Genomic DNA, 72,089 nt, shown 5'->3' on the forward strand with positions numbered 1-72,089 from the left:
ACCTGTCATAGCTTGGCCACTCCCACAAGCTCTTAGCAACCATTGCCCCAGCACATCTTACAGGGAGGACAGGCTTGGGTGGAAGGTTTTGTGGCTGAGCTGGTATTCCATTACCTCCAGTGGAAGCCTGGACTGGTTACTGAAGATATCTGGCTCACACCATCCTTTGTATTTTCTATTTCTAAGAAGCAGGATCATCCTAGTTCCCAGAAGTTTCCACTGCACTCACTAGGCTTCCACATCACCCCCCAAGTACCCCCCTATTCTGCATAGTGGAGAAAGTCACACCTTAACTTTTATTCTCCTAAACTATTCTATAAGGTGCTTATTATGGCTGTTTCAGTTTTGCAGATACTGCTAAGGAAAGGCTGAGGTACTTTTTTAATATTTCAGAAATGACAGCAACAAGAAAACCTCATTCAAAAACAAAACTCTATTTTAAAATGTGTTATCTCCCTGCCAAGATAAATATAAAATCTGCACTTTTAACAATTTTTACAACTTTACATTTTGTAATGCAAATCTCAAGAGCTTACTTTATCCCTCCTGACTTAACTTCCTACCCATTAATTAACAAGTTTGGTTTCCTGTATTCCATTCTACTGTTTCATTGTATGAATTTGAATTTTAAAATATTTGACATAAGCAATGTTCTGTCTTTCTGTAATTGCCTTATTTTAGCTTTATGTGATAAATGAACACTGTTATATATTTCATTATTTCCATTTTTCAGGTTGTGCATATGTGTCTCAATGCTCCTATCCTAAATTGTCAAAAACTTCAAAAGTTGGGAAGAGTGGAGGGAGATGTATTATGTGGTTGGGATGTATTATGTGGGAGAAGAATATATTTTCATTTAAAAAGTAAAATAAAATAACTGGAGGCCATGAGTATGTCCTCTGAACATGGGTGTCAGTTGGAGGCCTGCATTCTATAGGACCACCAGCAGTAGAGCCAGGATTTATCCCTAGTGCATGAACTGGCATTTTGGAGCCCATTCACTATGGAGAGATACTCTCTCAGCCCAGATATAGGGGAAAGGGTCTTGTTCCTGCCCCAAATGATGTGACAGACATTGATGATCCCCATGAGTGGCCTCACCCTATCTGAGGAGTGGATGGGGGTGAGATGGAAAGATGGTGCAAGGCATAGGAGGACAGTACAGAGAGAGGGAACTGGGATTGGTATGTAAAATAAGATTGTTTCAAAGTTAAATAAAAAAAAACTAATAAGAAGAGATGTGCAAAAAATAAAATAAAAAACCCACAAAATTTCAAGAGTTCCATGGCTTCTAACAATTATTTAGGAAAATATGTTATTTTCTTTTGCTTATTATACTGTCTTCATGTGTCAACTCATCACTATAATGCACTCAAAATCATTCCTAGGTCCTGAACATTTTATATTTTTTAACATGAATAATTATTCTTTGTGTAACCACCTCACATCTTCATTACACACTCACTAGTTTATGGACATCTTAGTGGTTTACAAATTTCTGGCTATTATTCAAAAGTTTCTCCACCCCAATAAGCCTCTCTACCAATTCAGCAATCCAAATCAGACCAATTCAAACAAAATTAGAAATAGTCCATGTTTAATGGATACAATGACCCTGGATGACCTTCCAGCCCCCCCAGAGAGGAGACAGGAAAGGAGACCTGTAAAACCATGAGTCTGTTCTCTAGGGGACAGTTTAAATACCCTGTGGGAGTGGTCTTGAGTAACACTGGGGCAGGACCATCAGCTGGCAGGCTTTCTGAGATTCAGCAGGGTTTGGAGGGAGATGGGGGATGGGAGCTTAGGTGGAACCTCCACCATAACAATTATGAATAGAGCTTCTTAAATATTTCTGTAGTGTGGAGTGGGATAGTTCAAAATTCAACTCCAAATGGATCAGGAACCACAAAATATGATCAGATAACCTGAATCTGATAGAACAAAAACTAAGAGGGAGTAGCCATGAACTCATTAACACAGGAAAAGGCTTTCTGAATAGGACCCTGACAGCACAAGCACTAAGACCAACAATTAATAAATGGGACCTCAGAAAAGCTTCTATAAGACAAAGGACACAGAGGATTGGGCAAAGCAGCAGGCTACAGAATGGGAAAAGATCTTTATCTAGTACATATCCCACAGAGGGCTAATATCTAAAATATATAAAGAAATGAAAGAACTGGAAATCAAAACAGGAAATTAGTCAACTGAAAATAGTATACAGGACTAAGCAGGAAATTTTTCAGAAGGTGAATCTCAAATGGCTGAGGATTACTTAAAGTAATGCTGAACATTCTTAGTTTTCAGGGAAATTCAAATCAAACTACATTTTACACCAATCAGAATTTCAAGATCAATTTTAAGAAAGGAAAGACAGCATATGTTGTTGAGGATGTGGGAAACGAGGGCACTTAGTCATCCTGGTGGGAGTGCAAATTGACAAGACCACTATGAAGCTAAGAATTGAACTACCTTAAGATTCAGTTATAGCCAGGCAGGATGGCACACATCTTTAGTCCAGGATTCAGGAGGCAATAGCAGTTGGATCTCTGTGAGTTCTAGGCCAGCCTGATCTACAAAATAAGTTCCAGAATGGTTATACAGGGAAAACCTGTCTTGAAAAACAAAAATAAAACACAAGACAATTAAACAAAAAAATTCAGTTATGCCATTATTTGATGTATAGCAGGATTCTACATCTTACTACAGAGACACTTACTTCATTTTGATTTTTACTTCCTGTGATATATAGGAACTACCTGTGAGCTACAAAGCACCACTGAGACACCTTATTAGGTCTACCAAGGTACATCTCACATAGTCAATAGGCGTGAATTAGTGATCAATTAAATCAATAGTGTTATTTTGATTTTAAGAGATTGAATTCCATTGCTTTATTTTCTTATAAAGACAAAATTTGCTGAGTGGGAAAAAGGGATAAAAACAGAGTTTCAATACTTATGATATTGATAAATTATTTTATTTTAGATCACTTCCTTTTGAAGGTTTCATGACAATTTTTGTAAACACCAATTCATAATCCCAATAGCTTCGTGTGCACTCCCATTAACTTTATCCTTTAATTAATCCCTTTACTTATTTCAAAAAAATTATATTTAATGGTATCTTGTTCCACTCATTTGGATAAACTCTTCTATGACTTATGGTTGAATCACGGACAAGCCACTTGTGATTAAAAAGAAAAGGTTCAACTGATACAATCAATGCATTTGCATAACTCTTCATATATATGCCTATATATATATATATATATATATATATATATATATATAAAACTGAAACATAAAAAGCATTTGTATTATAAATGAAAACACATGTACAAAATTTCTGTTGCTTTCTTCTTACCTCCTAAATAATGGATCATCTTCAACTAGCTCTTTAAAAATTGTTTTTCTTGTATTTATTTTGTGTGTTTGTATATGTGTTCCATTTTTAAAAGTTTACAATTATGTATCATGTGTGTGTATGTGTGTGTGTGTGTGTGTGTGAGAGAGAGAGAGAGAGAGAGAGAGAGAGAGAGAGAGAGAGAGAGAGAGAGAGAGAGACACACATGTACTACTTTCAGGAGTTGGCTCTCTTTTTCTATAAAGTGGATTCTGAGAATAGAACTTGGGTCATCAATTCAGGGAGTACATGACTTTACCCACTAAGTTTCTCACCAACTCAGCAGAATCATGTTAAAGATCAAATATATTGTTCAGGTGCTAGAAACTTTCTCAGATTATGAGTTTTTGTAGTTAATATGTTACACTGTGTAGGCCACATTATATTTCTGTTAAATTAAAACATTAACTCCAATACACATATATGTATAATATATATATATATATATATATATATATATATATATATATATATTCAAAATCAAGTATTAGTTTTTGGATGATATGAATAGAGACCAGGAATTAGGTTTGTCTTGTGGTGTGTGGGAGATCTAGGTGACAATTTTAGATGACTTCCTTGAAGTTGGAATGCTATAATTGATTCTTCATGGGCTTAATGGCATTTCATTTTATTTTCCCTGTGCATGCTAATACCCATAAAATGGATAACTGCATAGTCTAAGACTATTCTCAGCAAATAAGACCATTATAAAACTGAGATGTTGGTAAGAAATTGTTAAAAATTTTTTAAAAAGTGCAGCCAATGTTGTGTGGGGAATTGTTCAATCAAATTGGGACATCTGGGTATTAACTATCACTCAGTAGCAGCGGACATTTCACCCCAGGCATCTAACTATCTAACTGTAATATCAATAAATGGGGAATAATTTTTGATGTGAGAAAAACCACCTATTCTGTTTCTGTTTTATTTCTTCATTGATGTCAATTTTTGAACTAATACTGGAATAGAACCATGGGTGACTAGTTTTTATTTGAATTTTAAGCTTAATTATTATGTGCTAAGAATAGTTCTTTACTTAGATGATTTCTTTAACAATTCATTTTATTTCACAGAACTATTTGCACTAGTAAACTAAATATTGTATTCTTAGTATGTTTGTGTTAATTTTGATGACTTTTTAATGCCAAACTCTGCTTTCTTGCTTAAATTATGGACCTGTCCAACTTTCTGCAATAGCAATGCCCCGCCATTACATTCCATGAATCTGATAGTATTGAGTGATTCTTTCCTTAGATTTGATCTCCTGCAAGCTGTTGATGTGGTGCTATGTGTCCCATTAATATATATATTATATATATATATATATATATATATATATTTGTGAGTGTATATATGTATGTATATGAGGTCCAAAACCAAATAATTCTGAAACATCAGAGAGATGAACAATGAAGAGCCATTTAAACATTGCACATTCAATGCTATATAAAATCTCTGTGGTCAGATATTAAGATAAATAAATTAAAATATGTAGAATGAAATGCAAACACACACCTATTCATATGCACACACATATACCAAGATATTCTAAGAACACTTACAGGTTGGCAATTTATTTCTTTATAATTTCCTAAGGAAAATCTAATTTAAGGACAATTCATTTTCTTTCTTTAGGTAAAATGTGATGTGAACTATGTTGATTTTAATGAAGAATTTTCTGGAAATTAAAAAAATAAACCCTAGCAATAACTAATCTAAAATCATTGTGAATGTATTATACAAAGTGAGACTGTTGGTATTATTGGGTGTTAGTTATTAATTTTGTGTATGCCAGTGTACAGACTTTTGATTTATTTTGGGGGGAGAAATGAAAGCTATTTTCTTTGAAGACTTACATATGATATTTCTTTATCACAGAAAAGCTTATTAGAGAACAAACAATCCCTTGTTTCAATTTAAGCAATTACATTGGTATGATGTGATTTCTGGCTCCATCTTAATTTTCATGTGATATTATCATGTTCATCCAAACAATATGTAAAATTTGCTTTATTTTCTTCATTTGTTAGGGACTTCATTATTGACTTACTAACAGGCATATTCCATCTAGTAAGCTGAATTTTTGTTTGATATTATTAATGATTAATCATTATATAGTAGCTATTTTAAATCTTCAAATTGTCACTATAAAGGTATTATCTATTACATTAATTTTCTCTCTCTCTCTCTCTCTCTCTCTCTCTCTCTATATATATATATATATATATATATATATATATATATATCACACTATTTTTCCCATCAATTTCTTATAAGTAGAATCAAGATTTAGTTTCAGGTCATTTATTTCTATGTTTTTGGGTTAAAACAATTATACTAAAGAAACTTCTTTGGCTCCAGATTAATTTGATACCTACTATATACACATTGTCTATCTTTATCATTTCTAGTTCTCCTTGTGAAACTCTTAGTGGCATTAAAATCATTTTATTACAGATGTACAACAATGTAAAACCATTCCTGAAATTTCTAGTTATACATTCAGATGGGTAATATTATAAAAAGAAAATTAATGAGCCATGAAAAAGTAAGGAAAACAAGTTTATGTCAAAAGAATAAATGGTAGCAATTGAAAATGAGCCACCTGTTTCTCATTAAGCAAACAAGTTATGTGACATACAATTCAGTAGCTGAAAAATGCTTTAAGAATCCCAGGATTGCTTATAATGCTAGAATTCTAGGCTGTTGAATGTGATATCAAGGGAGCAATGTACCATAACAATTTCTTACAGAATAGTCATTGTTGTGCAAAAGGATCTTCAAAAAACAGAAGTCATTTATCATATGATTGTAGACAATGCTTCCTCTATCTTACTCTCAATGTTAACAGAGAAGAAAATTAGTACAGCTGTGGTTAGCAAAGGTCATGTCTTTATATGTTGTCTGCAATGATAATTCACTCACTTTAGCTGGGTAGGTATTACAGAGAAAGCCTGTTGAAGACCATATATATATATATATATATATATATATATATATATATATATATATATATAGATTTCTAAAGTAGACTTGTGGTAGCAAAGAGACTGTGCTTGTACAGCATATTTTCCTGTCTAATGCCATCAGGGGTGCTGATTTCATTAGGCTAGTCATTCCATTCTAAGGAGTCACTGAATGTATCTTTTATGCCCTTTGGTGTGAGATTATAATTTATTGAAATGGAAACCACTGAAATAACATTAGATTTTAATATAAAATGTCAAGATTTTAGTTATGGCTATATTTACTTCCTGTTCTATTCAATCCCCATGCAGAGATAAGAAATGACCTGCTTAAAATGGAAATGATAGTACATTTTCTGACTGGAGATGCACATCTCTGAATTCTTAGTAAGGTGACCTTATATACAGTGATGAGATTGAGTTATGTTATAGAAAGAACAGATGATAGCATTGTAGAAAAAGAAGGGTTACTAGGTCTACATTTGCCATTGGATGTGAAATTTTTATACTGATAAAAATAGTAGCATTCACAAAATACTTTTTCAGAATAATCTAGAGCATGAAATAGAATACTTTATAGGATCCAAGTAAAGAAATTGTATAAAACAGGAAGTGGTAATGCCTGATGAAAGGTCAAGAGAGATGGTGACTAGAAACTGATTACTAAGGAAATCAACACAAAAATCATTGGATTCTAGCTGCAATAGTTATCTGATAAGTAAGCAGTGGATATCAATATTAATTGAAGGAGCTAAAAGAAATATGAAATAACAACAGTAGAATACATAATGGTGATTTGTTCTTTGTTGCACTAAGTACTGTGATGGTAGATGGGTTTTTTGATTTCAATAGAATTTCATTTTTATGTAAATGAAAGAGAAGCTGAAAATTATATAATTAACCATTTGCATTCATGGATTCTCCATTTGTGATTTAACCAATTTCAAATAAAAGTCTTCAAAATGACTATGTGTATACTAAATAAAATTCCCAGGTATCAATCTGCAAACAATGTACTCTAACAACTATTTGCATAACATCTACATTGTATTATGCATTATTAGTCTATAAATGTATTCAAATTGTACCAAAGGGTACATTGGAGTTATATACAAATACCATGTGTATCAGTTACACATTGTTGTGATAAAGCACCATGACTAAAAGTGACTTATAGAAAAAATCTTAATTTCAGGCTTATGGGTCCAAGAAGAAAAGAAAGCCCCTAACAGGGAGAGAGGCACAACAGTACATGAGCAAGTCAGAATGCTGAGAAATAAAATTTCAATCACACATAGAAAACAGAAGAAAAAAAGAAACAATATAAACTGTCAAAGCATGCTCCCAGTGATGCCAAAGATACTTCTTCCATCATGACTGCACCTGCAAAAGGTTCCATAATTTCTAGAAAGGGTGCAACCATTTGTGTAACAGTTGTTTAAATTCATATACCTATGAGGAAAACTTCTCATTGAAAACATCGTATCATTTCATATAAATAAGTGACCACTGTCAAATTCGATTTAACAAGCAAACTGACACACTAAAGCATCTTTCTATGACACAGCAGATGATGATGGTCATGACTCAACCAAGACATCAAATATGATAAGACACATAACTGAGATGAGAAAGCTGTTGGATCAACCACAAACAGGTGGAAGGAAAATGATTTAGTTCGCCGGCAAAAGTACTCAACAAATGGTAGGCCAATACGTAGGAACAGATACAGAAAGGTGGGTTGACAATTGAGTAGAAGTCATGGAATGAAACTACAGTGTTTTTCCAAATAACTAAGGAAATTCTTCAGTTTAGAAGATTTGAAAGGGAGTTTGAAGTCAGTTGAGGAGAAATTGAAGTCTAGGAAGAGTGAGTATTGTACACATCAACGGTATGGAAAACCACTAACTGCAGGGAAATCATTAAAGAGAGTCCTCAGCATCACACAGTGCTTCTTGAGCAACCATGGTAATGAGGAAGTTCATAGGAATTGATTCTCTCTTTAACAGGAGAATGAAATAAAGCTAGATATTAAAAGTTGATAGTGCCTACAAAGGAGTAACTAAAATGATATAGATTAGATTCTGAATTTGATTAAAAATAAATTTTTAAATTCTGTATATGTTTCATGGTAATTTTCAATGAATATTCCTATTGATGTGAACTGTAAGTCATGGGATATTCTGTTAGGTACATCGGCCATGAGAATTAGGCAATGATGTTGGAGTGTAACCTCTTCAAAATACAATTATACAAGAAAACTATCATTGAAAATATGGATATCCAGCATCCATTTTGTATACAGTATTCAGTTAATATGAATTAAAGGAAACTTTGAAGAAGGAAGTTGAAAGAGAAGAATGTTAATAGCAGAGCAGGTGAAATATTGTACATGTAGTCAGATGATTTTTTAACCACACCCATCCAAGGAATAAAATTGTTCTAAGAGACAATCAAAAAATACACATAATTGTTAGCTATGCACACACAAATAGTTGTTTAAATTTTTATTTCACTCAAGTTTTACATAAAATAATTATTTCCTAACAGTAGGAAACAGTAGCAAGTGGATCACATAAAAGTGTCTAACATCAAACTCTAATAAACTTTCTCTTTAAATGATTAGATATAGAAAGGTGTAAAAGTGAAGTGGCCAGCTATTCATAACCTGCAATTTCAATGAGACTCCATATACATTAAGATGTTTATTAAAGAAAATCCATATAACTGATATGAAATTAAGCTAAATATAGATTACACTAAAATATTAATAGCAAGTAAAATGATTAGAGTACATTCTATTAAAATATTTTACACACTGAAAATATGTAGAAATGCTGCAACATGGTAACAATAATAGGTAGATGAAATTCACCAGTTTTATTATTGTTTTAAAATACTCTACAATTTCCCCTTATTGCCTGGTGTACTCATCAGTCTACTTGTAATGTACTCACGATATTGGGATTGTCATAGTGATGATACTGAAATCATTGGGAAACATAGATTCATATTGGAGACAATATCAATAACTGAATTTGTAACTTAGGTTCAAGGGGAGTTACTGCACTCCCCACAGAGCAACCTACAACCAGGATAGTGAGGGACATGATGTCATGGCAAGAGATTTTCCATTTTATTTCCTTTAAAGTCATCAGCTATTAGCTCAAAAATAAAAAAGTGACCTGGACAATTGCTCAACTCCAGGTGCAGTGATGTATGACAAAGGAAAGGGAATTACTGCTGCTTGACAGGGCTATATTAAATCAGATCATCACAGCACATTGAGCATCTGGACTTCCAGATGTGCAGTATGTTGCCCATATCTATTTATCTGGTTCACAGAGGAAAGAATACAAGATAAAAGCATACAGTAAAGGAGGAGACTATATGCTTTAATATTATCACTCATATCATACCACACATGCAATTTTGATTACTTATAAAATATCTATTATAATGATTTTGCTCAGAAATTTTCAAAGCAAACAATCAAATACAATCTGAAGAGCAGAAGCATAGAGTAACATCAAACATGAGGCAGCTCAAAAAATCTTTAATGGAATGAGAGAGGTAAGCTAGAAGTTACATAGCCAGCCTGAGGTATGCAACCTACAGAAATCATCACTGGAATTGTTGAATATATAACTCAATACCAGGAGTTCCTCTACTGGAACTTATTGCTCTTAAAGATCAATAGGATGTATGAATGTGCTTCTTTTGGGTATATGCCTAAGAGTGGAATTGCTGGATCTTGTGCTAGACTGATTGCCATTTTCTTGAGGAGTTGCCATACTGATTTCCAAAGTGGCTGTTCACGTTGACACTCCCATGAACAGTGGAGAAGTGTTCCTCTATCTCCACATCCTCTCCAGCATGAACTATCTGTCATTGGTGTTTTTTATTTCAATGATGTTCATAGCAGCACTACTTGTAATAGCCAGAACCTGAAAGCACCCTAGATGCCCCTCAACTGAAGAATGGATAGAAAAAATGTGTGCCTGTTTCTGCTTCCATCAGCTGCTGGATGAAGGCTATAGGATGGCATATAAGTTAGTCATCAATTGCATTATCATGGGAGGGCATTTAAGGTAGCCAATCCTCTGTTGCTTAGATTGTTAGCTGGTGTCATCTTTACCCGATGGAGTACTACTCAGCGGAAAAAAACAATGGAATCTCGAAATTTGCAGGAAAATGGATGGAACTAGAAACCATTCTGAGCGAGGTAACCCAATCGCAAAAAGACAAACATGGTATGTTCTCACCCATATGCAGATTTTATACATGGATTAAAGGATTACCAGCCTACAATCCACACTGCCAAAGAAGCTAATAAACAAGGAGGAGCATAAAAGAGACATACATGGTCCCCTGGAGAAGGGGAAAGGGTCAAGATCTCCTGAGCAAATTGGGAGCATGGGAAGTGGGGGGGAGGAACTAGGAGAATGAGAAGGGGAGATGAGGAGGGAATGCAGAGGACATGAGAGAGCAGAAAGGTTGAGTCAGGAGAAGAATAGATGATAACAAGAATGGAGATACCATAATAGAAGGAGAGATTTTTGGTTTCCAGAGAAATCAGGCACTAGGGAAATGTCTGGAGATCTACAAAGATGACACCAGCTAACAATCTAAGCAACAGAGGAGAGGCTACCTTAAATGCCCTCCCATGATAATGCGATTTTGACTAACTTATATGCCATCCTATAGCCTTCATCCAGCAGCTGATGGAAGCAGAAACAGACACCCACAACTAATCACCGAACTAAACTGGAACCCAGATGCAGAGAAGGATGAGTGAAGAGCAAAGGGGTCCAGACCAGGCTGGTGAAACCCACAGAAGCAGCTTAACTGAACAAAGGGGAGCTCTTGGTCCCCAGACTGATAGCTGGGATACCAGCATGAAACTGATCCAGACACCAAGAACGTGGGTTTCAGTGAGGAGACCTCGAAAGTCTACAGGACCTCCTGTAGTACTCCAGTACTTATCCCTAGGATAGGTGTGGACTTTGGGAGCCCATTCCATATAAAGGAATACTGCCTGAACCAAGACACATGGGTGTGGGCCTAGGCCCTATCCCAAAGTATACTCTAGACCCTAATGACACCCTATGGAAGGCCTCACCATCCAGGGTGAGAAAGGATATGTGATAGATAGGGTTTTAGTTGGGGAGGGTGGTAGGGGAGGACGGGAGGGAGAAGGGAAATGGGATTGTCATGTAAAATAATCCTGTTACTAATTCAAATAAAAAAGTTGAAAAAAAGTAAAAAAGAAAATTCTCAAAAAAAGAACAATAGAATGCATATTCTGTTTAACAGTGGTCATTCCAAGGAGTTGCCTCACAGAACCCACTTTAAAATAAGCCCCATTCCTGGGGTGTTGACTTTTCAGCCCTGCTGTGCAGAGTGGACCTGGGATCTGAGGATCTAAAAGAATGGAAGGACAACAGACTAATGTTGTAGACAGCCCGATTTTAGTTACAGTGTACTTTTATACATGAATGTAACAAAGAAAGCGGTGATTCAGAAAAGATTTTTGGAGTTCAAGAAAACGTGATCATAAAGACATGTAATTAAATGTCAGTAAGGAAATACTAAATATTAGCAGGTAATCCCTTTCCTAGAAATTTCTCAAGACAGACCAAATTTAACACAATTGCCTGGCATGTGCTACTGATTATATCTGGGAAAGCATGAAAAAGCAAGGCAGAAAGTAATATCCATATTCAGACTACACTGACCAGATTAGTTTCTATAAAGATGTTCTGAAATCCAACAAGAATAAAGGTATCTCATAAATGTTTGACACATGAGGCAGGAAATCACATCCAAGAAAAATCTGTGGAACAAAATTCACCTGAAGTAAAAGACCCTCTGCCTTTTTCCTGGAGCTTCTCTCACAGTTCCCAAAGGCACTGTTCACCATGGGTCATTCTTTTGACCGTTTCAACAATGGGGGCTCTTTGGAGAAGTATAAAATGTTATTCATCTATGCTGACTAAATAGGCTACACTAATGAATTCAGAATCCTGCTTTGGAAGGCAAATCTTATAATTTTAGGCTTTCTTCAAAACAGAAAATAACTATTTGAGATAATAGCAATATACAACAGTTGCCTATTCCATTCGTTTCACAAACACTTGTTTTATTTTCTAATGTTCTTTGATAAGATAGTATCTGGAAATCCCCTAACCATAATTAGAAAATACTTCATAAAAATTCAGAGACTGCCATGAATCTGTGTAAACATCTTATTTGTGGAAGAGTAAAGCATATGTTATATGATATAGTAAAATCCTGTTATTTGTTAATAAGTATACATTGGCCAGATATTTAGGCAATTATTCCAGGAATTCAAATTATGTAAGTGGAATATCCAGCTGGCTATAATTTGACATCTTGTCATGCTTATTCATAGGAATAAAAAGCATACTGTGTGCTATATCTTCATCATCACAGCAATCACATCTGTTATTGACGCTCTCACTTTTTTCAACCATTTTTCTGATCTTGTCTGGAGTGGCTCCTGCTCCAGACTCCAAGTTCATTCAGTGTCTTGATTACTGTTTTCTTGTTGAAACAAGACACTCTGACCATGGAAACTCATGTAAGAGAAAACATTTAAATGGGGCTTGCTTACAGTTTCCAAGGATTAGTCTATTAACATCATGGCAAAGAGCATGGCAGAATATTAGCAAACAAAGCACTGGAGAAGTAGGTAAGTGCTACACACTGCCCCACAGTTAGAGGGGTGGCGAGAAATTATGCCTGGCAAGGGCTTTTAGAACCTTAAATCCTGTCCCCTGTGACACATTTACTTCCACAAGGCTTCCCACTCCAAGCATCCTTATCACCGTGCAAAAGGCATTTAGTACCACCCCTCTGCCTGCAGTATTCTTTGGTTTGTATCCCATGACTCTTCAATCTCCAACTTTTTTTTTTTATCTCAAACAAAATCAAGGCTTCACCTTCACAGCTTCCCACTATGGCCTCTCTTGGCTTCTTCTATGCAGGGACACCCATCACATGTCTGCCCTCAGCTGCTTTCTTTAGATATGCAGGAAGATTCTACAATCTTTTTATATTAGACTCTAAAGCAAGAGCCACATGGCTGAAGCTGCCAAATTCTGCTGCTTGCTGGGTCTGGAACTTGACCAACTCCTTCAAATACATTTGAATCAGCTTTCTGTTTTTGATGGTTTCCTTCACTGCTTAAGTTGTTCATTAATTCCTGTTAACATGTTGGAAACATAGCTGAGTGGGGTCTTACCCTCAGGTCACCACTCCTTTTTCAATTGAGTATCAAGATTTTGGTAAACTTTTTAGCTCATTGAAAGCTGGACTTGACTGGAACATTACACTACCTAGGGCTCCTTCTTTTTCTCACACTGTATGTTTTTCTTTTATTTCTAGCCCCACTTGATCCCTGTAGATCTGCATAAGAGTCAACACTACTAGCTACAGGACACAGTTGATACTGGGCTGTCTTGAAAATCTTTTCTTTGTCAATGTCATTAATTCAAAACTTCTCAAATTACCTTCAGGTAGATTTTTTTTCTTTTCCTTTTTGTTGTTGATTTTTTTGGGGGGGCAAGGGCAAAAAGCATCCAAATTCTTTTCCAAACTATCAGAATGGTCCCAAGGCCACATACTAATCTTCCCTTCTGAAATTTCTTGAGCTGGGACCCTACATTAAAAATTGCCCTCATTGCTGTCTTTGCTGCTGTCTTTCCTGCTATTATGGTCCATTAAGCCTCACTTAAAGCATTGGATTTACAGTCCAAGTCCCAAAGTCTTTCACATACTTCCAAACAACTATCACAGTCAGGCCTGTCACAACAAGACTATTCTTTATCCAACTTCTTCATTAGTCACTATTAGTCTATTTCTTTGAAGAGACACTATGACCAACAAACCCATATAAGAGAAAGTATTAAATTGGGGCTGATTACAAATTTAGAAGTTGAATCCTGGAACAGAGTATTGCAGGCATGCAGGCAGTCAGGAACCTGGAGAAGTAGTTAAGAGCTACCTCTGGATCCACAGGTAGACATGGACTTCTGAAACCTCAAGCCAACCCCTAGTAACTGACTTCCTCTATAAAGACCACACCAATTCAACTAGCCCTCACCTCCTAGTCTTTTGAAAATCATGTCACTCCCTGTGACTAAGCACCCAAATACATGGGTCTGTGAGGGCCATCTAAAACACGATATGTAGCAGCACACCAAATATCCATTTGCAAGGAAGTATAAAGAACTTAATGCTAGGTATTGGTTTTGGTCAATTTCTAAATTAATTTTCAGTTGTTTGGACCCATAAGCAGGTTGAATTACTTTCAGGAAGGAGTTTCTGCAATACTTATTTTAATCATTATCTAAACATCTTAAAACTATGATGGAAATGTATCACTTGAAACATAAAAAAACTCAGTTATTTAAAATTATTTTTCTGATCTGCTGCTTGCTATTTATCTCTACCACCCATTTCATAGACATAAAAGAAAATCTTTGCAACTGTCAGTGACTGTTTAAAGTAAGTAGCTTCCTAAATAAATGCCTTGTCAGTTTGTGTTAGAATTACTTGCCTGATTAGAAAGGAGACAGTAATTAAGTGCTGGCCTGTTAATCTAACTGTTATTTAGAAGTCATTAATGGAATGGTTTATGGGTTTAAGAAACATTCTATATTTAAATTAATTCTGTTGCTATAAACTAGACTTGTTCCACACAAAGTTCAGAACACTTAGGAATGTAAACTATTGAATTTAAACAGATATTGTAGGAAGTGTTCATCTTGAAATATAGTTTGTGTTTGTCTGTAGCCTTTTAAAGAATTCTATCCAAATATTACAAATATGAATGTTATAGTTGGCACTTGAAGTCATATTGTTATAAAAATAAAGGATGGTTTAAATATCTTATTGTTCTTGAGTTATGTGGGCACACAATTCTCTAATTTCCAAAAACTCCACTTATTTTGAATTCAGAGAAAATATTTAAAAATCTGTATTGAGAGCTGTATTTTCACTTTGAGGAAAAAAATATCAAGGGCAGTTTATAAACTCTGTTACATTAAGAAATTATTAACAATATAAATATTTTCTTTATCATTCAGACAATTAATAAAATATACTGGAGAAAATAAGAACATCCAGTTCTGAGATGTGAAGGATCCTAGATGAAGATGAATATTTGAGCAAAATTCCTTACCTCAGGTGCAAAATTCAAAAACTTTCTTACCTTAATAATTGCCATAGCCCATTATGTCTCAGAACTTCATTCATTTTCCATACTTAAATTGAATTTTCCATTATGCTCTATTATTTAAATATTTCTGTAACACTCCTATTCCCATTTCATTTGCAAATCAGAAAAGTCCGTAGATTGTCATCTTTACCACAATTCTAATTTCATGCTATATTCATACTAAATTTAGATTGAGTCAGTGATTTTGTTTGTGGCTGAGTGTATACAATGTTTGAATTAATAAAGATGTAGGAAAATTATAGATGAAAATATAAAGACTAGTAGTAAATGTGTTAAAGTGGAGGACATGTTTGACTGACACTGGATAATATTGATTTTACTTTAAAAAGCAAGGAAAGGAAGGAAAAATTAACCCGGAAATATAAGCACACACCTATTTTCATTCATAAAATTGATTTGATAAGTACATTATGGACCTAGCACTGAACAAATAATGTCTTCTTCTTAAAATACTGTTTTGCTTTTTTATTATAAAACACAATAAGGTCACTGAGCTAAAAATAATTCAAATAAATTAAAAATACCTTTTTGTGATAGCAGATTTTCTTTTGGATTAATCAAACATTGCAAATGGCATCATATATTACCTTTTCAAATGGCACAGTGTCACACATGTTTCTTATATAATTTAACATGCCATGAAAGTTTATCTATCTGCCTATCTCCTTATGTATCCAGCTACCTACCTCTCTACCAACTTGCCTAGCTACTTATCATTCTCTACCTCACCCAATGCAGATCTCTCCAGCTTATAATGGTTACTCAAAAAAGTTAATGACTTCAATGCAGATTAATCATATTTCATCAAAGCTTTTTGTAGCACAAAAAAAAAAATAAGACCTAAAGACTGATGTTTGGGTCTAACTTCAAGCTGAAGATCAGCAAAGCCAAGCAGCCAAGCCACTATCTCGTACCTCTACCTCAGGCTGAAAGTGCTGATTCTTTCTCCACGAGCTGTCACCAAGACTCGACTTCTGCCTCTCCTCATCGTGGTTGGAGAACCCAATGCCTTCCAATCCTCAATGTGGCTGGAGAATGAATGCCTGCTCTGAGAGCCTGTTCCTGTCTTAAAAACCTCTCGATTCCTGGGATTAAATGCATGTGATCCCAAGTGCTGAGATTATTTTGTATGAGCTGTTTCTCTTTAGGACTTGATATAGTTCATTTAGTTCAGTGTGGCCTGGAAATAAAAGAGACCTGTCTACTTCTACCTCCCAAGTGGTGGGATTAAAGGTGTGTACAACTACCACATAGCTTCTATAGTTAACTGGTATGGCTGTTTTGCTGTTTTGATCTCCAGTGGCTTTAATAAATCATAAACAATATAGCACCACAACTTTTGGTATTATTAAAGTACAGTAGCACTCTTTTATGATCTCAAGGAAAGATTAAAATTATGAATACACACCTATGTCCTGAATAAAAATCTGTGTCGGGGGAGGGGCACAATTTTCTGAGCAAAAGTTAAATCACACATTATGCTCCTATTTTCTTCTATAGCACTGGTACTCAAAATTGCCTATGTTAAACTTGAATCCTTAAGTGAGTATGAGTGAGAGAAGATTGGCATCATCCATGGTAACCCACTTCTACTTTGGTAGAGCATCACATTATCCAATGGGAATGAACAACAGTTCAAAAATTCTTGCTGTTTTACAACAATGATCCCTTACATTAGAATGAGCTACATTTTAGGTTATGTTGAGAAGACATTTGATAGAATGCTTCTTTCCACAAAGACTTGTGTTTGAAATATTGACATGTGGAACCAAGGCATAGTTTATAAGATCAATTAAATTAAGTGACTGGAGGAACAAAAACATGGAATGAGCAGTGTTAAACCACTGTGTCGCTGGGTGTTGGTGGCGCATGCCTTTAATCCCAGCACTCAGGAGGCAGAGGCAGGAAGATCTCTGTGAGTTCGAGGCCAGCCTGGTCGCCAGAGCCAGTGCCAGGATAGGCTCCAAAGCTACACAGAGAAACCCTGTCTCAAAAACAAAAAACAAAACAAAACAAAAAACCACTGTGTCAGGTGATGCTTGATGGAGTAATTTACATGTCATTGTAAGACTCTACCAGGAACCATTCAATTATCTATTTGGCAGTAAGCAAAATCTCTTCCAAAGTGTTAATGTCTCTACAAAAACTATGATATAAATTACACATAATTTTATTAAGTGATATTTGTAGTAGAAATTGCAATACACCAAAGTTAGCAGTGGAATGCTTTGTGGGCACATTTTATAGAGTTAAAAACAGGACTCTATAACATAGAAGAAAACATAATTTTACACAGGGAATGTTTTGAATTTGTAAGCAAATCCGCACTATTCAGTGTGTCTAATTAGCATAACCATCACATCTTTTCTCCTCTCACAGTCAAGTTCAGGACCAAAGAGATTATGGACATTATCCATAGCTAAGAAGTGGAATAATTTCTGTCAGGAACCCATATGCTCTCATCTACAGCTTTTCAGCACTTACTTGACGTGTGATAGGGACTGCTAAAAGGTGGGTACAGAGGAGGAAGAAAATGTTTAAATACTGAAAGAATTTAACAAATTGTTGCAATGTTGTCCGGAGAATAATATAGTCTAAGAGAACTGTTGGGAATATGAGAATTCTATGTTTTAATTACAGAATGGAAATTTAAGTGGAGAAATGGACATTAGAATATTGTGAGAGAAATTCAAATATGAAGTGGGAACCTTGGTAACAGTGCAAGCAATAATATAATAAGAAGTAACCATGCCATATTTGGAAGGATGAATTGATAGAAATTCTTAAATAAAAATTTAAGAATTAGTATTATTTTTAAAGAAAAACCATAAAAGAGAATCAGAAATGATTCCTAGGTTAAGATGAAAAATAGAGGGGAAAAAAAGATCTGTTGTTGGTGGAGGCAGTTGGATCTCTGTGAGTTCAAGGATAGCCAGGCTACACAGAGAAACCTTGTCTTGAAGAAAATAAATAAATAAAATACAAAAAGCAAACAATAAACCACATCAACAAACTGGGATATTACCCATACTGTACTTCACACCGTTTGTCAAACAATATTTTGGTAGCAGAAAGAGACCACTACAAAAAGCCACAACTGGTTAAAATTCAGAAAACAACTGAGGAGTACACAAATCCAATTAATACATTGTTTGTACAATGCCTGCACCTAAGTCTCAGGGAATATTTTAGAAGAGCTGACAGAAAGATGGTAAGAACCCAAGAATCAGAAAGTCTACTGTAAGAGGGTGTCTCCTAGAAATCAACAGAGTGTTTTACCCCTGAAACAGCAACAATATGACTACATAAATAAGATCTGAGGAATGACAACAACATCTGACATACCGACAAGGCAGAGAGAAATTTTATGGGGTCCCATTCCTAGATAAAGTGTGATAGACAATTAAGAACAGCTTAGACAGGAAGAAAGTCTTCTCAGTGAATGAGCCCATGAATTGTTTATCCAATACCAAGCAATAAAACTTAAAACATACATACAAGAATTACTTAATGACCTTATTAATTTGTATTTATATAATTGCTCTTATATAGATACATATGAACACATTTTTATTCATATATATCATTAATAATTAATGAACAAAACATTATTTTGAAAGGAAATTGGGGTAACAAGGGAAAAGATTGGAAGGGAAGGATGAAATGATTTAATTATACTTTAAGTAAAATAAAAGAAATCTTAAAAACTAGGAGGGTCAGGTTTCAATGAGGACTACACATGGGTATACAGAACTGGGACTTGATGTATATTAAACATATAATGAATGGAACTAATTAATTACTAATACTTAATATTTGGGATAATCAGGAACTAAGTATTCATTCACTTAAACAATATTGTCTTCCAGGGCAATTTCTATACTTTGGATCTTTTATCCTGGCAAACTGCAATACTGAATGTGGTAGCCAAGACTGTTGTCAAAAATGAGCTGGGTTATTATCAACTTTTCAAATAAGCAAAGTAGTTACAGGAAAGTCAATGCTATACAAACTAAAGAAATATGCAAATTTGTATTAAATTGCAACTCAGAGGAGCTCTGCTCACAATGCATGGTCAAGACAGATTTCTTTGTGGAGGAGACAATTAAAGGAAAGATCTAAATGACTTAAAAAGACAGCATTATTACTGTGAATGCCATTGTGAGGTTAGAGACTCATATTTGAGTCTCAGACATGTAGAATGGTCAACAAGTCAACTTGGAAAATTAGATAAACCATTTTGGATTAAGTATTTTCAACTACAAAATAGAAGTGACAATCACAACCTTTATTACTCTCCATGAAGGGATTGACTGAATTAGTCTATATAAACTATTTAGCATAATTCCAAAAATAAAATACTTAATCAATTGTGTTTATACCAATAATAAATAGCAGCAGCATTGCAGTTGTTTCACTCAGCTCTCCAGAGCAGGAAAATGTCTATGAAACATGTCAGTCAATAATTGAAATTTGGCATTAATCGACATTGTTCTGCCCATGCCTTTTCTAAGCAGAGGTAGAATAGTGTAACAAACATACCCCAGAGTCTAGAAATCAGACATTGAAACTATAAGACTCACCTTTGAAGAACAAAGGAGACATAATAGATTTGGAACCAAGAGGCATATTGTATATAAAATGGGAATCCCTCATTACACATAAATCTCCCTGTTATTGTATTTTGTTGTTAAGTAAGCCTGAGTAAACATACTAATGCATTTTCTAATGACTTCAGTGGCAATTAGGCTTGTTATTCATTGTTTCTAAAGACCTTTGTGGTCCCAGATAATATGAATTGCTTCCTTATTCAGCAGGTTGATAATGACTTCATTTCTTTTAAAGTATTTCATTTTAAAAATTATTTACTGCCTTCTTGTTATAAACAAAATCGTAAACTCGGCTTTTGTCCAAAGGGAAAATGCAAAGATCTTTGACTCTCAAGGAACTGAAATTTGTTAAGCAGCAGAAAAGAAAATGGAAGATTTGAAGTAAAATATATTTAATATCTTCATATATATATGAATATATATATATATATTCATGAGCAAAATGCCTAATTATATTTTTGGTATATGAAATATACTACAAAAATATGAAAAGAACTTGAATGGTTTCCAAAGAGTAAAACTCTTAGTTGAACATTCAGCTAAGAAACAGTAATCTTTGGAAACAATATAGCCTATTGCTCTTGATACCAACATGGAGACACCAATAACTGGCAATTGCACAGAATAAATAACTGTAGGGTGTCTACCCCCAACTGATACATCTTCAAAACAACACCTATATTTATGGTTCAGGAAAATCTTGGGGGCCTGATGCAAATGATGGTAGAAGCCAGAAGACAATGACATCTACTGGTAGTGTACTCTAGACATAGCAAGGAAAATGCACCAGTGAATTCTCAAAAACTGTGGTTGCTTAAAGACTAGAACATTGACAACACTAGCTGTCAGGCAGTAGTAGACAGGGGAATTACACATGTTCCCATCCCTGAATGCCACCAATGTTGACAGAGAATTAGTTTCTTCTAGAGATGGGTTCCGAAAATGATAGTCCACTTCCAAATACTTATCCTGAGACAGGACAAATATACATAAAATAAATGCTAAATTGACCAGTAGACTGTGTATATAAAAGTGTGTGTATGTATATGCATCAATAATAATTAAAGAAAAAAATCATGATTTGGGGAGCAGACACTGGAGAATTTTGAGGGAGAGGTGAAAGCGATGTAGGTTCAGAGCTCATGCATGAAGTTTCGAAGGTATTGAAAAAAATTCCTGGCAGACAAAACAGAGATTTGACAAGGTCCTAACTAGTTGTAGAGCTCAAAGAAGGACAGACTAGAAGAAAGACAATGACAGGCTAGACCCTAATTTGACTGGTACTTCTTAGACACCTTCTTTACCTAAACCTCACATTAGGGCCCCCTAAAATGGACTTTGGTAGGCTTGAGGAATAAGTGGATTTCTTTATCCCAATATCCAGTATTATTGCAGCAAACAAATCTTCTTTATATTGTCTTCCTTAAAAGAAAACAAAAGGCTCCCAATTTGCTCAGCAGATCTTGATCCTCTCCCCTTCTCCAGGGGAACATGTATATTTCTCTTAGGGTCCTCATTGTTTATTAGCTTCTTTGGCAGTGTGGATTGTAGGCACAGTGTGGATTGATGTAATCCTTACTCTATGTCTAAAATCTGCATATGAATGAGTACATACCATGTTTTTGATTGGGTTACCTCAATCAGAATGGCTTCTTCTAGATCCATCCATTTTCCTGCAAATTTCAAGATTCCATTTTCTTTTTCTGCTGAGTCGTACTCCATTGTGTAAATGTACCACATTTTCTCTATCCATTCTTCAGTTGAGGGGCATCTAGACTGCTTCCAGTTTCTGGCTATTACAAATAGTGCTGCTATGAACATCTGAACAGATAGGAGAATGAGAAGGGGAGAAGAAGAGGGATGCAGAGGACATAATGGAGCAGCAAGTTTGAGTGAGGGGAAGAGTAGATGATAACAAGAATGGAGATAACAAAATAGAGGGAGACATTTTTGGTTTCTGAGAAATCAGGCACTAGGGAAAATGTCTGGAGATCTACAAAGATGACACCAGCTAACAATCTAAGCAACAGAGGAGAGGCTACCTTAAATGCCCTCCCCTGATTATGAGATTGATGACTGACTTATATGCCATCCTATAGCCTTCATCCAGCAGCTGGTGGAAGCAGAAACAGACACCCACAACTAATCACCGAACTAAACTGGAATCCAGATGCAGAGAAGGATGAGTGAAGAGCAAAGGGGTCCAGACCAGGCTGGTGAAACCCACAGAAACAGCTGACCTGAACATCTGGGAACTCTTGATCCCCAGACTGAGAGCTGGAACACCAGCATGGGACTGATCCAGACCCCAGGAACGTGGGTTTCTGTGAGGAAACCTCAGAAATCTGCAGGACCTCCTGTAGAAGTTCAGTACTTATACCTAGCATAGGTGTGTACTTTGGGAGCCCATTCCATATAGAGGAATACTCCCTGAGCCAAGACACATGGGGATGGGCCTAGGCCCTATCCCAAAGGATACAGTAGACACTGATGACACCCTATGGAAGGCCTCACCATCCAGGGGGAGCAGAAAGGATATGTGATAGATAGGGTTTAGTTTGGGGGAGCAGTAGGGTAGGAAGGGAGGGAGAAGGGAAATGGGATTGTCATGTAAAACAATCCTGTTTCTAATTCAAATAAGAAAAGTTGGGAAAAAAAGGAAATTATATTGCAACCATTTTAATATGTGTATAATTCCATATAATTCAGTCACATTGGAATTTATTAATGATTTCTAGAAAATGTTTACTCTAAAAATTTTATTACTTCTCTTATTTTTTGATATTGTGTTTACATCACTTGCTCATTTTCCTTTCTCTTTCCAAACCCTTCCACATAACCCTGCTTGATCTCTTTCAAATTTATGGTCTTTTTTCCCATGAATTTTTGTTGCATGCATAGATACATATATTTGTGTGTGTGTTTCATTAAAATTTAAGAACTTTTAAAATACTTTCCAATGTTTAATCAATTAGTATTATTGGAGAAGTCTCATAAAGAAGTGTTATAATTAAAAAAGAAAAAACAACAGTGTCTCTCTATATAGTTCAGACTCCCATAGATCTTACTGTGTAGACCAAACTGGCCTCAAACTCACCTAAATATTCCTGTCTCTGCCTCCTGAGTGCTGAAATTAATGGCATGCGCCACCATACCCTTCAAAGGTAATTTTTAATTTAATTTGTAAATTAAATTTAACTTTTAAAACTCTAAATTCTATGCCTAAGAAGTCCTAGGTCTTAGGACGAATTTTGCTATTGGTGCTTACTTAAGTTGGCATGGCACCAAACTGCGTTCTTTATATCTGTGTTTATAACTTTGACAAATGCTGCCTTCATCCTTAAACAGACCCTGCCCTATGCAATAAACAGAGGTGAATAGGGAGACCCTTAACTACTCACAGTGCTGAGGCAATGGGATGATTGATCAGTCCTAAAAAGAACTATATACCACCTCCTCTAAGGCTCAGGGACTATTGCAGAAGAAGGGGTAGAAGTAATGTAAGAGCCAGAACACAGGGCAGTGGAAGATTCTGTTTTATACATGACACAGACTCTGTAATTATGAACTCACAGCTGTGGCAATCACCTGCTCTGGGCAAATACAAGACTAGTCTGGTAAACAGTCAGTCATGGATTTGGGGAGGGACACAACAGGGCACTTAAGCTGGTTTCAGTAACAGAATCTAATCAGCATACCATGCTCTGAAGAACCTGAAGATGAATCTACTAATAATAGGACTTTTTTATCTGTAAATGTGGTTTGCCCACAGTATTGTTTATCCCTTTACCATTACACTAGGAGTATGCTGGGGTGAGAAACCAGTTAATGGCAGTCATTAAATAATCACCAATGGATCCATATCCTAGTGGTAGACATCTGTTAATGTTTTTTGTTTCCCCTATTCTCCCTTCCAATTTCTATTTACCACCACTCAAGCCAATAAAACAAAAATTTGCAGAATCTCTACATTCCTAGTCAAACCAAATGCACAAATTAGACAGATAAAATACCATCTAATTTTCATCTTCCTTGTCTTTTTCACAAGTCTTCAGATTCATTTTTACTTACTTATGAAGCAGATTGAACCAATGCTATATTTAAGAATATGTTATTCACATCATGAAAGCAACCATGTCTGAAGCTTGAAACCCAGCTTCTGTTTGGCCTAGTTCACAGGATGCAGTGGACAGCATTCTGACTATGAGCCATTTGTGACAGAGAAATAAACTAATGTGAATTCTTTACAAGCTTACTAACTCATATTTCCAAGTGTTGCTACTGCTTACAATACTGCTCTGATTCTCTGTGGTGTTTAAAACAGTATATCATAGTGACTAAGATCAGACTGTAGGGATTAAAGCAGGGTGCAATTATTAAGAGAATGTACTAATATTACAGAGGACCAGACAGAGTTCAATTCACAATACCCTGATCTTGAAACTCTCAACAGCCTGTAACTCTAGTTCTGGGGGAATCTTGTGTCTTCTTCTGGCATCTACAGGCACCTACAATTCACACACACACACACACACACACACACACACACACACACACACACACACACACACACACTCAAAACAACAAAATATCAAAAATGGCTGATTCAGGATCCAGAGATCCAGGTTTGTACTATGGCTCAGCCACTTAGCATCCAATTATGATAGCTATACTTTCTGTACTTTCATAAAGGATTCACAAAACAGGATAAAAAATAATTATGTTTGTTCATAGTTAAGTATCTACTTTAAGTACACCATATTTATTACTGTCATTAGTGTAAAGTGACTCAAAGGTATTATTTGTTATGTTTCTTCTCCAGCTAGAATGACTTTGTTTTCTTTCTATTTAATAAAACTTATTTACCAAAGTTCTTTGAGAGTCTTTAACATTTGTTTGCCCTATGATTATTAATAGCTCTTAAAATTTCAGTCAATTTGAGTTGTTTCCATCTATTTCTTAACAGCACAGTCTTATTTCTATGTTATTTATGACATGGATTCCAAACTATAGAAAATCTAAGAATGATATTTTCCAATTTAACATTTTTAGTCCCTGCTCAAAACTTTAACTTTGAGAAAGGAAGTTTTTCATTTTCAACTTCAACTTCACTATAAATTTAGAGCAGGTAACTAAATTAGAAACATGGTCCAGGATTAATATTGGAAATTTTTCTTTTTAATTACTTTTCATTTCTGAAATAACTAATATTCAAGTAAACAAAAGGCTTTGAAGTCATAAATTATTAAACATTGGTTATGATTATTTGTTTTACCTTCATTTCCCTAATAAAATCAATGATTTTCCTGATACCTCCCAAGAGTTTATTTCCATATGAAATGTATGTGTGTTCACATTCACAACTAATTTTACAAAAAATATTACATAATATTCTAGGTCAATCTGGCAGGACGACTATGCATTCAGAAAAATTACTTGTGTAGTTTTAGCCTTTCTATAAATAGATCCAGTTGCCCTCGAGGGCCAATATTGCATCTGCTATGTGAATAAAACTATTTTGTTCAATCTCTGAGCTTATTAAATAAATCCTTTTACATTGTAAATAGCATTTGAAGTATTATTTGATTCTGTTTCTTATGCATGGATGTTTATCTGAGGAAACATCAGCTAAGAACATATATCTTTGAGGAATTCTATATTGTATGGCAGATTGCATTTTACATATGAATTTCAGAATGGGGTATGCCTTAAAGTCACTATTTTCATTTTAATGTTAATTAAATTCTATACATTTTATTAAGAAATTCCTTCCCATATACGAGAGAGTCAGCACTTTTCCATGAATGTTTTAGAGGCCATGTGAAAAGGTGAATGCACAAAGACAGAAAATTAAACTATGTTTTTTATTATAATTAATTTTTATTATTTCCACTTTTGTTGTAATTTAAGCATAAATTTTAAAAGCATTAATTCTGGTTTATGTAATTGTGCAGGTTTTCTTTCTTTGGGGATTATGTTATATTCTAACCATTACAGAATCAAAATTAAAGTTAGTATAAATTATAAAACAGTAATCTCTGATCCACCATTCTTAAAAAGCCTGAAAACATATTGGTAGCGTCTTTAAGCTTATATTTCCAATATCCTAAGAGTATGAACAATGTATGTTGGGGAAATTTTAAACATAAACTGGAATGTACCTTCATATAATTTATTTAAAATCATACTTTATTTCCCCTTTTAAGATCTAATATACTATAAACCAGCTTAAGTAAAATTATGAAAATAAGACAAAGTTTAATTGATGTTGTATATTTTTCATGGACCAATGTGGTATATCAAAATTTGTGGCTGTGATATCACAGTTCTAATTTTTAATAAGCTTTTTCTGTAGATTTGATTCAATACCACTGTAAAAGGAAATTACTGATTTTGTTTAAATGCTACTCCTGGAGGTTATTTGTTTTACAACAGACCAGGCACAGAAAGACACAGACCATATGAGATCACTTGTGTGTGGAATCTAAATCAGTAGAGCTCTTACCAGAGGCAGACAGAAAGGCAGAAGAGATAAGTAATGGTAAGCAAAGAGATTTAAGTTGTAACGAAATAGAAATGAGCTCTGATATTCTGTTACACAGTAGGATGGCTACAAAAATAATAATGCAAGCAGTTATCAACTGGAGATATCTTCTGGGTTATGGATGAGGGCTTGATGTCCACGTCACTTTTGCTCTCAGCTCTTGGATGCCATCTAGCTTAGACCTGTGGAGGCCCTGAGCATGCTGCCACAGTCTCTGTCAGTTCAGTTGTAGCTTAAAGGCCTTGTTTCCTTGGTATCATCCATATCCTCTGGCTCTTACAGTCTAACTCTGTGTTTCTTGTGGTTTTTCTTTAGTTCTTTCTTTTTTTCTCTCTTTGTTTTTACCTCATTTTATTTTGTTTATTTATTTTTAAATACCTATTTGCTTATAAATGAGAGAGACAGAGAGAGAGAGAGAGAGAGAGAGAGAGAGAGAGAGAGAGAGAGAGAGGAGGGTGGGAGCCTATGAATTTGGGTGGGTGGGGAGGTGTGCAGGATCATGGAGAAGTTAAGGAAGAGTAAATCATGTCAGAATTAATGTAATGTATGACAAAGTTATTTTCAATAAAAAGGGAAAATGATAATGAAATTTGCTTCAAAATAGAAAGAGGAAAGTTTTGTTTGTTTTATTTTGTTTTCACTACAAATATGTCAAAAATGTTTGAAGATATTCACATTTGCCCTGATTTGAATAATGTATATTATATGTAGCTATTAATATATTTCATATTAATCAATAAATACACTTAATTGTTATATGAAAAACATAAATAGTTTTTGTAGAGTTTGGCCTTCCTGTAGTAATTTAGATGGGATGACATTTAGGTAAACTGCAATCCTTTTTCTTATTATTATTTCTGTATTTTCTTATATTATTTCTGTAAAATAATCCTTCAGTACTATCTGACAAAATATTGTATCTTAAAGGAGGAGGGATATATTAAGAAAATATCAACTAGACAATGAAAATCTTCCCTTGTGTGATAATTATAATCAAGAAAACAAAATCATTATATGATGAATGGATGAATGATAACACTAAGTCAAAGCTATATTGTTTACAATTGCCTTATATACCCACTCTTTATGAATTATACTGTCACTGACTCCTACACTATCAGCTATTTGATTTTAAAACACCAACATGACACATATTTTAATGCAAATTATGAGACATTATGGTTTTGATAATGTGGCAGAGTATTCTACGTAAAAGTAGAGAGTATTAAATCTGATATTTTTCTATACCTGAGTGATGAGCTCTGAAGTTTGCACTTTTGTTTATGTGCAAAGTAGGGGCATACAAAATTCTCTTAGACACAAGGCAAGCATAAGAGTGGACACCTGTAAAGAGGAGCCTTTTCTCAACATCCTGAGAAATGTGACCCCAACTTGAAGACACAAAGAATCATTTGAGAAAATGAAGTGACAGGGCCTTCTTCTATGAACTAAATGCCTTCACAGCTGCATATATGAGAATCTCTGACTCTCTTGGTGGGAACTATCACAGGAAAGAATCTCAGAAGCTTCCATCTGCAAATAATTATTTTACATGCAAGATTTAATGAGCTAAAGGACACACTTGTAATTTCATGTACACAAGTATAATATGACTCATAATGCACATTTTGAGGAATATCTCATTCTGCTGTCTATTTCATATGTAATAATTTAAACCTGGGATCAAAATAATAGACATGTCTAAATAACTGTTCTTTCTTACAGTATTACATAGCAAATATACCATAAAAGTTAAGCTTATCACCTGATGGCAATTTTAATGTTCTCATACACCAAGTTGATAATGAAGGTGCTTGAACCAGAATGGCTAAAAATATCTGTGACCTCTCTGCTCCCTGTAATAAAGGAACTAATGATCCATTCATTACACTCACTCTCACAGTCTAATTATTGGGCCATTCTCACAAGGGTCACTTTAAGACATATTCAGATGTATAGTCACATTTTATTATTCCCCGTATGCTTTGTATTATAGTACTCAGTTGTCATGTGGAAACCCTGATGCTCTTTGGAAAAAAATAGGCTTTAGACAATAATTATTTCTCAGACCTTTATGACTTAACTAGTTATCTAATCAGCTTCCTTAAGGTATGAATGCCTAAATTAACAAAGCTCTATTTGGGAAACTAGAAAGAAAAATGTAATAAATTAACCTTAAGCATGACCTAATATATATATATATATATATAATATATATATATATATGTGTGTGTGTGTGTGTGTGTGTGTGTGTGTGTGTGTGTGTGTGTGTGTGTATGTGAGTGTGTTACAAAATTTACTGCAAATAATTTGAAATAGTTCTCTTCATCAAAACTACAGAAAAAAATATACCCAGGTATATATAACAAAGAAAAAATCAACAATAATCTGGATTAAGAAATGGTCTTTTCAACTGGATTCCTGGAGTTCAGTTCAGTGATTAGTTGAGGGTGTCTGCTTCTACTTACATCAGTTGTTGGATGAAGGCTCTAGGATGGCATATAAGTCAGTCATCAATCTTATTATCAGAGATGGGCTTTTAAGGTAGCCTTTCAACTATTGCCTAGATTGTTAGTTGGTGTCATCCTTGTAGATCTCTGGAAATTTCCCTAGTGCCAGGTTTCTCTTTAAACCTATGAAGGCTTGCTCTATTATGGTATCTCTTATATTGCTCTCCTCTATTCTTCCCCATACTCAATCTTCCTGCTCCCTCATGTCCTCCTCCCCTTCTCATTCTCCTAGCTCCCTCTCCCCTCCCTCCATGCTCCCAGTTTTCTCAGAAGATCTTGTCCCATTTCCCTTCTCTAGGGGACCATGTTTGTCTCTCTTAGGGTCCTCCTTGTTTACTAGCTTCTATGGTTATGTGGATTGTAGGCTGGTAATCCTTTGTTCTATGTCTAAAATCCATATATGATTGAGTACATGCCATGTTTGTCTTTTTTGTGATTGGGTTACCTAACTCAGAATAGTTTCTTCTAGTTCTATCCATTTGCCTGTGAATTTGAAGATTCCATTTTTTTTTTCTGCTGAGTAGTACTCCATTGTGTAAATGTACTACATTTTCTCTATCCATTCCTCAGTTGACAGGCATCTAGGTTGCTTCCAGGTTCTGGCTATTGCAAATAATGCTGCTATGAACATAGTTGAACAGATGACCTTGTTGTATGAATGTGCTTCTATTGGGTAAGTGCTTAAGAGTGGAATTCCGGGATCTTGTGATAGACTGATTCCAGTTTTCCAGAGGAATCTCCATACGGATTTCCGAAGTGACTGTACAAGTTGGCACTCCCACCAGCAGTGGAGAAGTGTTCCCCTTTCTGCACATCCTCTCCAACATAGACTGTCATTGGTGTTTTTAATTTTTGCCATTCTAACAGGTGTAACATGGTATCTCAGGACTATAGCTCTATAATAGAGTTTGAAGTCAGGGATGATGATACTTCTGGAAGTTCCCTTATTGTACAGGGTCTTTTACTTTTCCATATTAAGTTGGGTAATGTTCTTTCAAGGTCTGTGAAGAATTTTGCCAGTATTTTGGTGGTGATTGCATTGAATCTGTAGATTGCTTTTGGCAAGATTGCCTTTTATGTTGATCCTACCTATCCAAGAGCATGGGAGATGCTTCCATTTTCTGGTATCTAATTTCTTTCTTTAAGACTCAAAGTTCTTGCTATAAAGGTCTTTCACTTGTTTTGTTAGCATTATAAATATAAAGAATATTTTATGTTGTTTGTGGCTATGGTGAAGGGTGATGTTTCTCTGATTTCTTTTGCAGCCCATTTATGGTATGTGCATAGTAAGGCTAATGAATTTATTTTTAGTTAATCTTGTATCCTGCCACTTTGCTGAAGGTGTTTATCAGCTGTAGGAGTTCCCTGGTAGAGTTTTTCAGGTCACTTATGTAAACTATCATATCATCTGCACATAGTGAAAGTTTGACTTCTTCCTTTCCAATTTGCATCCCTTTGATCTCCTTTTGTTGTCTTATTGCTGGTCAAAACCAGGCTGGTGAAACCCACAGAAACAGCGTACCTGAAAAAGGGGGAGCTCATGGACCCCAGACTGTTAACTGGGAATCCAACATAGGACTGATCCAGTCTCTCTGAATGTGAGTGTCAGTGAGGTGGCCTCAGAAATCTAAGGGGCCTCTGGTAAAAGCACAGTATTTAATCCCTAGCTTAGGAGTGGATTTTGGGAGCCCATTCCACATAAAGGGATACTCTCTCAACCTAAACATATACAGGGGGCGGGGGGGGGGGTAGTGGACTAAGCCCTGATCCAAAGGATATGGCAGACTCTGAAGATTCCCCCCATTGAAGTCCTCACCCTCCCTGGGTAACAGAAAGGGGATGGGATAGGGAGTTAGTTTGCGGGGGGGGGGGTGATAGGAGGAGTGGAAGGAATGAGAACTGGGATTGCTGTGTAGAACAATCTTGTTTCTAATTTAAATAAAAAATAGGAAAAAAAAGGAAATGGTCTTTTGAGGACAGCTTTTCCCTTCATGTTGGCAATGTTGTATGCATTGTGAGTTTTTTTTTTTTGAAAAAAATAGCTTCACTGACAACTTTAAGACATAATTATGTCACTCCAGAAACTTAATTAGAGTACATGGCATTGCATATCACAAAGCGGTATTATTGAAATGGATTTATGTTACCTCTGTTGTGTTGTTGAAATTGTATTTACAGAGAAAATTAGACTATGTTTGACTCTTAAATTTAATGTCATTCAAAATTTGATTTGACACTCTTCTTGTGACTCCTGTTTGTTAGGTGGCTGCAGGATCTGAAAGAATGTGATTAACATATCTAGGTATTTTCACATTGCCACTGGCTTTTTCTTTCCCTTCAGACACAGTTTTAATATTTTCATTTTGTTTTGTTTGTTCCCAATGCTATGGATTTCTTTTCCTATAGTGTTTAAACCTGAATTATTATCCCATAAATATTTCTGGCTAAATTGAATTTTTAAATGTTCCCTACAAATAAACAACAAAAACATTTAATTTCCATATTTTCCATATAATCCTCTCAGGTTTTGATAGAGGCATTTCACAGGGATATTATTAACAACCATAGGATTAAGCCTGCTACACACTATCTGTTTGGTTTATGATATTATTTTTCTTTAATTAAATTGAGCACCAAATAAAACCCCAATTTTTATGATATTATTTTTAGAATGAGTCTTGTTAGTTTTTGTTTTTTTCTTTTCTTTTCCATATACTAAATCTGACATATGTGAGTATAAAGAATATTGATCTCCAGATCACCTTGACGAATGCAAAGAATCAAAAGTCTTACCCAGTAACTATGTCCCTCATCTCTCCCAGTCATGTATTGAGAGATATTTGACTCTTCATAGTTCCCCCTCACATTCCTAGTCTGCAATGTGGTGATTTGCCTATATAAAAGCATATCTGGCAGTAATTAACAACACTGGTTGTTATTAGCAAATAATTTTTACATAGAGATACAACACTTGGCTTGTATTAATTGTACTATACTTGTTGAATCAATTAGCATTTTGGCAACTCAGAATGGGAGATTTGTTATTATTCTATTAGTTACTATTTATGTGACAAAACAGCTACAGACAAAAGTGACATAGTGAAGAATTTATTGCAGTTTATGGATCAAAAGAGAGAGTCCCTAATGATGGAGTAGGTGTAGCTGTAGGTTATCAGAGCAGAAGTTCAGATCCCATCACCAGGAAACAGAGACAGCAAACTGGGAATGGGGAACGATAAACACTCTCAAAGCCCCACCCTGGTGATGTGCTTCCACCGGCAAATCTGCTGTTTTTAAAGTCCCATAAGTTTGCCAAACAGCACCATTTACTATGGAACAAATGTTCCAATACCTGAACCAATGCAGGGGGAGTGAAATTCCCATTAAAATCACCACAAGCTGTCAGCAATACCTTTCTTGAATAACAATTTTGGCATTGCATCTACAAAGCAAATTTTGGCCAGAGATTAAATCTTTAATTTTTAAATTTTAGCTTATTACTTTGGATAAATGAAAAGAAGACACATCAGTGGAATTAAGCCTTCAGTTTATACAACCGTGTAGAACCAAAAACAGATTAAGTCACAGACATAAAATATATAGAGAGGCTAACAGACAAGTAACTGCTGAAGGAGCAAAATTCAAAACATGACTCATATACACATGTGTGTATTCATTCCTATTGACATGTGCTGAACATCACAGCCATACATAGAGAAGGGGAAATTTTCTGATGGATCCTGGTGTCTGTGGAATTAAATGAACCACAACATCCTGGGAGTGGTTTCTATCTGAATAATGCACAAATTTAATCTACCTCACATGAACTCCAGCAAGCTTTGTGGGTAGTTGGCAATAAAAGAGTCTCTACAAATAGGAAAACTGGCCTTGAACATGAGGATCTGCTGGCTAGGCATGCTAATTAATGGAGGTAGACAGTAAAAAGCAGAGCTATGAACAAGAAATAAAAGGGCAGAGAGGACTAATGTTGAGGGTATCAAAGTTTGAGTGACTCACAGGATAAATGTTCCCATCCTTTAACATCTCTAGATACCAAGCAATATATCTAATAGAGGGATCAGATTGAAGAAATGACTCACAATATGTAGATTATATCTATTTGTGTAGTTTTTCAACTTTTAAAAACATTGTATGTTTATAACTTAAAAACAAATAAACTCAGACGGGCAGTGGTTGCTCACGCCTTTAATCCCAGCACTCTAGAGACAGAGGCAGGAGGACCTTTGTGAATTCAAGGCCAGCTGGGTCTAGAAAGCTACACAGAAAAACCCTGTCTCAAAGCAAAACAAAACAAAACAAAATAACAGATAAACTCAATCTTATTGAACTTGTTTAAGAAAGAAACAATTTTAAGGGGAGAGTGTTAATGTATATACCAGTTCCGACATCTCAATGGAGATTAATGCTTTGAAACATCTCTTCTTATACTGTTTTTTTAACTCCATTTTAAAGGGAAATATTGAAATAAAATACTAAACTAGACTTTTAGTAGCACTTAATCTCACCAAAGGCAGGAACCTAAAGGATCATTATGTTCAACATATATTGAAAATCCCAAAGCCTGTGCACTGCTTCAGGCCTCATCTCTTACTGAAACAGACAATGGCATGAAATGCTTTTGGGTTTTACTCCATTTAATATGCAGTTCTTCTTTAATCTTTTTTTCTCCTGGGAACACAGGACCTTCCTCCATTCCACTTCTAAGTATCCCTTGTCGCCTCAATCTGTACACTTGTCATTTTCACTTGCTCTCGGCCACACTTTGTTATAGTATCCTATGTCAAGGACACATAAGATGGAGCTTGCTCTCTTTACCTGCTAGCTCTTGCTCTCGATGGCAAGTCCAATCTTCAGTGGCATTAGAGCCAATTTTGGGGATTCTGGCATATAATTAAGTCCAGCTGAGACATTCAGCCTTGTGGACTGAACAACTACTGGATTCTTGGGCCTTCTGTTGGTCTACAGCAATTGTTGCTATAACTGTGTCAAGGCATGTAAGCCATTCTAATAAATCCCCATATATACAATATGCATATTACATATTTTATAATATATATTATATAGTATAATTTATTATATATTATACATGTGTATAATACATATTACACAGTATTTCTCTAGAAAACCCTGATTAATACATCATTTTTCAAAGTGCTTACATGAAAATTAACAAATAATATAGAATATCAGTCTCACATCATTAAAGAAACAAAGGATTATTAAGGAAATATTATTTGGTGGCAGACTATACTTGAAGGGAGCCACGCAGTAGATATGATCTGAGCTGAAAACAGTGGTCACTAGTACTGGAAGAAATTTAATCATAATTCTAGCCAGAATTAATACAGTGTATTGGATAACAGGGTTTCACTCACATACAAGGAATGTCAGTACTAGATATATGAATCCCATCATTGCTGTAATGGTCATATTATAAGATGAAAGGAAAAATTGTGAAGACTATCCTTAGCATAGCCTAGGTGCAGGCATTATGAGAAGTAGGCACACTTCAGTATCAATAGGATTGCTTGTCAGTTCAATCTTTGACATTCAGAGTAAGCAACAAAATTAGAACAAGTACACAGTATCTTTTAAACACAAGATAGTTTAAAAAGGCTAAAATTTTGCAAGTAACATATTAATGATTAATAAATAATAAGACATAAGAGTATAAATACTATGGTATGGCAATCATATCAATAATTACCTGAAATTTAAATCAATTGTCTATTTCAATTAGAATACAAAACTTTGTTTGGTGCCAGGTGGTGTTGGCATATGCCTTTAATCCCAGCACCCAGAAGCAAAGGCAGGCAGATCTCTATGAGTTCCAGGACAGTCTCCAAAAATACACACACAAAAAAAAAATAGAAAAGAACATGTCTGGAAAAACCTAAAACCAAACAAATAAAACACTTGTTACTTGTTACTTTCAAACTACCCTGCAAGATCAGCCTCTACCTTAAATTTGGAACTTGGGCATGTCAGTCTCTCCATCATTCCCAGAAATGATGAATGGCTTCATGTTGCTAACTTGTCTGTACAAACAAGATAATTTTATGCTGAACACCTGTTTTACCTGTGAATGTCAGAATTGTTACATGATTCAGACATGGATTTCCTATGACTATCTCTCAGCACAAACCCTAGTGCCCAGTCTTTAGTGGGCCTCTCCAGCATCTCCCATTTTTCTGCCATAGACTATCCTTCTGAAGGTAACCAAACACTGAGGTTTTTAAATCTTTCTAGTGAAGAATTCCAGTTTGCTAGTATTAAAAGAATCCTTAGTATATCAAATGATGCCAAAGATTAGTGTGTGTGTGTGTGTGTGTGTGTGTGTGTGTGTGTGTGTGTGTGTGTGTGTGTGTGTGTGCATTTAACATATTGGGATGCTAATATTGTAAGGAAGTATTAGCTTTTATTTACTATTTTAAATTAATTTCCTTGGGAAGGTAAGAACTTCAGTTGGAAAATGTGGCTTTGGAGCCTTAGTTGACTGGGAAAGGTCCATTGAAAGAAATAGCCTAGTGCTTGGTTTTCAACTGGAGATAACTATGTGGACAAGCAAATGGATGGCTGACAGTGATACAGATGGTATAAGGATTTCTGTGATAAGGAACTGAAGCAGAAGATGTTGTTGGTGGTAGTATTGATTGAAGATTGTGCTAAATGAAGAAAGTCTTATCATATAATTGGCTTGATAAAGAATAAAAAGATATAATTAATCACAATCAGGAAAACATTTTAAATGCAAAAATGGTGAGAATGAAAAGGAATCTTTTATTGGAGTTGAACTAGAGATGATAGTATGAATTAATTTCCTTCAAAATGCATGTATATAGAAACATGTATGGCTCCAGATATCAAACAACTTCTTGATGTCTTACTCAAAGACAGATTATGGTGATATGTCAACAGCACTGAGAAAATTTGGTACCCAGTTATTTGTTTATGTAAGCAAGTCTCTGCTAAACACTGAGAGGCATCTAAGAGAAGTAGACAGTTCTAGGGTTAAGGCATTAAAGGACAATGTGATCATGGAGTAGTGTCTTTTATTTTCTAAGCTCTACTGCTAGCTTGAACAGAAGCTGGGCCTCCTGTATGCCTGGTCAGAGGACATAATATTTGGATAGAAGGAAAAACCCAAGCAAATTGGAAAGCACTTCTATTATTCAAATAGACCAATAACTGAGGACCAAATAAGTAGCTGTAAAAGTAAATTATATTTTATAAGAAAAAATTAGAAATATAGACCAGTCTGCTAATTGAAATGAAATGAAATGAATATGTGGATATGTTTAAGGTGAGTTCTGTTCCCTTTTACAAAATAACTTCCCTTCATTCATCTATTCTTTGAGACTTTCTAATACAAAATTTGGTATTATATTTGTCATTTATTTTATTTATATTACTTTTTATTTATATTACTCTCCTACCTCAACCTTTCCTTTTTCTCTTCACAATTTCATGTCTGCTTTATGTTTAAGGATTAATTTATTTATCTAAAATATTATGGGTATGAGCATTTGCCTCCACGTATGTGTGTGCATCATGTGAATGCCTGGTGGAGGCCAGATGAGAATATCATACCAAACAAAACTAGAAGTATGGGTGGTTGTGAGCTGCCATGTGGGCTCTTTGAATTGGCATGTCCTCTGCAACAATAGTGAGTCACCTTAAAAGGTGTGTTCTCTCTCCAGCTTCCATCACTTCTTTTCTTCATACTTTTCATCCTTCTCATTTTTGTCTTCCTCTTCTCTTCTTAACCCATTGAGTAGAGATACCAGGGTTGGACTTGGTAACACACATCTTTAATCCCTGGACTTGGGATGCAGAGGCAGGCTGATATCTGACTTTGAAGTTTATGGAGCTAGTTTCATGACAGCCAGGGCTACACAGAAATATCTGCAGAAAGCCAAAACCCAAGACAAACAAACAAACAGAAAAGAATTATAGCTGCCTATACATTCTTTTGTGTCAAATCATCCAATGTAGGAAGAGCAATTTATCAGTGGTCACACTCCTGAAGAAAACTGACTCTCCCTACCACAAAATCCATCACTGTCAATACCTCTCTGTAGAGGGTCTGGGGCTCTTGTAGTCCTCTCTGAACCATGCTACAGTATTTACTGGGTAATCCTGTGCATGTTGTTTGCAAGCAGTTTCAACTGCTCTTGAGTTCATGAGTGAACTGGCTCTGATATATACAGACAACACTATTCCGCCACAGTATTTCCTAACCTCTAACATTATACACATTCTTCCAGGATGTTTTCCAAGACTTGGGAAGCAAGGGTGATACAGAAGTCCATTGCAGACTGAGCACTCTATAGGACTTACTCTCAACATCTGTGATGCTAATGTGACTATCTCTATTTGCCACCCTCTGCTGCAATAAAAAGTTTTTCTGATGAAGGGTGAGAGCTACAACAATCAGTGGGCATAAAGAAAAGATTACCAGGACGATCAATGCTGTGTCCATTTAGCAAATAACAGTAATGGTTTTTCTCCTGGAGTATATGGTGTCCCCAGCAGTGGCTTACATTACTGCAGAGAGCTCCTTCATACAGAGAGGGCCTTAAGTACAATCAGAATGCTTTCACTTATCACTTTTCCAAGTACCTTTCTGTAACAAGTATATTGATTTGAAAGGGTTTAGAGAAGCAAACTCAAAGTGGGGCAGTCAGGGGTCCTGGTTAACTGATTACCTCCAGATCATGCAGTGAAATCACGAGTCAACAACTGATTAGACAAGGTGAGAAAACAAAAGTATTTCTGCTATTCTGGATAAGGATGGATGGTTTTCGTCTAAACTTAAGGTGGCATTTGGCACATCCAAATAGAATGGAATTCTTACTAAGCAAATGACCAGTGAAAGTAAAGGGAAGTTTTTCCTTCTTTTGGTAGATTATGTGCAATTATAAGTTCCTTGTCTTTGGAAATATATAGACATCTTTTATTTACTTTTAAAGTTAGTGTCAATATATTATACATTAACTTCAATAAATATTTTAAGACCAAATAAGTCATTTGCCAGCATTTAGACACAAAGGCATTCTTCTGAATGCTTGGAAGAACAATTCCCTTAAAATGTAACAATAATAAAATAGTACCCCATTTATTAAGGTCTATGGTTGCACTGTAAAGTGTTGAAAATCATGGATAAGCACTTCACTACAACAGGTAAGGCCGTGTCCTGTCATTGCCACATTGGAAGACCATTTTTCTCTGGGTAATGTCAATTATCTCACTCCCATGACCAAGAAACCTTGGAATAGACCAAGTGTCATACATGCTGCTGATGGGGACTCATACCTAAAGACTAGTAATGGTTTATTAACCAGAATGGATGAAGCACGTTCATTATTGAAAATAATTTTGTTATGCCCATGAAATAAGATAATTGGATTACCTAGGATACAAAACACAGTCTGATTTAATGCTGAGTCAATAATTAAATGAAAAATAGTTTTGCTTTCTTCTATTTTTAAGGAAGTTCCTGGGTTGAGAAGAGAGCAGATTTTTTAAAATTTTATCTATGTTTTTGAAAATTTTATAAGAGTACAAAACATTTACATGTTTTTCACCCTTCTCCCTCTACATTGTAGATGCAGCTACTGGAGCTGAGCATCCTGTGATCCACTTCTCTATCGCATTTTGACCATTTTTAAAACAAACTCATTCTCAGTGGGTTACCTCACAGAGGGTGATTTTGTTCTAGTTCTATTTGCTTTCAAATTTCCTGGTGTCCTCGTTTTTTAACAGCTGAATAATATTCCATTAAATAAATGAACCACATTTCCTTTATTCATTCCTCAGTTGAGGGATATCTAGGTTAAGTTTCCAGGCTCTGACTATTACAAATAAAGCTGCAATGAAAATAGTTGAGCAAATGTCCTTGTGGTATGATTGAGCATCTATTAGGTATATGCCCAAGAGCTGTATAGATAGGTCTTGTGGTAGGTAAATTTACAGGTTTTGTTGTTGTTGTTGTTTGTTTGTGTTGTTTTGGGGGGTTATTTTTTTGAGAGACTGACACACTGACTCCCAAAGGGGTTGCACAAGTTTGCACTCCTAATCATGGAGGAGTGTTTCTCTGTCTACTTATCCTCTCCAGCATGAATTGTTATTTGTGTTCTTGATGTTAGCCATTTTGATAGGTGTAAGATGAAATCACAGAGCCATTTTGATTTGCATTTTCCCTAAGGCTAGGATGTTGAAGATCCCCTTGGCCATTTGAGATTGTTCTGTTGTGAATTCTCTATTCAGACATGTGCCCCATTTTTTAAATTGGATTGATTGGTTTGTTTGGTATGTAGTTTCTTGAGCTCTTTATATATTTTAGAAATCAGTGGGGTTGGATGGAAACCCAGAACAGGGAAATCTCCCAAGAGTCTACAGGGAAGACCCCAGCACACTCCTAGAAATATCAGATAAGAAACCTGTAACTGGCCTTCTCCTATGACCATATTGGTGTTTGACCCAATTGTCATTAGAGAGGCAACATCCAGCAACTGATGGAGGCAGATGCAGAAAACCACAGCCAAACATTAGGCAGAGTTCAGGAATATTGCAGAGGAGGAGGTGAAAGGAGTTTATGATCCAGAGGGTTTAAGAACACCACAAGAAAATCCACAGAATCAACTAACCTGAGCTCATAGGGGCTCACAGAGACTGAATGGACAAAGAGAGACCCTGCTTGGGAACTGACCTAGGCACTTTGTATCCTAGTTACACTTGTGTAGCTTGGTCCTCTTTTGGGACTCCTAACAGCAGGAATGTGGGCTGTCTCCAACTCGTTTATGGCTTTTAGATCCCTACTCCTCATACTGGGCCACCTACCCTGACTTGATACATGGAGAGGTGCAACTGGATATGCCATGTTTTATTGATACTCATGAAAGACCTGACCTTTTATGGATAAAGACCTAAGAGGAAGGGATTGGGAGGGTGGGAAATGGGGCCAACAGACTGGGAGGGGAAGATTGGGGGGAGGGTGTGGCAGGGATGTAAAAAGAACTATTAAAAACAACAAAAACAAACCATCCCTCCAACTATTCCTGTGTCCTCTCCCCTTCCCTCTCCAATTCATGACTTCTGCTTCCATGACTCTCTCTCTCTCTCTCTCTCGCTCTCTCTCTCTCACTCTCTCTCTCTCTCTCTCTCTCTCTCTCTCTCACACACACACACACCACATGTTTTAATGCTGACCATTTGGGATTTCATGGCCTATCAGGAGCTTGCCCCTAGAAACTGATCCTCTCTGAGCTTTGCATCTAGGGATTATTATTTGTAAAATTTCCCTGTTCACATTGATATCCACTGGTGTTGTCATTATTAGGGTCTAGGTTAGGATCCATAATGCTGAGATTTCCCAGGAAAAGCTTCATTGTCATGTCTTAAAGATACCATCTAGCACACATAGTAGCATAGTCCTGGTTGTCTGAATCTTACAATCTGTCCACCTTCTCTCCCACAATATTCTCTTAGCCTTTCATGTAGCCTTGTTTTGCAGATGTAGCAACTGGTGCCCACCATCCTATGATCACTTCTCTTTTTTCTTTTGGTCATATTAAAAACAAACTGTACTCTGCAACACACAACAACTGACCTTTCACCAGAGCACTTTGTGAAGTAGTTGACCCTGATCATTTATTGTATAGTATGAAGAAAGAAAATTATCATACACTGAAATGTCAGATTGTAGTTAGTGTCTCTCTACATGGCATATATATGAGAAACGTTGGAAATGATTTGGATCTGAATCACCACTATAGGTTGATGTTCCGAATGTATATTCTGCAGCTGGTAGTGTGCTTTTAGGGGCATCTAGAGAACCTGTAGGACATCAGGCTTGGTGGCCAAAGTAGGTCATTAAGGTTCAACACTTTAAAGTTAGAGTAGCCCCATTTCCTGTCTATCTCTAATTCACATCTGTCATGACACAGACATTCTCTGCAATATGCTCCCATCTCTCTTCACGGAGCCTTGTATGGTATCTTCCCCACCATGATGACAGAAACTCTATGAAACATTGAGCCAAAATAAGCTTCCTTCCTTGGGTTGTTTCTATGTGTTGCTGTGGTCCCAACAGTGTAAAGCAACCTAGTCCAATTTCACTGTGGGCTATGTATCAAGATAACAGAAAATGTACTGCAAGTGGTTTCCTTATTTTCATGATTATGCTGATGAGCATGGCTAATGTATCATTTCAAATTTAGGGTTAGGAAATTATTTTGAACTAGGTATTTCTTTAATCTTAAAATTATCTCAGTATTCCATAAAGAGAAGGAATAGAGAGACAGTAAAATATCTGTACATTGGTCAAAACTGAAAATTAGTTCAAAATTTTTGCTATTTCTGCTTTTAAATTTATAGAATTATTTCAATGCTCCCTGGATTACTTATTCTCTGCTCTGAGAATATTATTATTTAAGAGTTCTACACAAAAATATATTATGTATATTATTGTTCTGCATTTTAAACTATGTACGTAGGATGGTACGTGCATATATTTTTGGATGTTTAGCTTTTTATACTTTTCTACATCTTGCTAAGTTTTTATTTTAATTCACTGTTTCTAAGAAAAACAAGTTGTTTTGATTTTGCACTCCCAGAGTTATTTTAGAAGCATTATATAAAATTGAAAATACCTTATTCCAGTGATTTTCATTTTTTAAACCTCATTTGATATTTTACATATTTGGATCTTTAATTTCAATAATAACAGATCTGTTGATATGATTCTAATTTTAAGATGCATCATTGTTTAATAAACATGCATCCTTTATTATTCTTTTGAATTATGGACTTTTTCTATATTTAAGAAAGAAATACAATAAGTATTTTCAGCAAAGCTGAACTTGAAAAATTGAGAATTTAAGGAAAGTCACTAAATGATGAACCCCACAGATTTCTCAAATAAATATTAGCATTGCATATTACTTCAAGAAAAATGCAATCTGTAGTGTCTGCCTTTAGATTTGAGCAAACAGGAAAAAAATACATTTAAACAAGGCAGCTATCAGCCATGCTCTGGCATCAGCAAGGGGAACTTTGTCAATGATGCAGCTGCCTGTGAATTACCTCATGTAAGTAAACCCTCATCTGGACTCTGTAAGGAATCCAGTGAATGCACTGGACCATTAAACTAGACTTGGATAGAATCTTTTCTTTGCTCTGTTTCAGTGCCCTATCTAGGTTGAACAGACAGTGATTAAAGTGACTCCAGGAAAAGTTGCACAACAGTTGTTCCTGTCAGATAGTTTGTCATAGTGATGCAAAGTGTAACTAATACATGTATACTTTGGGCTTCAAAACACAGCAAGGCTATCCATGAAATAACAGATAACAATTAGTATATTCTGCAGAAGAATCAGGGTGATATAGATTGATAGTTGTAGTTAGTAATTGTAGACAAAATGAAAGACAATTACACTATTCAGCCTCTAATTCAAATATTTTGAGGATTAGAAATGAGAGAGAGGGTTTAGGGGAAAGAGTAAAATGTAACCTGACATAAAGCTCAGCATAAAAAAACTGATAAGGTACAACTTTCTTTATGTATGTGTGACACCACATATGATTCATGAAAATATTTCATGAAATAATGATTCAGAAATATGTGCTCTCACAAGATGCTCTGGCAATAAATCGTATCTATTATCAATGACAAGGCAACTTTTTTGCAAGATCAAGTATATGATTCATATATTGAGGAACTGATGTCAAGATTGCTAAATGTTACTTGACATGATGTAGCAAAATTGTTGGCAGAGCTTGTAAATTAAATACATAACAAAACACTTTGATTCTGATAGAATTTCGTAATCATAATAAAAAGAGAGAGACATAGCAGGAGTTCTTAAAACATTCCTCCCTTTGATTATTCAAGCTTGCCTGAGACCTTAGTAGAGATATGTGTAGTAGAACAAAAATGAAATTTCCTGTTGCCTGTATGCTTTTCCAGAGTATCTAAAACAGGAAATTCAGTTGTTAAATGATATAGTATAGGATGGTAACCACTGTTTTCCTAATCAAGGGACTATTATATGCTAAATGTATTCAGTTATTTGATAGTTTTACAGCATAATATCAAATAATGGTGGGATATCATTATTGAAATGCATTTTTATTTAACATACATAAGGAAAAAGTAAACATTAGACAGCAGAGAGCAGCCATCACTTTAGTGGACTGACACATCTAGATCGCAATTCTCTTAAGATCTCAATTCCATTCTGAGAGTGAAGTAGCAGATTTATTTTAGAGAGAAGTCAAAGACTTGGCAAACTCTTGCAAGCATGGTGATTTCCCTACTTTCTCACCCACAGCATTTCATACCGAAAATAGAATGTATCTAGACTTAACATGAAGGGTCATATTAAAAGTTGGATGTTAAACTAGAGAGATTATTTGATAATCAAATAGTTCTTACTGGAAGTTTTCATTGGTATTGATATTATTGAAGATATTATAAGCAACCAGGAAATGCTGCCTTTTTATTTTTCTCAAGCATATTGACTTCAACATACTTTAATTAGCTATGACAAATAGAAACCTATGAAATATTCCAGCCTTCCTGGTGTTAAGAATTAAGGAAAACTAAAGTTCAGAATTTAACCAGAGAGCATCACTCCAATTAAGCGAATACTCAGAAATTAATTTGGACTATGATGTTCCCCTTTCAACAGTCTGATTTCTCTATTTTTGTTTGTAAAAACGAACATTCCTAGAGGTTAATTAGTTCTAAGATATTTCAACTTCATGATCCCTCAATTTTCTTTAAGTACTAATATAGTGGGAAATTACCAATACGGAGTCAGGTAGAAATATAAGGGTATTTAATAGGGAAAAGCCTTACTTACAGAGCAACCTAGCCAGCCCGCGTGGCAGCGGTCTGTACACAAGCCCCAAAGAGAAACCGAAAGAGAGAAAATGCAGTCACACTACGTCACCCTGACCACGCCCTTGCAAGTGTGGTCAGGCACACCTGTAGCCAGCCCCTAAGTAGGCATGGCTACAGCTTCCCCTACATACTAATAACTATATTTATTTATATGTGTCATTTTCAATACTAGGTGGATATATTTTCAAATATTATATAATTTATTAAAATATTTAACATCACAAAATATCATTTATAAATGAAGTGAAGTAAGCAAATAGTTGATTTTAAGAATAAATATAAAGTAAAGCTATCATATTATTTTACCTATTTCCAACTGTTTAAAGAAGGGCTTAAATATAACTTGATTATTAATTTCTACAGTTACATTCAGGCTACTTGTGGTATTCTGTTTCATTTGAAATAATATACAATTGTATGCCAAATAGAAATCTTATTGTTAAAGGGACAACTATATTTAGTCTGTTTGTATAATTGTGGGTGTTTTGTGTAAAACACATCATAACTAGCAAACAGTAGCCCTACAAAAGAAGCCATGTGATATCTGAGAACATGTCTGTGGATCACTCATCTCTTAAAATCCATAGCTCTGTCTTATACTTCAAATGGATCTATTATTATGAACAATGGTGACATCAGACACTGGATTTTTAGAAAACAGTGACATACATAACCATTCAAAATGTAGATTTGTGAAGCCCAGTCCCGATTGATAAATCTACAAAACAACCCCACACCTATGGCTCAGGGATCGCTTGCTGAGCTGGGTAGTAGAGAGATTTTTAAGAGCCAGAGATTCAAGGAATTTTCTGCTGGATGATTGTATGTCTGAAGGATATCAGACAGAGTTTCACCAACATGACAGACTAAACATGGGCTAAACATGGAGGAAACAATAAATGAGCTGATGTTGACTTGAGAAAGCCCAAGAGGCCTTACACTATGAACTACAGGCATCTAAGAAATGCTATGAACCAGAGAAATAGTCTTCCCCATGGAAGAACACACCAAATAGTCATTCCTAAAATATATACATATAAGTAACATTATAAAGACTGAGCAAAAGGTATTTATATATTTAAGATAAATATACCTTAAATATGTGTGTGTGAATGTGTGTGTGTGTGTGTGTGTGTGTGTGTGTGTGTGTGAGTGAGTGTGTAAGAGGCCCAGGATATGAAAGAAAAATAGAAATAAAAACATGGGAGAGTTTGGAGGCAGGAGAGGGAAAGGAAAATCATATAATTATAATATCAAAAATAAAGAAGTAAAAGTTGAAAATTAACAAATAAGAAAGCCATGGTTTCCTAGTCCTTCAGATCTTCCCAATCCTGACACACTGAGTTGTGTGAACATAATGCTTTAATGTCATCAGTGGTATAAAGCCGAACAAAATGGAATCAGAACTAGATTGATAACAGGGGCAGTGACCAGGTTTACACCAGAACCCAAGTGACCCGTAGATGTCTGTTCAGCCAGGCAGGAGAGAGAAAAGAGAGTGTGTGCTTCTCTGCTTAAACCCTTGCTACATCACTGCAACCATTCCCAACAGGCATGGTCAGCAGCACCTGTGGCCAGCCCCAAGCAGGCATGGTTCACAGTACCTGTGGCTATCCCAAAGCAGGCATGGTCAGCAGTACCTCTAAACAGGATTACTCCCTACACTGGTATCTCATCAAAGTATCTTAAATGGATACTCACTGTCTTTTGCTTTATTTATAATAAAGGAATTAATTCACATGTCAATGGCATGTTTAACTATTTGAATTGGAGGCATTTAAATCATTTCTGATATCCAAGCTGTAAATCTTCCCTCCTGCGAAGCAAGAATAACATTGAGCTGAGGAGAACACCCTAAAGCCAAGTATAATGGGTAAATGGAAAATTGAATAATATACTATGGGTAAAAACCAACTATACACATAAATACATCACCATTCTTACTATGGGCCAGTAATTGTGTCTTTTCCACATGCTGAAGATCAGTGATGTTATCCTTCATGTTGATGATTGCATGTTCAAAGATATGATTTTTTCCACCTGAGACACAGCAGTTCATTCATCACTGATACCTACTCATATAGAACTCCTCCCTCCAAAGGAATGCAGATTTAATTTATAAGAAGGAATATGTTATTCCAGGTGGAATAATATTTACAAGATTTACTGTAGCTCTTAACAATGTCATGGAGCAATCAATACTTGGAGTCAAGCCTTTTCCCCAAGTTCACATATTTTTATCAGTGCACAGTGATCACAATGAAAGTGATAGAAATATAAGAATTAGCTTCAATTTAATAAAAAATGGTCTTATGTTAGGAGGTTGTGGGCACTGATTCAGGATAAAACACTCTCGCAGAAGGTTGTAATGACAGCCATGAATGTTAACACAATAATCAACTTAGCAGAAGCTATGCCTCAGAAAACAAGCTGCTGCCAAAAATAATTCTGGAGAGACAACAAAGTTCAAAATGAATGAAGAACCATGTCTACAATCAAACTACCAGAGGGCTTGTACCTTCCTCCAGAAAAGACTGCTGAATATTCAATATGAAAAATATATAGGAGAACAAGAATCATCCTTAGCAGCAACAACCAAGTGTAATGTGAGAGTGGTGTGAGATGAGAAAAAAAAAGGAAAGAAGAATCTAAAAACATGTCTTCTTTCTGATAAAACTGGAATTGATCATAAAAGAAAAAACATAATGTTATTCTTGGGGCAGAGGTGACAGATGAGTAGTGATTCACAATGGCTGACTGAAGCTTATAGATGTAAAAATTTGTTTGTAACTGTCTAGGACATCACGGAGTCTATCTACATAACAAGTGCACCATAGAATTTCCTGAAGAAAATGTCTATCCTCAATAAGAGATTTTCATTTGTGGATAAGCTGTTTATTCTTTTGGGAATGAAGGAACAGGGTTAATATTACTTAATTTATGGTACACTAATCCTTTCTTTAATTCCATTGTCATGGCTATTTTCCATTAGTGTAGAAATGGATCCCATAAAGACATTCATTGAATTAAAGGGAGGACAATATTGTACAAATGATCTTCTCCAGTATAAGAAAATATTTTGGAAGTCTGAGTCTAAGACCAAGGATGTTGAATCATATTTGGAAACTGGGTCTAAAGGGTAAAATTTAACTCACTCAAGCCAATGTTTTCAACAACACATATAGAAAACTCCAGAGTACTCTGGTTTAAATTCATTAGTGAAATTAAGCTACTAAACAGATATTAAGCAACTATACCCTGCTCAGCACTTATATTTCAGGATAATAATGGAGATAAACTGTCATAAAGTAAATGGTATTCATAAAATACCTATGAAATATTGAAATTTTATCATTAATATGTAAAAAACAGAAAAATATCTAAACAGCAGTCTAATGAATGGGAAGTGGAAAATTAAAGAAATTTATATTTTCATGATAAGCATCTTAATGGTTTCCAATTTATAAAGAATATTCCTATAAAAATTCCTTTATATAATACACATCATTTCAAATAATACATTAAGTTGTAATTTTGCAAAAAATACACAAAAAGCTATCATACAGAGATAGGTTTTAGAGCTCCCTTTCACATTTTTATGTCATGAACATAACACTTTAAAATACTCCATTATTTTTAAGATGTTCATATTATTCAGAATACTTTGTTATTTTCTCTTCTTTTATAGTAAACATGATGATGTCTGATGAAAATATTTTGTTATGTTAAAAAATTAGTTCCCTGCTGCTGTTAAATCATCAGAAATAACACAGAAGATTTAATTTAAAAGACAAGATTAATTAAAATGACAAAGTAAGTATGGCAAAGTAACTCTTCAAACAGTTCTCCATTGGTAAGTGAGCCATTAAAAACTACATATCTGATTACAATAATTTAATAATAGAATATACAGCATTGCCACTTGAGAACATGAATGATTTGAATTTTATTAATGTTTAAAATATATCATGAATAATAATTAAGTATGTTCTGTACAAGTTTTGATACAAAGTTAAATAAAACTGTAAGTCAATTTTCCTAGATAAATATTTGTTCTTCACATATTCATCCCCTCCCCCAAGTTAATCCAGATCATCTCCCTTCCATACCTACTGAACATTAAGCAGTTTCTCAAAAATAAAACTCAATACAAAAGCAAAACACCCTAAAAGAAAGGAAACAAAACACCTAAACAAACAAAACAAGAAAACTAACCAAATAAAAGCACACACACACACACACACACACACACACACACACACACACACACACCATTATTCCTGAGCATGAGACCTGCCCATTAATCCATTGTAACTCCATTGGAGGAAACAGAATTTTCCCTGTCCTAGCAGGTATAAATTTTAGCATTACTTAAGTGGCTAAGTTTTCATTCATCTATTCATTTAGTCATTATTTAAAATACAACAAAATAAAATACAGTAAGATAAAACAAAAAAACTATCCTATCAGAGTTGGATAAGACAAACCAACAGAAGGAAAAGAGCCCAAGAAAAGGCACAGGAATCATAGAGCCACTCATTGGCACACTCAGGAGTCCCATGAAAACATTAACCTGGAATCAATTATATATACACAGAGGATCTTGTACAGATACATGCAGTCCCTGTGCTTCCTGCTTTCGTCTCTGAGCTTTGATCATGCTGCCATTTTCTCTCCCAACAGTTTACATAGTATCTGCTTGTACAGAATGACAGCAGAGACAAAATGTCCAGGTTAGTTCCAGCTTGAGTTTTTGTGCTCTGTACCCCAAAAGTGTGGTGGCTTCAAAAATAGGGTTATAATCTAGTTCTGGTGGGCAACACAGAACAAGGAATAAACTATACTTTTTAAAATTATGGCTAGAGAATACAGTTTCCCAAATTACAGGTGGAATTAGAATGACATAAAATCAGAGTCACAATTTAGAAAGAACTAAGTATATTTTTATAGGCCACCAGATTAAGATATCCTTATGTTTTTGATATTTAAAAATAATTACCTTTATTTTAAATTATCAATCATTGTGACTAGGAGGTTGTCTATGGAAATTGCTGATGAAATCAATAAATCCATGGTCTCAGATCTTTACCTGAGTCAAATAGTTTAATTTTCCCCAAGGACAACAGTAAAATATGCTGGAAGCCCACATGTACTTCATCAAGACAATGATTGTATGTCAATCAGCAGTTCAGTTTCAATGTGTAGTATGTGCAGAACATAAACTCTCCTACCATACTATCCTCTCAACTTAATTATAATTACTATTAACTATAAAAGATGAAGTAAATGTCTGGATTGCAGGATACCATCTAAAAAAAAAAAAAGATCTATTGTACAAAACTTCAGCCAAATGGAATGAAACACATGCTGATGTTGTCAGGGAAACGAACTAGAAGGAATGATGTCAGATTTAGCAAGAGGATATTGTGAAGAATTGGAATGGATTTGAAGGATTTAAAAGTAAAATAACTGAAGTTAAAAACCTAAACATGTAAAATTAAAAACAAGGTGAAAATAGCAGGAAAAACTTATGGAGCTAGAAGATAGGTACTTGAAATGATTTAATCTAAACAAAAAAGGAACACTGAAGAAATTAAATAAATGTAACTTGGTCATTACATATTTTAAAAGGAAATGAAAAATAATAAAGAAATTGAAGAAAATCCATATAAAATGAAATAGCCAAAGGAATGATAGCTAAAGACATAGCGACTAAGTCGCACCAAACTAAGATGACATAACAGGGTTGAAGTCTTTAGAATTAAGTGGTTCAAGTAAGTGAGGTTGGATGAAACACAATGGTTATATACTTTCAAAATGAACATTTTATGGCTTCCTCAGTAAAATTAAACATAAATTTCCACAAAATTATGTATTTGGATCTTCTTCTCGTACCTACTACTTTATATTCACAAGAGTTTCATAAAAGCATTTTAACATGTTTTCAGCTTGTATGAAAGTTTCTGCAAATAGTTTGGGATTCAGTTAATAATAAAATGAATGTTATAATCATTCATTAAAGACAGCTCTGAAGAAAGAACTTCAAAAAAAGAGAAAAATTTCCCTAATATATCTGGATGAAAAGATGGAATGCTGAGGAATGAGTGGTATGAGCCAGGTCTGGTGGCAGACTAGAATGCTACAGTCCAAGTTCCTCAGGAAGGCAGGACAAGTATGGTCAATTACAAGACTTCTCAGGGTTACAGAGTGAAAAAAAAGGCAGCTCTGAAAATAAAAGTAGACTAAATAACACAAACAAAATAAATATTGATTACTAAAAATCAATGAAATAATAATGAATTACGAAGCCACATAAATGTGGTATATTATTAGTGTTAAAGAAATACAATTTATTTTTTACATTTATTTATTCAATTTGAGATATAGGGATGGCACCTATGATTTTTGCATATTTGGACAGTTCATAATTTATTGCATTATTCAGTAGGTTGGAAAGGGTGTAACTAAATAGAAAAGCTGAAATATTGCCTAGAATCTGCTATGTAAGTTTGTACACTGTAAAAAATAAGAATAACATATTTATTACAACAAAATACTACAAATACATGAAAGAGATTTTGAAAGGTACATTAAATATTATGAATTATTTAAATGTTCATAAATACTAATCACAACCTATGTAAATATATAAAACTCTCAGTTCTAAGAGGAGAGGGATGGGGAGAGCTGTGTAGCTGAAAACATTGATCCACAAGAGTGAGGAGCTGAGTTTCAACCCCCAGAATTTCTATCAAGACAGGCATAGTAGCTTGAACATCTAGAAAAGCAAAGACACAGATTGACATGAAGGTCATAAATGAGATACTCTGACCTATGTAGTGGCAGAACAATGAAGAAAATGTCTCATACATGGATAAAAGAAAGAGATAATATTGGGAGTTGTCTTCTGACTACTAAATCCTGGTCATTTATATAAAAATATATAAGATATAAATTATTAAACAAGAGATTATTAGACTAGAGTGGAAATAAATAAAACAAATGGAAAATAATAAAAATTCATATTTTAAGCGAAAGTGAAAATTCAAACATAATCATAGGACTAGTTATTTAATTTGTTTTTATGTTATTTTTTGAAGTATATTTTTCATTATTATTAGAAACAAGCTTCTTTTACATGTCAATCACAGTTCCCTCTCGCTCTCCTCCACTCCGTCCCTGCCCATGCCCTATCTCAACATCTTTCTGCTCCTCAGGGGTGGTGAGGCCTTCCATGGGGATCTTCAAAGTCTGTCATATAATTTGTAGCAGGGCCTTTACCTTCCCTGTGTGTCTAGGCTGAGATAGTATCCCTCCATATGGAGAGGGCTCACAAAGTCCATTCTTGTACCAGGGATAAATACTGATACACTACCAGAGGCCCCATAGATTAACCAGACCTCCAAACTGACATCCTCGTTCAGGGGGTCTGAAACAGTCCTATGCTGGTTTCACAGCTATCAGTCTGGAGTCATGTGCTCTCCCTACATCACATGGACCCATGGAACAAGCAGGGATCGTAGTCCTAATATGCAGCAAATTATACTTTAAACTAAAATCAATCAAAAGAAATGAAGGAGGGCATTTTATATTCATCAAAAGAGAAATCCATCAAGATGAAGTCTTGAACATCTATGAACATCTATGAACACAATTCTGAACATCTATGGCCCAAATACAAAGGCATCCACATTTGTGAAAGAAACATTACTAAACCTCAAATCTCATATAAAAACTTACACACTTATAGTTGGAGACTTCAACATCCCACTCTCACCGCTAGATAGTCATTCAATTTGAAAAGTAAGAAAAGTTTACTACCAAGGAAAAGAGTCTCTATCCATGGAAAAAGATAATTTGCTTAGAAAATATAAGGATTTTAAATGGGCACTTACCTCAGAATATACCAAATATTTTATTTACATATACATGAAAATACAGAGAACTCTAAGTATAAATTAAAAATAAAGTGCCATGTGGGAGAGAATATGTCTTTGTTTATTTGTTCCTTCCTTTCTCTCCTTCATTCTTTGAATTTTTAAGGATGACCTGTGTAACCTAAGCTGGCTTTGAAATATAAAGTGAAGAAAATATTATTTAAGCCTCTATTAATATGCTCTGAACACTACAGATAGATTATTTCAAAAAAAGATGATGCAATAAAATGCAATTTCTGATATAAAAATATTAACAGAAACAGATCTCATAGACTATGGGAATTATATATCTTCTGAAATTTTGTGTTATACAGTATTACTGTCTAATAAATGAAGTAAAATATATTTCAGGAACTTTATAAAGTTCATATAAAATTATCTTAATAAAATTATTTAAGGAAAAATAATAGGAAATTTGAAATATATATATGAGTATATGAGAGGAGAATTGAGTAGGGGAACCTGTAGCCACACCTGCTTAGGGGCTGGCTAGAGGTCTGCCTGACCATGCCCTTGCTACAGAATTGGATACATGAGAGATGCTGTATACAGAACCTAGAACCTCTGTGAAGCGAGGACACTGAGATCACTGAGAAGAAAGTAATGACTGGGGGTGAAGTCATCAAAACTCAAACCTTTAGTTAAACAACATGAAAAGCAAGAATCAAAATTCAAACAGAAAAGGAATAAAAAGACTGATGTTGTTTTCACTTTGTAGTCAGGAAGGAGAGCTGCAAAGTTCATCCTCCAGGGACATCCATGTCAGATCCACAGATGATAAAGGGTCCAAGAAGCAACTTGAAAAGAGTCATTGGACTCAGCTATCTGTAACAGAGAGGGAGTTACAGGCTAAGGAAATTTCCACTGGTGTTTGACCATCACGTGTAAACAGTTTAGGTCTTTTTCTAGGATTTGATAATATTAACACCAAATCAGCCTACAGATTGTGGCTTTATAAATAATAGATGTTTGTAGGTATTGTTTGTTCTTAAATATTTCAGTAGAAAGTTATTTTCTTTAACATTTCTTTTTGTACTGGGATTGAATAATCCCTTAGATGGGTTCCTTTTTCAAAGGAAAGAAATGGTTTGGGCATAGTAAGAGTGTGAAGAATGTTAGAAAAGAGATAAATATCTAGGATTTTGTAATACTTAAAAAAAAAGAAAAAGAAAAATTACTTTGTAGTTTTCTGTCAGTTCAGTGACTTTACTTGTATCTCTGAAGACTACACTGATAACACATAGTTTTTGGAGAATTCTGAGAGCTGATCTCAGTTTAGATGGATGAGTAATCCCTTTATCCTTTTATATTGCTAGCTATATAGGAATTTTACTAAAATATTGTACATCAAGCAGTAGTGAGCCTCTGCAGTTACCTCTGCAAAAAGAACCTTCTCTGGCTGGACTTGAGGGCAACTCTAATTTATGAGTATTAATATAGTAATTTAGATAAACTCCATGTCTGTATCACTCTACCATTCCCACAAGGCTTAAGAAATATCTCTAGAGGAAGGCTGAATGTATAAAAGAGCTGGAGGATTCAGTGGTGTGGCCTGGTTTGAGAAAGTATCACTGGTAGTGTACTTTGAGTTATTAACAGACCTCTGTCATCCCCAATGCTCTTTCTCTTCATGTTTGTAGACTGAGATGTGAGCAATACTGAACCCCTCATGGCAAACTCCAAGTTATAGTTCCATGTCTGGAGGGAACTTAGATGATTTTTACATTCCAGCTTTGCTTCTCCAAACATCTGTTTTTTTTTTTTTTTCCTCAGGCTGGTTTCACTCCTTGTCTGTGGATGTCTAAGGGCACTGACATCATCAAAATCATGGGGTTTCCAGTCCACTGCATTCCTGGAATCTCTTTTACAGCTTCATATAGTGGCTTCCCAGGAACTACTAGCCACATGCCTGGTTTCAACAGCTCCCATTAACCATGGAAGGAGATGCCTAAACTGCTTTATCCATGTATTATTCAAGACTTGAAAACCACATGAACTGACCAATTTAACTTGAACTTTGAACTTTGGAGCATGTACCCCTTGAATCACATATGAAGAAGTTTTTTCTGTTGTTGTTGTTACATTTTTTGGAGCAGAAAATTCTTCAGGCCTTGCCATTTTAGAAGTTGGAAGCTTAGCTGGCTGGCAACTTGCCTTCAGGGCATGCTTCCCTTTATTCCTTTTTAGATGAGACCTCTCGTTACACTTCTCAACATTTTTAGCACAAGCTGTGACTCCAACATTAAATTGTTTGGTGTTCATTTTTTTGTAAGCTCTACATTTTGGGTTTCTTTTTGCTCCAATTGTTTAGCCTCTACAATCCCCATTGCTCTTAGCTTCCAAGCTAGGGTGGCACATTAAGCTCTGTTACAGTGTTCAATTGTTTTCCTAGTTCAAATCTCAAAGTCTTTTATATTAAAAATTATCAACAAAACACAAAACAATGATCTTGTTTAACAATACTGTTCTCTCTGATATCAATTTCTGTCTTAGTTACTTTTGGATTGCTGTGAGAAACACTGTAACATAAAATAAAATAGCCTGTGATTTTAGGGAATTGGAATCCATCATGATGTATCAAAAGCATTGCAGTAGCAACAGCTAACATATTTTGATCTGAAAGTAGAAGGCAGAGAGAGAGAGACAGAGAGAGAGAGAGAGAGAGAGAGAGAGAGAGAGAGAGACAGAGACAGAGACAGAGACAGAGACAGAGACAATGACCATGCACGTCCAATATGCTGAGTAGCATCTGGCAAAGCACGGTGTTCACTAAGGATAAAACAAACAGACAAAAATAGAGGAGAGCAACATAAGAGATACCATCAGAGAGGGAGCCATTATAGGTTTACAGAGAAATCAGGCACTAGGGAAATGTCCAGAGATCTACAAGGATGACACCAACTAACCATCTAAGCAATAGTCAAGAGGCTACCTTAAATGCCCTCCCCTGATAACGGGATTGATGACTAACTTATATGCCATCCTAGAGCCTTCATCCAGCAGCTGGTGGAAGTAGAAGCAGATACCAACAGCTAAAAACTGAACTGAACTGGAATCCAGTTTCAGAGAAGGAGGAGTGATGAGCAAAGTGGACAAGACCAGGCTGGTGAAACCCACAGAAACAGCTGACCTGAACAAGTGGGAGCTCATGGACCCCAGACAGATCACTGGAAAACCAGCATGGAACTGATCCAAACTCCATGAGTATGGGTGTCAGTTAGGAGGCCTTTGAAATCTAAGGGGCCTCTTGTCAGCACTTATCCCTGACACAGGAATAGACTTTGGGAGTCCCTTTCACACAAAGGGATACTCCCTCAACCTAGACACATGGGGGAGGGTCTAAGCCCTATACAAAAGGATATGACAGAATCTGAAGACCCCCCATGGAAGACTTCCCCTCTCCCTGGGATTGGGTACCTGTTAGTGGGGGGCAGGGGAGGAGGGGAGGGAGAGGGAACTGGGATTGACATGTAAAACAATCTCGTTTTAATTTAAATAAAAATGGAGGAAAATATAAAAAATAAAAAAAACAGACAATAAACAACTCTCAGCATGTGATGAATACAAAATAAGTATTACCAAAACTTGGTATGAACATTTACTAAACTGAACTGGTGGTGCATATCTGTAATGCCATACATTGGGAGGACTGTAAGACCATAAGCAGAAAGTAGATATGCAGTTTGAGGCTAGCTCATGAACAAAAACACAAAATAGGCATATGTGTTCGCACACATGTTAATACATACATACATACATACATACACACACACACATACTCAGCCAAATCTAGCACAAAATTTAATAGTGAACGAATAAACACTACCTGCTGAAATTTGAGGCTAGAAAATTTTCCATTGGATTGAACATTTGTGTAGTTACAGTAGGAAAATTAAAATAAGTGTCATAGATTACAAAGAAATTTCTCCTCCTATATAGATATCCATTATTTATTTATTTTGTAGAAAATACCAAAGGACAAACAATAAAACAAACAAACAAACATAAAAGCTTCCTAAAAACCAGTACATAAACTCAGCAACATCTCAGGAGGATGCAAACTGAAGATACAAAGGTCAGGCTGAATCACTTTTGTATATAATAACCACTAGTGTAGAAAGAGTCCTGGTATCACAAGAAAAGAAAAGAATACACTTCCAAACACAAAATTTTATCTGTAATGAGATTCACAATAATCTGATTCAGAGGATTTGTAGCAATATCTGTGAGGCAAGGCTCGGTTCCATACTGGTTAAAGCTGGGTGATGACCAGTTATTTATGCTAACCTATGATGTGACACAGTTTCCAAATCCACTTACTGGTCAAATGCAACTTGCATTTCCAGAAAGTTGGGAAAAGGAAACTCAGCATGGATTCAAAACTCAGGTTTTGAATCCAACATTGCATATGGACTCACTCAGTTTGTGATTCAAACAAGTGCTTCAGGTTATACTCATCCGAACCTGTTTCTGAATCTGTGGTCTAGTATAGGTACCCTGACAGTTAACTGTGTTTGCATAATTAAGGTAATCATGTGTGCATCCAATTATCATAATGCAATAGAGAAAATAGAAGAAACTACCTAGGACAGATGTTGCACTGGCAATTAGAATTAAGCATGAAAATAAATAAAACTCAACCTATATAAACACATATATTCAATATCTTCCCCAATTCTGCATTTGAGTTTAACTGCATTCCCGCCCTCAAACAAAACCAAACAAAAAAGTGAGAGTGGGAGTTATTAAAAGCAATCTTACTTATGAATACAAGACACAATAATCTTCAGTATTAGATAAATAAAATGAACCAAACACCAAACAGTATATGTAAATAACAGTACTTTCTAACTACATCACATGTATTTAGGACATAAAAGATAAACTTTAAGAAAGGAAGAAAGGAAGGAAGAGAGGGATGGACAAAAAGAGAAAGAAGGAAAGAAAGAAAATGGTAGAGTATTATTTTAAGGTGTGTTACTTTTGTTTATGCTCTTGAACATTTATTTAATGATGGAAAGATGTGTTTGATTAAATACATCACCTGTGGTCAGGAGTCTGGGTTAGCATCTAGCTGACAAGAAGTGGTAGGGAGAAGCCAAGTGGAGAAGGGTTTTTAAAGAGGGGAGCAAAAAAGAAGGAGGACTTCTGAAGAGGAGAGGAGGTAAGCTACTTGCTATTCAGCCTCTCTGAGGAGCAGAATTTCATCTCAACTTTTGAATCTTGAGTTTTTTAGAAGGAAAGAGATTTGGATAAATTACCTTCATAGATTTGAAAGAGTTGGTGCTCGAGGGAATTTTGTTCTCTCAGCTATGGCTCTTTCAATCTAACCACTGTTGATAGCAGCAGATTTGCAGTTGCTGATTCATTTGGACAGCCTTGGTGTAAAAGGCTGAAACAATTTAAAAAGAGAACAACAGAAAAGAAAGAGAGAGAAAAAAAGCATGGAGGGAGGAAGGCAGGAAGGAGGACAGGAAGGAGGGAAGGAGGAAAGGAAGGAAGGGAGAGAGGGAGGGAGGGAGAGAGGAAGGAAGGAAACTAAAAGTTGGACATAGACTGGAAGGTTTTGTTTCTTGCTAATGTTTTGATTGCTTGCTCTTGATGTCATTTATATAAATAAGTTTTGGAAATATAAATATTTTCATTATTTTAAACAATAACCATTCTTAAAAACATACACAACATCTGTTTCTTTGAAAATTTAACAATGAAACCCATTTTATGATAAAAGTGCTAAAACAGGATTTATTCTTAAAATCTTGGTAATTATTATAATTGAAATTTGACTAATATTGGGAAACATCAAAACTTTTTGTTAAAATAATGACAAAAATGTAATTTTACTAGTTTTGAAGTTGTGCCTCTAGATAATTTTGAAATGCTTTATCTAGTGATGACTGAATCTAAAATATAACTTAAAATCTAGTTTTCTTATAATAAAATTAAAACTACATATTTATTAGTAAATAAAGGGGATTATTAAAACAAATATTTTATTTTAATGCATTTCAGAATCTTATTTAAATATAAAATACATATTTTATTATTTTTTATTTTATAATTCCATAGGTGTATGGGCATCAAATTAACTCAAATTGAGTTTACTTTCTTTGTGGAAAGGTAAGCCATTGGGCAAGAAAGTTCCCTTGCCTTGCCTGCTTCCAGAATGCTGTCCAAAATGAACAAACAGGACACCAATGAGTGTGTCTGCAAAAAATTTCCAAGACAAGGGATGACAGTCCTTCAAAATTCTTCTTCACAGAAAAGTCTGTCAGAGATACCGGGCCTATATGCAGAAGGTATATATCTCAATGTTGCAGAGGAACCTTGTCTGGCTGTCCAGGCAGGCAACTGTTTTTGTTATTTCTCACATTTTTTGGAAGTCGATTGCTAGCACTTCCTATTTACTAAGTTAATATTAATCCCTTCTTGGGTCTATTAGGGTGCTGAAGACTAGATAGTTATAGTTCTCCTTGTTTACCAGAATCACAGAGGAAAGTCCCTAAAGAAATGTGAAGTATACAAGGTTAAGAGACATTAAAAGATAATTTGATAATGCAAATTAAAACAGACTCACCAATATAGAATAGATAATGAAGTATTCTCTCTTAATATGTCAAATGCAATTGGACTAGATATTGTTGATGTAATTATTGCCTGTGTATATTGTATATTATTATTGTATATAGTTCTTATGTTAGCTGTAGCCTTCTTTTTGTATTAGACAAAGAAGGGGAATTGTAATGATAATTATTTATAATTTAAGATTTCCTGAAGACTTAGAAAGCAAAGTCAGCTTCAGGCTATAGAGATCAGGCAGTGGTGGTATACATGTTTAATCCCAGGACTCTGAGTTCAAGGCTACCCAAAACTACATGAGGTTCTGCCAGTATAAAAGAGTAACAGAACTTATGCCTTTAATCCCAGCACTAGAGATGTATAAAAGATAGGAGCAAGGTCTTCAGCAATTGGTCACAGGATTAGTCTCTAGCCACATTGAGGAAAGCATAGCAGTCTGAGTGAATCTGAGGAGCAGTGAAGTCAGGAGCAGTTTCAGGATCCCCCTTTGGTCTGAACTGAGGTAGAGGTAAGAGCTAGTAGCTGGCTGCTTTGCTTTTCTTATCTTAAATTTCAAGCTTGAACCCAAATATTTGTCTTTGGGTCTTTTATTTATTATGCTACCAGAAACAGTACTACCATTATAAAAGGACTACTTAATTGATCATTTGATTTCAATTCCATTATTATTATATCTATTAAATAGTAATATTTAGAATCTACTTTAAAATTCTAATTCATGAATTTTAATAACATTCCTTTTATGCATTTTGATGTCTTGCTGAAATAAATTAGAATATAGTGTTAAATATTATTGTATATTAAATTTAAATACAAATAGTTTGTATCAAGGCAAATAATAACTATGAATGTATTGTTCATTACATACTAATAAATAAAGTGAAAGAATTATATGTTAAAAGAAACAGGAATGATTTTAGTACCTGAAATAGTTATTATACAATTATCCATATCTTAGTAATGATTTTATGCAATGTCCAAATGCTAGTGATGCTGACAATTTATGCCTAATGGAAAATAATTTTAAGATTTAATGGTGGTTCTATAACTGTTTGCAAGTTAATATCATCTATAAATATTATAAATGTTTAATATGAAAGCATAATCTATGTACTTTTAATACAGTCAAGTGAATGGTATAAGGGAAAGCAATTGAGTAATGCAGTAATTCTATGAAGACCATATTCCCAACTTCTGAAGTGATGCTGTTGCAATGTCTCACTGAATTTGAAAATAAAAGCCCTATATTTGTTCATAATTCAGGTGTCAATGGTTAAGACACCTCCCCAAATGCTGCATGCTGGTTTCAATGCAGATGTGAACTAACCAGCATAAAATTGAGGGGGACAGGATGATACTGATTATAAGAAAGTAAACTCACCCAGCTTTGTTTTTGTTTCAATAAATAAATTGCACCTGTATGCAGGTAGCAATAGTTAATATGAACATACTTCACTCCTAAATGAAAATAGTAATACAAAAGAGATTTTTGGAAATGCTCTTTTTTTTCTGTCTTAAAGCAATTAATCTTCAAGGGAAGTTATTAACATCAATCTCTTTAGTTGTATTCACCAGAGAATTAGGTGTTAGTAATACACATTCATTATCTAACATTTCAGTTCTTCATATCAAACCTAAGAAATAAACAACACCACAAAAGCAATTAAAATATAGACCTTGTTTAACAATTTCCTTTTTTAATTACCTTTATAAGGAATTACTCTTTCAAACTGACATGCTGAGTATACAATTAATCTTGAGGAACATGAAAAGTATATGAGCTTAGTAAGGGGTTATTCTACTTTATTTTTGGTCAGAAGGAGCATCAATCAGAAGTAAAATTATTAGCCTCAAGACTAACATTTTTCTTGAATCCTATTTAACAGCCAGGGGACATGAACTTGTTTTGGTTAAATATTAATTCTGTCACTTTTTATAGAGTTTTAGATAAATCAATCATCTAGACATAACTACCTCAACAAAATATTTTAAAAGTAAAGTTTAGACATTTAAATGAACACAAAATCTATTCGATTATGTATTGCTACAGTCATTTTTTTTTACTTTAACCATTAACATGTGCTTTATTTTTATAATGCAATTTGAGAGTTCATGAAGAAGGTGGTTGCCAGACTAGGGAGGTACTATCTTTTATTTTTCAAAGGTTGATCTCATTCATTTTATTTTAGGCTCTGACCCAATAGGGCTGCTGTCAAAACAAACCCTGAATGTGAAGGTGTCCAGTAATAATGGAAGCATGCATATTAGTCCAAGAATGCACATACACATTCCTGATGAGTAGGTATCTTTTCCCCCAGCTAATATTTCAGATAATACATAACATGGTCATTAAACTGTGAGTTCCATTTTAAATGAAGTAATTATATTTAATTACTATGTAATCATACATGAGGCCTTTGTCTTATTTTACAAATAAGGCCATATAATTGGAATTATAAGTGACGGTAAATAATTTTTTGTTTTCTTAGCCTTGTTAGGGATATAATTGAAAGTTCAAAAGGCAAAACCTATAGGGTGTTTCTATATCAATCAGTAAAACATACTCTTATTGCATCATAAAAAGGGCATAGGAACAGTGAGAGTATCCAATCTCTGCCTTTTACTACCTCGTATCAGCTACCAAAATTTTCTGCCTGTTCTGTTTCATTTACTTGAAAACATAGATTTGAATCATAGATTTGTGGCACATACCTCTGATCTTAATATTCTGGGAACAAAAGCAGGTGGATCTCTTTGAGGCTAGCCTAGACTACATAGTGAGTTTCAGCACAACCAGGGCTTGATAGGGAGATCCTGTAGCACACAAAAAGGAGAAAAGAATACACACATTTAGCATATATTTTGGAAATGTATTGTGATATCAAAAATGCCAATTGCTGTAGCTAAATTGTGAATGTAATATATTTTCTTCTCATGCAAATGTCTTGACCTAATGAGTAAATTAGATATGCAAGCAATAGATTAACTTAACTGCAGTAGAAGAATATTTACAATATATAGAACCAAGAAGGACAACATAAAGTTTTTCCTACTGACCACTAAAGAGATTAGTTCTGAGAAGGAAGCTTTACCCAGAGGAAGTTCATTTTAATTCAGTGTACAGTATTAAGGCCATTGCAACTTTAAAACATAGGATAAATAATAGTTAACTCTTGTAATTAAAGACTTTGTAACTGAAGTGAAGAAAAAACAGAATAAACAAATGTGATGCATTACTATAATATATGCAATTCTCATGTCCTATGACATACAAGAAATAAAACATGAGCTGGGTGGATGACCAGAGCACCAAGATATTTGAGGACTCATCATTTCATGGGGAATAAGAACCAGTCCACTCTTTCTCTTTTCCAACACAATATTCTAATTGATTATTTTAGAGTTTCACATAAAGGGTCTTAATCTCATTTACTTCCAAGTCTTCCCAGCTTCAGCCCTCTATCCTTGTGACTTTACACATGAAAAAAAGAAAAGAATACAAACTCCAGATTCCAATTTGTGTTGTCCATACATTCACACCTGCAATAGACCATGGCCAAACTCCCAGTGGCCAGCCTTAAAACAAAAACAAAACAAAAACAAAACAACAACAACACAAAACTGTGTCTTTCCCTACCCACACCAGAAGCCAACAACAAATTCTTGTTCTGGGTAAAAGAGGAAAGATGGTGCTTCTCAAAATTTCTCACCACAAAGTTGTACAAATTGTGGAGTGAAGTAAGAAATAACTTTACAACTGTGGCTCATTAGCACTTAAAGCTGAAACTATTTCAAACAGGTATCAAGTGCTAAATCCTCTCAATGATTTGGTACAAGGAAATTAGACTCAGGTACTTAAGATTTTAACCCAGTAGCCACTAATAGTATGTCAAGCAGCACTTCTTAAGCAAATCACAAGAAAAACATTGTCATAAAGAAAACACAGAATGGGGGAATGCTTGAAATAGAAAGTCTGGATAAACAATCAGGAACTAAGGACATAAGAATAACCAACAGAATACTAGAGATGGTAGGGAGAATCTCACTTGTTGAAGACTCACTAGAGGATAAACAGTCATCAACCAAAGAAATCTCAAGTCCAACAAATCCCTAACACAAAATATCCAGGAAATATGGGATACTGTGAAAATGCCAAACCTAAAAATAATAGGTACAGCAGAAGATGAAGAAATACAGCTCAAAGGTACAAAAACATATTCAACAAAATCATAGAAGAAAACTTCCCCAACCTACAGAAGGATATGACTATGAAAGTACAAGAAGCTTACAGAACACCAAATAGACTGGACCACAAAAAGAAATCCCCTCACCACATAATAATCACAATACCAAACTTACAAAAATAAAGAGAAAATATTAAGAGCAGCAAAGGAAAAGGGCTAAGTAACATATAAATCAGAACTATCAAAATTACACCCAATGGAAAATTTGAAAGCCAGGAGATCCTGGATAGATGTCCTACAAACACTAAGGGAACATAGATGCCAACCCAGACTACTGTACCCAGAAAAGCTTTTAGTAACTATAAATGGAGAAAACAAGATATTCCATGACAAACCAGATTTAAACAATACATATCCACAAATCCAGCACTATAGAAAGTTCTGGAAGGAAAACTCCAACCCAACGAAGATAACTACACTCACAAAAACATAGGCAACAGATAATCCCAACAAACCAAACAAAAAAAGAAACAGGAGGGCGAAATACAGACACAATGACACTACAAACAATAAATCCAAAACAAACAAGAACCAACAATCAATGGACATTAATATCCCTCAATGTCAATGGTCTTAACCTGTCCATTAAAAGATACAGGTTAACAGAATGGATATGAAGACAGAATCCATCCTTCTTCTGTATACAAGAAAAACATCTCAACTACAAAGAAAGACATTACCTCAGAGTATAGGTTTGGGAAAAGTTTTTCCAATCAAGTGGACCCCAAAACAATCTGGTGTAGCAAAACTAATATCTAACAATTTAGACTTAAACTAAAATCAATCAAAAGAGATAAAGAAGGGCATTTCAGACTCATCACAGGAAATGTAGAGCAAGATGATGTCCCAATCCTGAACATCTATTCCACAAATACAAAGTCAACTACATTTGTAAAAGAAACAGTAGTAAAGTTCAAACCACACATAAAACCTCACACAGTTATAGCAGAAAACTTCAGCACCCAGCTCTCGACACCAGACAGGACCATCAGAAAGAAACTTAACAAACAAAGTATCTAACAGAATATATGACCCAATTGGGTTTAACAGACATCTATAGAACATTCCATCCAAACACAAAAGAATATACCTTCTTCTCAGGGCCACATGGAACCTTCTCTAAAATTGACCCACATAGTTGGCAACAAAGAAAACCTCCACAGACACAAAAAATTGAAATAACCCCCTGTATCTTATCAGACCACCATGTTTTAAGATTAGAACTAAACAACAACACAAATTGCAGAAAATCTAAAAGTCATGGAAATTGAATAAGGCCAATTGCACCATTCCTCTGTCAAGGAAGAAATAAAAAAAGAAATTAAAGACTTCCTAGAACTTAATGAGAATGAAGACACTTCATACACAAACTTATGGGACACTTTGAAAGCAGTACTTACAGGAAAGTTTATAGCATGAAATGCCCACATTAAAAAAAAAAAAAAAAGCAAACACACCACAGAGGAGTAGATGCCAGGAAATAATCAAACTGAGGGATGAAATCAATAAAGTAGAAATTAGGAAAACATTACAAAGAATCAATGAAGCAAATAGTTGGTTCTTTGAGAAAATCAACAAGATAAACAAACCTCTATCCAAACTAACCAAAAGGCAGAGAGAGAGCATGCTAATTAACAAAATCAGAAATGAAAGGGGGATATAACAAGAGACACTGAGGAAATCCAGAGAGTCATTTGATCATACTTTGACAACTTGTACTCCACAATATTCAAAAATCTAAAGGAAATGGACAATTTTCTGAATAGATATCACTTACCAAAAATTAAATAAAGAACAGATAAGCAATTTAAATCAACTTATAACCCCAAATGAAATATGGCACTCATCAAAATCTCTCAAACAAAGAGCCCAGTGCCAGATGCCTTCACTGCAGAATTCTACCAGAAATTCAAACAAAAGCTAATACCAGTACTCCTCAAATTGTTCCACACAATAGAAGCAAAAGGGACATTACTAAATTCTTTTTACAAGGTTACCCAAGACACACAAACACACAACTGAAAAACAGAACTACAGATCAATATCTCTCATGAACATCAATGTAAAAATACACAACAAAATGTTGGTGAATTGAATCCAAGTACACAGTAGAGAAATCATCCAACATGACCAAGTAGGCTTCATCCCAGGGATGGAAGGATAATTTAACATAAAGAAATCCATCAATGTAATCCACCATATAAACAAACTGAAAAAGAAAAACCATATGACCATCTCGCTAGATGCTGAAAAAGCCTTTGACAAAATCCATCATCCCTTCTTGATAAAGATCTTGGAGAGAACAGGTATAAAATGGACATACTTAAACATGATAAAATCAATTTACACCAAACTAACATCCAACATCAAACTAAATTCAGAGAAACACAAAGTGATTCTTCTAAATTCAGAAACAAGACAAAGCTGTCCACTCTCTCCATATCTCTTGAATATTTTCTTTGAAGTTCTAGCTAGACCAATAAGACAAGAAAAGGAGATCAAGAGGATGCCAATTGGAAAGGGAGAAGTCAAACTTTCTTTATTTGCAGATGATAAAATAGTCTACATAAGTGACCTGAAAACCTCTACCAGGGAACTCCTACAGCTGATAAACACCTTCAGCAAAGTAGCAGAATATAAAACTAAGTAAAAAAATCAATTGCCCTATGATATACGGATGATCAACACAATGAGAATGAAATCAGAGCAACTTCACGCTTCACAATATCTACAAACAACATAAAATAACTTGGGGTAACTCTAAGCAAAAAAAAAAGGAAGACCTGCAAAACTTTCAATCACTATAGATGGAAAAAACAAGATATTCCATGACAAAAACAGATTTTAACAATACATATCCATAAATCCAGCACTATAGAATGTTCTGGAAGGAAAACTCCAACCCAAGGAACATAACTACATGCACAAAAACACAGGCAATAGATAATCTAATTTTACCAAACACAAAAAGAAACAGGAGGGTGAAATCTACACACAATGACACCTCCAACAATAAATCCAAAACAAACAAGAACCAACGAACAATGAACATTAATATCCCTAAATGTCAATGGTCTTAGCTTACCCATAAAAACATATAGGCCAACAGAATGGATACGAAGACAGAATCCATCCTTCTGCTGTTTACAAGAAACACACCTCAACTTCAAAGACAGGCGATACCTCAGAGTAAAAGGATGGGAAAAGATTTTCCAATCAAATGGTCTCAAGAAACAAGCTGTTGTAGCAATCCTAATATCTAACAAATTGGACTTTAAACTAAAATCAATCAAAAGAGATGAAGAACAGCATTTCTTACTCATCACAGGAAAAGTCCATCAAGATGAAATCTCAATCCTGAACATCTATGCCCCAAATACGAAGGCACCCACATTTGTGAAAAAAAAACATTACTAAAGCTCAAACCACACATAAAACCACACACACTTATAGTAGGAGACTTCAACACCCCCCTTACACCACTAGACAGGGCCACCAGACAGAAACTTAACAAAGAAACAAAGGATCTGAAAGAAGTTATGACCCAACTGATGTTAATGGATATCTATAGAGCATTCCATCCAAACTCAAAAGAATATACCTTCTTCTCAGCACCACATGGCACCTTCTCTAAAATTGACCACATAGTAGGCAACAAAGCAAACCTCCACAGTTACAAAAGAATTTAAATAACCCTCTGTATTTTTTCAGACCACCATGCATTAAAGCTAGAATTCAGCAACAATGCAAAAGGCAGAAAACCTGCAAACTCTTGGAAAATAAATAACACCCAATTGCACCATTCCTGGGTTGACGAAGAAATAAAAAAAAAACAAATTAAAGAATTCCTAGAATCTAATGAGAATACAGACACAACATACCCAAACTTATGGACACTCTGAAAGCAGTGCTAAGAGGGAAGTTCATAGCACTAAGTGCCCACATGAAGAAACTGGAGAAAAGTCACATTTGATAATTGACAGAACAAGTGAAAGCACTAGAGCAAAAAGAAGCAAACTCACCAAGGAGGAGTAGACACCAGGAAATAATCAACCTGAGAGCTGAAATCAATAAAGTAGAAACTAGGAAAACATTACAAAGAATCAATGAAACAAAGAGTTGGTTCTTTGAGAACATCAACAAGATAGACAAACCTCTAGGTAAACTAACCAAAAGGCAGAGAGAGAGCATGCTAATTAACAAAATCAGAAATGAAAAGGGGGATATAACAACGGACACTGTGGAAATCCAGAGAATCTTCAGGTCATACTTTGAAAACCTGTATTCCACAAAATTCGATAACCTAATGGAAATGGACAGTTTTCTGGATATATATCACTTACCAAAATTAAACCAAGATCAGATAAACAGTTTAAATCCATCCATAAGCCCTAATGAAATAGAAGCAGTTATCAAAAGCCTCCCAACCAAAAAAAGCCCAGGGCTAGATGGCTTCACTGCAGAATTCTACCAGAAATACAAACAAAGCTGACACCAGTACTCCTCAAACAGTTCCGCACAATAGAAGCAGATGGGATATTGCCAAACTCTCTCTACAAATCACTTTGATACCCAAGCCACACAAAGATGAGACTAAGAAAGAGAACTACAGACCGATATCCCTCATGAACATGGATGATAAATACTCAATAAAATATTGACAACTCGAATCCAAGAACATATCAGAAAAATCCACCTCGATCAAGTAGGATTCAGCCCAGGGATGCAAGGATGGTTCAACATACGAAAATCCATCAATGTAATCCACCATATAAACAAACTGAAAAAGAAAAACCACATGATCATCTCACTAGATGCTGAAAAAGCCTTTGACAAAATCCAACATCCCTTCATGATAAAGATCTTGGAGAGAACAGGAATAACAGGAACATATCTAAACATGATAAAAACAATATACACCAAACCAATAGCCAACATCAAACTAAATGGAGAGAAACTCGAAGCGTTTCCTCTAAAATCAGGAGCAAGACAAGGCTGTCCACTCTCTCCATACCTCGTCAATATTGTACTTGAATTTCTAGATAGAGCAATAGGACGAGAACAGGGGATCAAAGGGATACAAATTGGAAAGGACGAAGTCAAACTTTCACTATTTGCAGACGACATAAGTGACCCGAAAAACTCCACCAGGAAACTCCTACAGCTGATAAACACTTTCAGAAAGGTAGCAGGATACAAAATTAACTCAAAAAAAAAAAACTGTAGTCCTACTGTATACAGATGATAAACTCAATGAGAAAGAAATCATGGAAACATCACTTTTCACAATATCCACAAGCAACATAAAATATCTGGGGGTAACACTAACCAAAAAAGTGAAAGACCTGTACAATAAAAACTTTGAGACTTTAAAGAAAGAAATTAATGAAGATACCAGAAAATGGAAAGATCTCCCATGCTCTTGGATAGGTAGAATTAACATAGTAAAAATGGCAATCCTACCAAAAGCAATCTACAGATTCAACACAATCCCTATCAAAATCCCAACAGATTTTCACAGACATTGAAAGAACAATACTCAACTTTATATATAAAAAACCCAGGATAGCCAAAACAACTCTTTACAATAAAAGATCTTCTGGAGGCATCACCATCCCTGACTTCAAGCTCTACTATAGAGCCATAGTTCTAAAACAGCTTGGTATTGGCACAAGAATAGACAGATAGACCAATGCAATCGAATTGAAGACCCAGATATTAACCCATGTGCCTACGAACACCTTATTTTTGACAAAGGTGCTAAATCTATACAATGGAAAAAAAGATAGCATCTTCAACAAATGGTGCTGGCACAATTGGATTCGGACATGCAGAAGATTGCAGATTGATCCATACCTGTCACCATGCACGAAACTTACCTGCAAATGGATCAAAGATCTCAACATAAATCCAGCCACACTGAATCTTCTAGAAGAGAAAGTAGGAATTACCCTTTAACAAATTGGCACAGGAGACCGATTCTTGAACTTCACTCCAGGAGCACAGACACTGAGGTCTGCAATCAATAAATGGGACCTCCTGAAACTGAGAAGCTTCTGTAAGGCAAAGGACACAGTCAGTAAGACAAAACAACCACCCACAGAATGGGAAAAGATCTTCACCAACCCCACATCTGACAGAGGACTGATTTCCAAAACATACAAGGAGCTCAAGAAGCTAGCGACCAAAACACCAAACAATGAAATTAAAAAGTGGGGTGCAGAACTAAACAGAGATTTTTCAACAGAGGAATCTGAAATGGCTGAAAGACACTTAAGAAAGTGCTCAAAATCTTTGGCCATCAGAGAAATGCAACTCAAAACAACTCTGAGATACCACCTCACACCTATCAGAATGGCTAAAATCAAAAATACCAAGGACAACCTATGCTGGAGAGGATGCGGAGAAGGAACACTCCTCCATTTCTGGTGGGAGTGTGAACTTGTAAGACCATTCTGGAAATCAGTATGGCGGTTGCTCAGAAAAAAAAATGGGAATCAATCTACCTCAAGATCCAGCCATTCCTCTTTGGGTATATATACCCAAATAGTGCATGTTCATACAACAAGGACATATGTTCAACCATGTTCAAAGCAGCATTGTTTGTAATAGCCAGAACCTGGAAGCAACCTAGATGCCCCTCAACTGAAGAATGGAAAGAGAAAATGTGGTACATTTATACAATGGAGTACTACTCAGCAGAAAAAAGCAATGGAATCTTGAAATTCACAGGCAAATGGATGGAACTAGAAGAAACCATCCTGAGTGAGGTAATCCAATCACAAAAAGACAAACATGGTATGTACTCACTCATATATGAATTTTAGACATAGAGCAAATGTTTACCAGCCTATAATCCTCTTCACCAAAGAAACTAGGAATCATGAAGGACTCTAAGGTATAAATAGACCCCAGGAATGGGAAGTGGCATGAACTCCTGAGCTAATTGAGAGCATGAGGGTAGGGGAGAGGGTGCTGCCACAATAAGAGCACAAGAAGAAGAGGAGAAGAGAGGAAATGAAGGAGCAGAGGTATTGAGTAGGGGGAAGAATAGAGGAGAGAGAGCAGGATGAGAGATACCATATCAGAGGGAGCCACTATAGGTCCAAGAAGAGATCTGGAACTAGGGAGATCTCCAGAGACCTACAAGGATGACACGATCTGACAGTCCAGGCAGTGGAGGAGAGGATAGCCTAGAAGCCCTTCCCCTAGAATGAGATTGATGACTACTCTCTATGCTATCCTAGAGCCCTCATCCAGTGGCTGATGGAAGCAGAGACAGACATCCACAGAAATGCACTGAGCTGAAATCTGGAACCTAGTTGAAGAGAGGGAAGAATGAAGATCGAAGCAGTCTGTACCAGGTTGGAGAAATCCACAGAAACAGTTGACCTGAAAAAGGGAAAGCATATCGACCCCAGACGCTGTCTGAGAGGCTAGTGCAGGACTGATCCAGCCCCCTGATTATGGATGCCAATGGGGAGGACCCTCCACTCCGGGGAGCCTCCGGAGGTGGACTGGCGTTTTTCCCTTGTGTGTGTGGGGGGACTTTGAGAGCCCATCCCACATGAAGGGATGCGCTCTGTCTCTGGACACATGGGGAGGGGCCTAGGCCCAGCACAGGAAGATTTGGTGGACTTTGTGGAGCCCCTGTTGTGGGCCCTACCCTGCCTGGGGAGTGGTGGGTGGATGGGTTGGGGGGCAGGTTGGAGGTGGGGGAGGAAGGATGAGGGTGAGGGAAGGGAGAGGGAGAGGGGACTTATATGTGAAACAAGCCTGTTCCCTAACTTGAATTAATAATAAAAAAAGGGAAAAGAAAAAAATGAAAGACCTGTACAGTAAGAATATTGAATCTTCAAAGAAAGAAATTAAAGAAGATACCAAAAAAATGGAAAGTTCTCCCATGCTCTTGGATAGGTAGGATCAACATAGTAAAAATGGCAATCTTGCCAAAAGCAATCTACAGATTCAACATGATCCCCATCAAAATCCCAACACAGTTCTTCACAGACCTTAAAAGAAAAATACTCAACTTTGTATGGAAAAAAAACCCTGGATAGTCAAAACAACCCTATACAATAAGGAACTTATGGAGGCATCACCATCCCTGTCTTCAAGGTCTATTATAGAGCAATAGTTCTGAAAACAGCTTGGTATTGGCACAAAAGTAGACAGATAGACCAATGCAATTGAACTGAAAACTCTGATATTAACTGACATACCTACAAACACCTGATTTTGACTAAGAAGCTAAATTTATACAATGGAAAAAAGAAAACATCTTCAACAAATGGTGCTGGCACAACTGGATTTGGACATGCAGACAATTGCAGATAGAACCATATCTATCACCATGCACAAAACTTAAGTCCAAATGGATCAAAGACCTTAACATATATCCAGCCACACTGAACCTATTAGAAGAGAAAGTGGGAGATACCCTTGAACAAATTGGTACAGGTAACTGCTTCCTGAAAATAACAGCAGTAGCACAGACATTGAAATCTACAATTAGAAAATGGGACCTCTTGAAACTGAGAAGCTTCTGTAAGGCAAAGGTCACAGTCAGTAAAACAAAATAACAGCACCCATAATGGGGAACGTTCTTCACCTATCCCACATCTAACAGAAGGCTGATATCCAAAATATACAATGAACTTAAGAAGCTACCCACCAAAACACCAAACAACGAAATTAAATGTGGGGTGCAGAACAAAATAGAAAATTCTTTACAGAGGATTCGAAAATGGCTGAAAGACACTTAAGAAAGTGCTCAAAATCCTTACCCATCAGGGAAATGCAAATCAAAACAACTCTGAGATACCATCTTACATCGCCCAGAATGGCTAAAATCAAAAATACCAATGACAGTCTATGCTGGAGAGGATGTGGAGAAAAACGAACACTTCTCCATTGCTGGTGGGAGTGCAACTTGTAAGACCACTTTGAAAATTTGAACGATGGTTTCTCAGGAGAATGGGAACCAGTCTACCTCAAAACCCAGCAATTCTTCTCTTGGGCATATACCCACAGAATGCACATTCATACAACAAGGACATATGTTCAACTATGTTCATAGCAGCATTGTTTGTAATAGCCA

This window comes from Cricetulus griseus, chromosome 5 (assembly GCF_003668045.3).
Source record: "Cricetulus griseus strain 17A/GY chromosome 5, alternate assembly CriGri-PICRH-1.0, whole genome shotgun sequence".
Taxonomy (NCBI): Eukaryota; Metazoa; Chordata; class Mammalia; order Rodentia; family Cricetidae; genus Cricetulus; species Cricetulus griseus.